This window comes from Leopardus geoffroyi, chromosome A1 (assembly GCF_018350155.1).
Source record: "Leopardus geoffroyi isolate Oge1 chromosome A1, O.geoffroyi_Oge1_pat1.0, whole genome shotgun sequence".
NCBI classification, from domain to species: domain Eukaryota; kingdom Metazoa; phylum Chordata; class Mammalia; order Carnivora; family Felidae; genus Leopardus; species Leopardus geoffroyi.
The window spans coordinates 62,982,037-63,054,125 of record NC_059326.1 but is presented as its reverse complement, the minus strand read 5'-3'; the positions used below and the strand labels follow the sequence as shown (position 1 = coordinate 63,054,125).

General features: G+C 37.9%; 1 pseudogene; it reads left to right on the top strand.

The window, feature by feature from the left end:
* Nucleotides 1-45,427: 45,427 nt before the first annotated feature.
* On the top strand, nt 45,428-46,002 carry LOC123610394 (annotated as a pseudogene).
* Nucleotides 46,003-72,089: the final 26,087 nt, after the last annotated feature.

Sequence of the window (72,089 nt, the reverse complement as noted above, 5' to 3'; positions counted from 1 at the left end):
GACGCTGGGCTCACCGCGCGTCCTGCTGATCACTTAGATTCCACCTACACCTGCCTAAATAACCCAGAAAACCGCCAGAGGATTAGCAGAACGGAGTCGCCGGAGCCAAGCGCAGACGAGAGGCCCACGGAAGAGGGTAGGAAGGGCGGCAAGGCGGTGCGCGCTCCACGGACTGGCGGGAGGGAGCCCGGGGCAGAGGGGCGGCTCCCCGGCCAAGCAGAGCCCCCGAGTCTGGTGGGCAAAAGCGGAGGGGCCTGACGGACTGTGTTCCGACAGCAAGCGCGACTTAGCATCTGGGAGGTCATAAGTTAACAGCTCTGCTTGGAAAGCGGGAAGGCTGGAGGACAAAGGGAGGGAGAGCTGCTGAGCCCCCAGACAACAGAGCTCAGTTTGGTGGGGAACAAAGGCGCTCACCAGCGCCATCTCCCCTGCCCATCCCCCAGCCAAAATCCCAAAGAGAACCAGTTCCTGCCAGGGAACTTGCTCGCTCCACGCAAACACCCAACTCTGTGCCTCTGCGGAGGAGCCAAACCTCCGGCAGCGGATCTGACTCCCTCCGGCTGCCACAGGGCCCCTCCTGAAGTGGATCACCTAAGGAGAAGTGAGCTAAGCCTGCCCCTCCTGCCCCTGTGCACCTTGCCTACCCACCCCAGCTAATACGCCAGATCCCCAGCATCACAAGCCTGGCAGTGTGCAAGTAGCCCAGACGGGCCACGCCACCCCACAGTGAATCCTGCCCCTAGGAGAGGGGAAGAGAAGGCACACACCAGTCTGACTGTGGCCCCAGCGGTGGGCCGGGGGCAGACATCAGGTCTGACTGCGACTCTGCCCACCAACTCCAGTTATACACCACAGCACAGGGGAAGTGCCCTGCAGGTCCTCACCACGCCAGGGACTATCCAAAATGACCAAGCGGAAGAATTCCCCTCAGAAGAATCTCCAGGAAATAACAACAGCTAATGAGCTGATCAAAAAGGATTTAAATAATATAACAGAAAGTGAATTTAGAATAATAGTCATAAAATTAATTGCTGGGCTTGAAAACAGTATAGAGGACAGCAGAGAATCTCTCGCTACAGAGATCAAGGGACTAAGGAACAGTCACGAGGAGCTGAAAAACGCTTTAAATGAAATGCAAAACAAAATGGAAACCACCACAGCTCGGATTGAAGAGGCAGAGGAGAGAATAGGTGAACTAGAAGATAAAGTTATGGAAAAAGAGGAAGCTGAGAAACAGAGAGATAAAAAAATCCAGGAGTATGAGGGGAAAATTAGAGAACTAAGTGATACACTAAAAAGAAATAATATACGCATAATTGGTATCCCAGAGGAGGAAGAGAGAGGGAAAGGTGCTGAAGGGGTACTTGAAGAAATAATAGCTGAGAACTTCCCTGAACTGGGGAAGGAAAAAGGCATTGAAATCCAAGAGGCACAGAGAACTCCCTTCAGACGGAACTTGAATCGATCCTCTGCACGACATATCATAGTGAAACTGGCAAAATACAAGGATAAAGAGAAAATTCTGAAAGCAGCAAGGGGTAAACGTGCCCTCACATATAAAGGGAGACCTATAAGACTCGTGACTGATCTCTCTTTTGAAACTTGGCAGGCCAGAAAGAATTGGCACGAGATTTTCAGTGTGCTAGACAGAAAAAATATGCAGCCGAGAATCCTTTATCCAGCAAGTCTGTCATTTAGAAGAGAAGGAGAGATAAAGGTCTTCCCAAACAAACAAAAACTGAAGGAATTTGTCACCACTAAACCAGCCCTACAAGAGATCCTAAGGGGGACCCTGTGAGACAAAGTACCAGAGACAACACTACAAGCATAAAACATACAGACATCACAATGACTCTAAACCCGTATCTTTCTATAATAACACTGAATATAAATGGATTAAATGCGCCAACCAAAAGACATAGGGTATCAGAATGGATAAAAAAACAAGACCCATCTATTTGCTGTCTACAAGAGACTCATTTTAGACCTGAGGACACCTTTAGATTGAGAGTGAGGGGAGGGAGAACTATTTATCATGCTACTGGAAGCCAAAAGAAAGCTGGAGTAGCCATACTTGTATCAGACAAACTAGACTTTTTTTTTTTTTAATTTTTTTTTCAATGTTTATTTATTTTTGGGACAGAGAGAGACAGAGCATGAACGGGGGAGGGGCAGAAAGAGAGGGAGACACAGAATCGGAAACAGGCTCCAGGCTCTGAGCCATCAGTCCAGAGCCTGACACGGGGCTCGAACTCCTGGACCGCGAGATCGTGACCTGGCTGAAGTCGGACGCTTAACCGACTGCGCCACCCAGGCGCCCTGACAAACTAGACTTTAAATTAAAGGCTGTAACAAGAGATGAAGAAGGGCATTATATAATACTTACAGGGTCTATCCATCAGGAAGAGCTAACAATTATAAATGTCTATGCGCCGAATACCGGAGCCCCCAAATATATAAAACAACTACTCATAAACATAAGCCACCTTATTGATAAGAATGTGGTAATTGCAGGGGACTTTAACACCCCACTTACAGAAATGGATTGATCATCTAGACACACGGTCAGTAAAGAAACAAGGGCCCTGAATGAGACATTGGATCAGATGGACTTGACAGATATATTTAGAACTCTGCATCCCAAAGCAACAGAATATACGTTCTTCTCGAGTGCACATGGAATATTCTCCAAGATAGATCATATACTGGGTCACAAAACAGCCCTCCATAATTTTACCAGAATTGAAATTATACCATGCATACTTTCAGACCACAATGCTATGAAGCTTGAAATCAACCACAGAAAAAAGTCTGGAAAACCTCCAAAAGCATGGAGGTTAAAGAACACCCTACTAACGAATGAGTGGGTCAACCAGGCAATTAGAGAAGAAATTAAAAAATATATGGAAACAAACGAAAATGAAAATACAACAATCCAAACGCTTTGGGACGCAGCGAAGGCAGTCCAGAGAGGAAAATACATTGCAATCCAGGCCTATCTCAAGAAACAAGAAAATCCCAAATACAAAATCTAACAGCACACCTAAAGGAAATAGAAGCAGAACAGCAAAGGCAGCCTAAACCCAGCAGAAGAAGAGAAATAATAAAGATCAGAGCAGAAATAAACAATATAGAGTCTAAAAAAACTGTAGAGCAGATCAACAAAACCAAGAGTTGGTTTTTTGAAAAAATAAACAAAATTGACAAACCTCTAGCCAGGCTTCTCAAAAAGAAAAGGGAGATGACCCAAATAGATAAAATCATGAATGAAAATGGAATTATTACAACCAATCCCTCAGAGATACAAACAATTATCAGGGAATACTATGAAAAATTATATGCCAACAAATTGGACAACCTGGAAGAAATGGACAAATTCCTGAACACCCACACTCTTCCAAAACTCAATCAGGAGGAAAGAGAAAGCTTGAACAGACCCATAACCAGCAGAGAAATTGAATCTGTTATCAAAAATCTCCCAACAAATAAGAGTCCAGGACCAGATGGCTTCCCAGGGGAGTTCTACCAGACGTTTAAAGCAGAGATAATACCTGTCCTTCTCAAGCTATTCCAAGAAATAGAAAGGGAAGGAAAACTTCCAGACTCATTCTATGAAGCCAGTATTACTTTGATTCCTAAACCAGACAGAGACCCACTAAAAAAAGAGAACTACCGGCCAATATCCCTGATGAATACGGATGCAAAAATTCTCAATAAGATACTAGCAAATCGAATTCAACGGCATATAAAAAGAATTATTCACCATGATCAAGTGGGATTCATTCCTGGGATGCAGGGCTGGGTCAACATTCGCAAATCAATCAACGTGATACATCACATTAACAAAAAAAAAAGAGAAAAACCATATGATCCTGTCAATCGATGCAGAAAAGGCCTTTGACAAAATCCAGCACCCTTTCTTAATAAAAACCCTTGAGAAAGTCGGGATAGAAGGAACATACTTAAAGATCATAAAAGCCATTTATGAAAAACCCACAGCTAACATCATCCTCAACGGGGAAAAACTGAGAGCTTTTTCCCTGAGATCAGGAACACGACAGGGATGACCACTTTCACCGTTGTTGTTTAACATAGTGCTGGAAGTTCTAGCATCAGCAATCAGACAACAAAAGGAAATCAAAGGCATCATAATTGGCAAAGATGAAATCAAGCTTTCGCTTTTTGCAGATGACATGATACTATACATGGAAAATCCGATAGACTCCACCAAAAGTCTGCTAGAATTGATACATGAATTCAGCAAAGTTGCAGGATACAAAATCAATGTACAGAAATCAGTTGCATTCTTATACACTAACAATGAAGCAACAGAAAGACAAATAAAGAAACTGATCCCATTCACAATTGCACCAAGAAGCATAAAATACCTAGGAATAAATCTAACCAAAGATGTAAAGGATCTGTATGCTGAAAACTATAGAAAGCTTATGAAGGTAATTGAAGAAGATTTAAAGAAATGGAAAGACATTCCCTGCTCATGGACTGGAAAAATAAATATTGTCAAAATGTCAATACTACCCAAAGCTATCTACACATTCAATGCAATCCCAATCAAAATTGCACCAGCATTCTTCTCGAAACTAGAACAAGCAATCCTGAAATTCATATGGAACCACAAAAGGCCCCGAATAGCCAAAGGAATTTTGAAGAAGAAGACCAAAGCAGGAGGCATCACAATCCCAGACTTAGCCTCTACTACAAAGCTGTCATCATCAAGACAGCATGGTATTGGCACAAAAAACAGACACATAGACCAATGGAATAGAATAGAAACCCCAGAACTAGACCCACAAAAGTATGGCCAACTCATCTTTGACAAAGCAGGAAAGAACATCCAATGGAAAAAAGACAGCCTCTTTAACAAATGGTGCTGGGAGAACTGGACAGCAACATGCAGAAAGTTGAAACTAGACCACTTTGTCACACCATTCACAAAAATAAACTCAAAATGGATAAAGGACCTGAATGTGAGACAGGAAACCATCAAAACCTTAGAGGAGAAAGCAGGAAAAGACCTCTCTGACCTCAGCCGTAGCAATCTCTTACTCGACACATCCCCAAAGGCGAGGGAATTAAAAGCAAAAGTGAATTACTGGGACCTTATGAAGATAAAAAGCTTCTGCACAGCAAAGGAAACAACCAACAAAACTAAAAGGCAACCAACGGAATGGGAAAAGATATTTGCAAATGACTTATCGGACAAAGGGCTAATATCCAAAATCTATAAAGAGCTCACCAAACTCCACACCCGAAAAACAAATAACCCAGTGAAGAAATGGGCAGAAAACATGAATAGACACTTCTCTAAAGAAGACATCCGGATGGCCAACAGGCACATGAAAAGATGTTCAGCGTCGCTCCTTATCAGGGAAATACAAATCAAAACCACACTCAGGTATCACCTCACGCCAGTCAGAGTGGCCAAAATGAACAAATCAGGAGACTCTAGATGCTGGAGAGGATGTGGAGAAACGGGAACCCTCTTGCACTGTTGGTGGGAATGCAAATTGGTGCAGCCGCTCTGGAAAGCAGTGTGGAGGTTCCTCAGAAAATTAAAAATAGACCTACCCTATGACCCAGCAATAGCACTGCTAGGAATTTATCCAAGGGATACAGGAGTACTGATGCATAGGGGCACTTGTACCCCAATGTTCATAGCAGCACTCTCAACAATAGCCAAATTATGGAAAGAGCCTAAATGTCCATCAACTGATGAATGGATAAAGAAATTGTGGTTTATATACACAATGAAATACTACGTGGCAATGAGAAAAAATGAAATATGGCCTTTTGTAGCAACGTGGATGGAACTGGAGAGTGTGATGCTAAGTGAAATAAGCCATACAGAGAAAGACAGATACCATATGGTTTCACTCTTATGTGGATCCTGAGAAACTTAACAGGAACCCATGGGGGAGGGGGAGGAAAAAAGAAAAAAAAAAAAAAAAGAGGTTAGAGTGGGAGAGAGCCAAAGCATAAGAGACTGTTAAAAACTGAGAACAAACTGAGGGTTGATGGGGGGTGGGAGGGAGGAGAGGGTGGGTGATGGGTATTGAGGAGGGCACCTTTTGGGATGAGCACTGGGTGTTGTATGGAAACAAATTTGACAATAAATTTCATATAATAAAAAAAAAAAAAACTGACAAACCCTTAGCCAGACTCATCAAGAAAAAAAAAAGAAAAACCGCAAATAAATAAAATCAGAAATGAGAGAAGTAACAACAAATATCACAAATACAAAGGATGTTAAAATAATACTATAAAAAATTATATGACAACAAACTGTACAACATAGGAGAAATGTATAAACTCCTAGAAACAATAATCTTCCAAAACTGAACCAGGAAGAAATATAAAATCTGAACAAGCTGATTACAAGTTACAAAATTGGATCAGTAATCAAAAAACTACCAAAAAATAAAACTCTAGGATGAGATGGATCCACATGTGAATTCTACCAAATATTTAAAGGAGAGTAATACCTATTCTTCTCAAATTATTCCAAAAAAATAGAAGAGGAAGGAGAGTTTCGAAATACATTCTAGGAGGCATTACCAAGGTACAAAAACCAGAAAAAGACCCCGCAAACATCCCTGATGAACATCCCTGATGAACATAGATGCAAAAAACCTCAACAAAATACTAGCAAACTGCATACAACACTACATTTAAAAGATTATTTGCCAGGATCAAGTAAAATTACTGAGATGCAACATGTTTTAATATTCACAAAACCAATGCCATACATGTACCACTTCAAGAAAAGGATAAAAATCATGCGGTCTTCTCAACAGATGCACAAGTATTTGACAAAATTCAACATTCATTCACAATAAAAACTCTCAACAAAATCAAGTTAGAGAAAACATACCTCAATATTATGAAGGCCATATGCGAAAAACACACAGCCAACATTATACTCAGATAGAGCTAAATAGAGCTTCCTTTAAGGTCAGGATGTCCACTCTCACCACTTTTCTTCCACACAGTACTGGAAGTCCTAGCCGCAGCAATCAGACAAGAAATAAGGAGCAGCCGTGACAAAGAAGTTACATTATCACTACTTACTGGTAACAGGCATAGAAAATCCTAGACTCTACAAAAAAACAAACAAAACAAACAAACAAAAAAAACCCCAAAACACTAAAATAAACAGATTTAGCAAAGTGGCAGGATGCAAAACTAATACAATTAAAATTAACACAATTAATACGAATCGGTAGTGTTTCTATATACAATGAAGTCAGATAAAGAAAAATTGTAAAAAGTATTTGCATTTGCACCAAAAAGAGCAAAATACCTTGGAATAAACTGAATCAAGGAGGTGAATGATGTGTACTCTGAAAATTATAAAATACTGATGACAGAAATTGAAGATGACACAAACAAATGGAAATACTTTCCATGTTCACGTATTGGAAGAATATTGTCAAAATGTCCATATTACTCAAAGCAATATACAAATTCAATGTGATCCCTATCAAAATAGCAACAGGAATTTTCACAAAGCCTCAGTGCTACTGAAATGTATATGGAACCGCTGAATAGTGACTAGCCAAAGCACTCCTGAGAAAGAACAAGCTTCAGGTATTACAATACCAGATTTCAATACATACCAAAAGCTGTAATGAAAATAGTATTTTACTGGCACATAGATCAATAGAACGGAATCGAGAACCCAGAAATAACCCCATTATATGGTCAATCTAGGACAAAGGAGGTGAGAATACACATGGCGAAAAGTCTCTTCAACAAGCGGTGCTAGAACACTGCCAGCTACATGTGTAAGAGTGAAACTGGATCATTTTTGAGCATGATACATAAAAATAAACCGAAAATGGACTAAAGATCTAAATGTGAGACCTGAAACCTTAAAAATCCCAGAAGAGATTTCTCTGACATTGTCCATCACAGTATTTTTCTAGAAAGCAAAAATAAACTATCGGGACTACAGCAAAATAAAAAGCTTTTTGCACAACAAAGGAATCCTTTGAGAAAACAAAAAGGCAATCTACTGAACGGGAGAAGATTCTTGCAAATGATGTGCCTCCTATGGGGTTAATATCCAAAGTGTATAAAAACTTATACAACTCGACACCAAAAAAACCGAACAATCTAATTGAAGATGGGCAGAAGATATGACAGACACCTTTCCAAATAAGACATACAGATGGTGTACAGGCACATGAAAAGATGCTGAACATCACTCATCAGGGAAATGCAAATCAAAACCACAATAAGATATGACTTAACACCTGTTAGAAGGTATAAAATCAAAAAGAAACAAGTGTTGGTGAGGATGTGGAGAAACAGGAACCCTTATGCACTGTTGCTGGGAATGCAAAGTGGTACAGTCACCATGGGAAATATGGAGATTCCTCAAAAAATTAAAAATAGGAATACCTTATAATCCCATAATTGCATAATTGGGCATTTACCCAGAGAAAATGAAAATACTAACTCAAAAAGATATATACAACTCCATATTTAATGCTCATCATAGCATTATATATAATAGGCAAGACTTGGAAACAACCTAAGTGCCCATTAATACATGAATGGATAAAGAATAAATGGCATATATATGTATGTGTGTACATACACACACACTGGAATATCACACAGCCATAAAAAGGATGAGATCATTCAAGACAACATGGGTGGACCTATAGGGTATTATGCCAAGTAAAGTAAGTTAGACTGAGAAAGACAAATAGCATATATCCCCACTCATAAATAGAATCTAAAAAAAATGAACAAAAAGCAGAATCAGAACTATAAATACAAAGAACTGGTAGTTGCCAGAGGGATGGGGAGGGGTTGGGCAAAATGGGCACAGTAGGCAGGGAGATACAGGCCTCTAGTTATGGAATAAGTCACTGGAATAAAAAGCAGAGCATAAGGAACATGATCAATAATGTTGATCATAGCTATACTTGTGGTGAACTTAGCATAATGTTCAAGCTCGTCCTATCACTAAGCTGTGCACATGAAACTAATGCAACACTGTATGTCAAATACAGTAAAAAAAAAAAAAACTCACATAAATATCCAATTTTATCACTCACTAATTCTACCTTCCACAAAACACTAGAACATGAACAGAATTCAGCAAAGTTCTTGGTCACTTTACAACAATAACCACCTTTTCTCCATTGTCGAGTAACATGTTTCTCATTTTCCTCTGAGACTTCATTAGAATGGTCTTCACCACCCATATTTCTATCAAAGTTCTGTACATGATAACTTATGTATTCTCTACAACGAAACCTCTCTACAGGTCCCTTTTCCTTTCTGAGCCCTCATCAGAATCACTTTTATCAGTCCACAGGATTTTTCTTTTTTTTAATATGAAATTTATTGTCAAATTGGTTTCCATACAACACCCAGTGCTCACCCCAACAGGCGCCCTCCTCAATGCCCATCACCCATTTTCCCCTCCCTCCCCCCCCCATCAACCCTCAGTTTATTCTCAGTCTTTAACAGTCTCTTATGGTTTGGCTCCCTCCCTTTTTTTTTCCCCCCTCCCGTCCCCCATGGTCTTCTGTTAAGTTTCTCAGGATCCACAGGTTTTTTCTAATATGCCCCTCAGAAAAGACCACTTATGTGTATTTTGTAAAGTATATGCTCTTGGAAATTGTTTCATTGTGCATCTGAAAGGGCTCCAGTAAGCCATTAAATGGTAGATAACCACCTTTACTAGAATCAGGTAACTTTTTTTTTTTTTTTTAACCTTGGGCATTCATTTATTCAACAAATATTTATCAAGAGCACATAATAGGTCAAGGACTTGTCAGGACAGGGGAATTTTAAAGTAACTTTTTTTAAAGTTTGAGAGAGAGAGAACATGCATGAGCAGGGGAAGGACAGAGACAGAGAGAGAGAGGGAGGGAGAGAGAGAATCCCAAGCAGGTTCCACACCATCAGGGCAGAGCCCGATGCAGGGCTTGAATGCACAAACTGTGAGGTCATGACCTGAGCTGAAATCAAAAGTTGAACACTTAAATGAATCACCCAGGAGCCCCTAACGTTAGTAATTTTTATTTTTTTTACTTTTTTTTTTTTAACGTTTATTTTTGGGACAGAGAGAGACAGAGCATGAACAGGGGAGGGGCAGAGAGAGAGGGAGACATAGAATCGGAAACAGGCTCCAGGCTCTGAGCCATCAGCCCAGAGCCTGACGCGGGGCTCGAACTCCCGGACCACGAGATCGTGACCTGGCTGAAGTCGGACGCTTAACCGACTGTGCCACCCAGGCGCCCCAGTAATTTTTATTTTTAAAGTAAATTTTAATGATTAAGTCTTAGGTGCTAAAAGTAGCCTATTTTCTGAATATTATGTTCCACAATATTTTATTTTTATAAAGTGGATTTAGGGGCGCCTGGCTGGCTTAGTCAGTTAAGTGTCTGACTTTGGCTCAGGTCATGATCTCACTGCTTGTGAGTTCGAGCCCCACTTTGGGCTCTGTGCTGACAGCTCAGAGCTTGGAGCCTGCTTTGGATTCTGTGTCTCCCTCTCTCTCTGCCCCTGCCCTGGCTCATGCTCTCTCTTGAATTGTCAAAAAATAAATATTTAAAAAACAAAGAACTAAATAACTATATTTAAATATTATGTTATTACAATGAACTATTGAGATATTATTTGTAACCCACCAACCCATTTGTCTTCTACCGGAGATTTTCAAAGGGAATCAAAAAGGATTTAGAGACATATTGATACTACAGAATCCATACGTTTCACAATTATAGTAACCTACAGAATGAAATAATAAAAAGATGCCTTGATTGGAACAATTTATTTTGTTTTTTGTCACTAATTACATCTGCCTTTTCTGGATATGCTCACATTCAAACATACAAAATTTTGAATACCATTTGATAATTCATTTCTAACAGTTTTTTCTATCTTTAAAGTTATTTGAGCTTGAGAATTCCTTTTGAGAAAGTATCACTGAAAAGGTGGTAAGGCGAAATGAAAAGATAAGAAGGAAAATGTAAATTTTAGGAGTATCAGACATGTTTAGTACAGTGGCATGTCATTTTGAAAAAGTATGTACCACGTAGTAATAAGAATAATAACAGTATGTATAATATGTCTAAAGTCCAGACTAGGCATATTGAATGCTTATGCAACGTGAGTTAGATAAAAGCAATTATGACCTGTCCTCATGGAGAAGGAGCTTATAAAATTTTTAAAAATGGACAGAAATTCATGTTTTAAATGTGTATCTTATTTCAAAACAAGAAATAAAGGAGCAGCTTTATAAGAACAAAATACAAATTGAGATTAATATTAAAGTGATCTGCAATTAAAGGACATGTTGAAAGAAGCAAAGAATGGGTACATTTCACTAACGTCTGCTGTAGGAAAGTCAATTATATTTGCTTACGGTTATCTATTTCTCAAAGTGTCATTAGTAACATCTGAAAATGTTTTTATTAAGGTTTGTATCTGGGGTGCCTGGGTGCCTCAGTCAGTTAAGTGGCCAACGTCAGCTCAGGTCATGAGCTTGCTGGTTCATAAGTTTGAGCCCTTCATCTGGCTTTTGCTGCTAGCTTGGAGCCTGGAACCTGCTTCAGATTCTGTGTCTCAGTCTCTCTCTGTCCCTCTCCCACTCCCACAGTATACATTAAAAAATTTTTTTTTAAATAAAAGTTTGTATCTGATTTAATCCGGAGCAAAAATTAATTTAGCATCCATATTATGAAGCGTTAAAAACACTTTAGTAAAATTATTTCATAATAATGGAGAGAAGTGGACCTACTCAATTATTTCTCAAAATTTTATATACAAGATATTAATTTCCACTGTTTTTAGATTACAGTGAAAAATACAGAGCTCCATTAAACTGGAAACTGCAGTTATTCAAAACAATGTGTTTTTCCTTACTACTGCCATTATGTCATCCAAATAAAAATGTTTACAATTTAATAGACAGTATCTAATAAGTCCATTTCTTATGTTAAATTTATTCAGATGCCTAACCCCAAAAGAACACTTAACTATCTTATACACAATTCTCGTGGTGGACACATTTTTTGTGTTTTTTTTTTTTTTTTTGGTTGGTTGTTTTACCACCACACACTGCCCTTTTTCGCCTTAGTTACAGTTGACTAATCCTGAGCAAATACTTTATCCAGGGGCAATGAATCTACAGCCTGGTCAGGGGCTTTTGAAATGAAAGATAAAGTTACTCTGAAATATTAACTAATTAAATCTGAGAAAGTAAGTTCGTTATATGAGAACATCAGATGAATGGTCATGACGAAGGATTTAAAAAAAAACATGCAATGAAAACTGCTTAATTCAAAGGTCTGAAAAAAAGGACTTACTCTCTAGCAGAGAAATGTTGGTAGAGAGGCATACGGTAATGCTCAAATATGCCATGGGAGAGAGCATGGACGCCACACTGGAGCACAGTCCTACCGGTTTTAGAGGCTTCCACATCTTTTCTACATGTCTTCACAGTAACATTCTTCCCTTGGGCTTATTTTCCTTAAAAAAATAGTGCTGTGCCAGATCGAAAGAACTCAGAGAGCAACTTAAGAACCAAATTAGGGGCTGGGAGGGGGGTGGTGGTGAAGGCACGGGTCTTCGAGTCCAACAAGAATTCTCTAGAGAATTGCTCTAAGAGCTCCTTTTATATACAGGTCAGCACATTGGGCCTCCTAAAGTTATTTAGTATAAATATACACACAGAACTGATGATGGCCTACTTCTTAGGTTAAGAATTCTTACAGTTAGTGGAATTATCCTCATTTCCTACAAGATAACCCAGTTTTTCATGGCTGAAGGAAGCCTCTAAAGAATCTAGTAGGTTTTAATACGCATGGGGGAAAAAAATAGGTGTTAATCTGAATTTGTGTATTAAATAAAAACACCTTAATGAGACAAATTATAAAGCTGACTAGTGAACACAAAAGGACAAACTTGAATATTGATGGTCTTCATCATCAAAGGAGTACCCACTTCTAATTGTTTTCAAAAGTGCTTCCTCCACTGCCTCCCCAGCCAGAATGAGGTTTTGAATATTGGAGGTAGGAACTAAAAACCTCATTTTCACACTTAGGCATTATTAAATGATATCACTTAATTCATTTTCATCAGCTTGTGAAAAATGTCATTATGCAGAAATCTTAGCCCCATTGACTCTTTACTGCGTAAAGCTATTATACTCATTCCAATATAGTTACTAATCTGGTGCATTTTAATTCTTCCTTTGAGACAGTCCATGCTGAAAAAAACTGAAATCCCTTATTATAATCTACAGCTAATTTTTTTAAAGTAAAAGGGCATCTGCTGTATGACTGGAACCACTTAAAAGGGAGTACTTATCTAATTCAGATCCCCAGAGTGACCAAAGTTGAAAATGAGTTAGTATTTTTAAATCACCTGTTTGGATTTTAAATCTCTGAGTGACTTAATGCTAGTCTATATGCTATGTTGGAATAAAAGGGCAATGGTTACATGTTAAAAATCATTTGGGAAATAAAAAAAAAAAGGTCTTCAAAGAAAAAAGTTTTTACATAAAGAACAATATTATATTATATATTTATTATAAGAATTGAGCTTAGACCTCCTTTTTATCCCTTGAAGAATTTTAAGTGACAAGAAAGATTATACCTTTTTGCTATTCTCTTGAGTCCTGAGACAGAGTTAGGGGGAATCTTAGAGCCAACTTGAGTATGAGGTTCCCAAGGGTGAAAAGCAGGTCAGATTCAACCTCCAAAAGTTTTTCTGTGGCATTAACTGCCTGAGAGGCTGTCAGATTGTTCTGGGTCTTTTGAGGGTTAAGGCCCTGGCCATTTTTCTCTGAATATAACTACTGTATAGCTGACACTTAGGATGTTACAATGCTTTTTGGACTATGGAATTATCAAATGCATTATAATAGGCAGTGATTTTATATTTCCCATTTTGCTCAAGCTAGGAATAAAATCTGTGGTTGGCATTTTCAAGGAAATTTAATAAAGCATTACAGTAGTAGTTAGTGCTGATTCCGTTGTTTACAAGATTTCAAGGATGCTAAGTTCTCAATTATTCAGGTCAGTGGGTAACTATCAATGAGCAAAGGTACTTCAGCCAATTGTTTCAATTTCCTCTTTCAACTCCTCTAAAATGTCAGCAGCACTTCCTGGAAGTGTATTTGAACTATTTTCCTTTTATGCCTCCTAGTACACCTTCTATGTTAAAATTGTTCCTGTGTAAACTGGCAAGTTTTCATGTTATGAAGGTAAATGCATGTTTTTTGGTGTTTTATTGCTTTACCTCTTTTCACTCCTTCATTTAATGAATTACTGAATATCTCCCATTGTAAGGTACTAGGGAAATAGGTCCACAAGACAGAGACAGACCACATTTTCACGGTATTCACAATTTAGTTTGAAAGACAGACACTGAATGGGTAATTATGGGGTTGTCAAATGTTAGAAAAAGGGGACATAGAACTGAGTGACCTATCCTAGTTTAGATAAAGTTTAGTTAGAAGTTTCCAGTGGAATTATTTTTTAGCTGAGTTCTAAGTATAAGTGAAGAGTTGATCTGTGAAGTAGGGAGAAGGAATTTTTTTTTTTTTTTTTTTTTGAATGGGAGAAAAGCAAGTTTCACTTTCTCACCTTTCAGTTAACATCCATTAATCTAGCAAAGTCGCGCTAAATCTAGATGAGAAATAATGAGGATCTAAGTTTGGAGACAGAAAAAAATATATATTCATTTGTATGAAGATTTGGTAAATTGGGTTATGGTATACATGTGAAGGTATGAAGGTCAGGGGGAGGGTAAAGTTAAGCAAGTTCCAAAATTCAGGCTGGGCTTCCAGACAGGTGATGATGCCCTTTACTAAAACTGAGAACAATGGCATGTAAGTGGGTTTGGAGAGAGCTCATGAATCCAGTTTTGCACGTGTTCAATTTAAGGGGTTCTAGAGATAAACTAGTGTGAGTGATAAGTAGGCAATTAAGCACACATTGCCCCGAAAAGAGGCTGGACGTACATCTAAGTTTCTTAAATTTAAAGTATCCCAAACTGAATTCATCATGGCAATGAAATATGATCCAGATTCTCCTACATCTTTATGATCATGGGTCTAGCACCCATCTTCTCAAACCCAGGAGTGTGAGAACCACAGTTACTCCCCACATGTTTTCATTATTCACGAGTCTTCTATCACCATGTCCCTCTAATTACACTTTTTAAGTTTCCTCAGCCTTACCCTGGTCCCCTTCTCTCTGAAGTGTGTTCTTTCTTAGAGAATTCCAAGAGCCTGCTAATTCAAACCGTTTCCTCAGTGGCAGCATTAAAATGAACATTTACATTGCTGCTAGAGTGAGCTATTTAAAATAGAAAACGTTTATGTTTCCTCCTTTCTCCTCTTCCCAGTGTTAGCTTCTAACAGGCTTGCTTATGCTTCTGTGTTACTGTAGAGTGCTTTCTTTTTTCTTCATCCTTTTTACACCAAGTATAAATGGGTATAAATTCTTTTCAGATCCTTCTTTCATCAGCCAATTGTTTTGCTTAAAGTCTAGTCAATATAAAAGTATGAAGCATTACTTCCATTATGGAAATAACAGAAGAATAAGATGAACAGCATAGCCTGTAGAAATACCGTTGGCATTCAGATTTCAGACCCAATATCTGGTAGCTTGGTGACCTTGGACAATTTACCTAAGCTATCTGTGCATGTCTTCATATGTAGAATAGGAACCCCAACAGTGACTATTTCAGTGTAGTTTTGAGATTTGAAGTAGTCGATATATCAAAGTGCTTAGAATGTTAACTGGCATGCAAAACACACTACATTATTAACTATAAAAAATGACTTTAACACTCCTAAAATGGGGCATGCATAGGATATTAACTAAATTAACTCAGTTATTAACATAACCAAGATTTATTCAGTATCTGGTGTGTGACAGGCACTATCCCACTATTATATAGGAACAAACAAAAATCAGTTTCTTCCATCATGAAACTTAGCACCCAGAAGAAAAAAATACACATTACACATCTATGAGGGGAGATGTGTGTACCAACAGCTGGATTACCACATGGGCATATTTAATATTCTTGAGATAAGATTTATCTTTTTCTCTTCAACTTTCCTTTGTTTGTTTTCAATAATGGAAATATCTACTTATTCATTCCATTTGGAATTAGGGATTGTCCACTCCTTGTCCTCACTTGCATGTATTTATCAAGTAATTATTGGGTGCAATCTTTAGTGACAGATCATTGAACATGAAAGACACAATCACCACCCTGTCAGAACTATGCTATTGTATCTTACACTTCCTGGTTAATTTCTTCAAGGAGGTAGTGGTCCTGGTGGGTACTTGTGAAAACCATCTGAAGTATTAAATTGCATTAGTTAAATCATCCAAGGAAACAATGTAAAAGCTACTATAAGGCAGCCAGTGACTCTAATGAAAAAGAGGAATTCAGAATTAGAGGTGGCCACTTTGATCAGGGATCATTATTGAAGCTTTGTATATGAGGAGTGGGGTTTCAGAGATGGTGAGCCTTACACAGGTAAGGAGGAAATAGGACATTCCAGAGAAATTGAGTCAAATTTATTATCTACTCATTGGAGCTGATTATTTTCCTTTCAATTCTGATCAGAGGCCTGACTGTTCAGACTCCTTTTCAGCCTGACAGTGGAGATCTGGGTTCTAGGAGCAGACAACGGCAATGAAGAAGACTCGCAAGCCCCTAAATTGTCAGCAACTACCTAGCCAACCCACATGAGATCCTAGAACTCACCCTACCCCAGACCCAGCTCTTATGATACGCTTATGATTTGTCCGTATTGTTTCTTGGTGAGCTGAGGAGACCTCAGGCCCCGAGACCTGTACCAAAGATGTCAACCAAAGGGTCTCAGTGTTAAGAATTCAAGGACAGATGCAACACAGGGGACAAGTGATACAAGTAAGAAAGTTTAGTAAAGTGAAAGCACAGTCTCAAGATGTCAGAATGGGCAAGTTCAAGACAGCTGCAGTCAATGGGGTTTGGGTTTTTATCTTATTGACAGGTGTTAATAAGATGGTAGAACATTCATTACCTGGACCAAGGATTTCTTGGAAGCAAAGTTTTGTACCTCTTCTTCCTTATCTGGTCAAGGGTTTCCTGTCATGGCACCCACCATCTTGGGCCTATCTAGTTTGATCAAGCTTCTTGTGGTTGTTTTTGGAGTGCTACCAGGACAGACATCTGAATTTCCCAGTAGCTGATCATGACTTCCTTTTTGCTGGCTTGCAGGTCCCTGTTAGAATCTAATGAACTGCCACTAACATTGTCTAGAATTGTTTCTGTAGGATTAAAGATTGTTGAAGTGGCAAAATGGATCAAAACTATTTTCACAGTACTAGGAGAAATGAAGCTTCAGAGAGTGTGTCTTGGGAGCAAAACTGGCAGGAGAAAATCAGAAACCCAACAGAAAAACAGGTTTAGATTCACACCTCCAGAGCTTGCTCTGTCTGCCTTTTCATGAAAGGCACGTTGGCCTTACCTGTTTACTCTGTGTAAATCGGTTCACCACCGATTCTTGTTCTGGTCCTCCTCTGCAGATTGGTCTTCGCCCTGCCCAACCGACCAAGGCCTGAGCACAGGCTCTGCCAGAACACTTGTATTGTGAGATCTCAGTCACTGCCTAAATTCTGCCTGCTCTAGGACCCCGGCTTTCTAGACAAATTTTGGGTTCCCTGTTAACATAATTCCCTGATCTGACACACAGTCACTTAAGGGAAGGAACATATTTTAATTAAAACATATGATTAGCTTCGTCAATTTAAATGAAAATGACTCTAATTTAGATGTAGGCATAGAATTTTAAAGTTAGAAGGGGACTTAGAGATCAGGGAGTAAATGGATGGTTTTGGTAATTGTCCTCCCCTGCTGTGTGCATTAGCATCTGCATCGTGTTCACTGCTGTCAAATACATATTTTAAGAGAGACAATATGACCTTCGGAACATGGAAAGTTTCTAATCATTGTACTTCTTAACAATCTTGCCAAAGTTCTCTGACCTTAGAGTTCATGACATAATTATTTATTGGGCTAGGGATAGAATTATTTATGGCTTAGAGTAGATAATAAAAGGGATTACTACACCCAGGCAGTTTCTTCCTTAAACTCACAGTTTTCCTAATCTCTTTCCCTATGGCAACAGAGCAATTACTTTCCAGCATGTGGATTCCTTTGTACTTTAAATATAGATAAATATAATCATGCTAAAAACTTGGGAATTAGCTAGTGCTCCTGAATTAAAATCCCAAACTGCAGAAAAGCATTGATTTGCAGCTTAATTTTCTACACAACCTGGTTACAACTGTACGTAAAGGACCAGATGGCTGTCAACCCATAACAATAATAGTTGTGATGAATAAAGCCTTATATGCCTGATCTTGACTAAAACATCATTTGCAGAAAATAGACTAAGTTCGCTGGATTTTGTATTTTTCTCAGAAATTATAGGTAAAAGTTAGCATACATAAAAGTTTATAAACCAAAGGATGTTGGCTTAAGAGGAGGGGAGGAGGGAAAAGATACAGCAAAGCAGAATCTCAGATTATGTAAAGGACTCAAAGGCATCAGATGTGAAAACTAACGTACAGTAAGGAGAGTGCATATTAAAATTGATATTACACAAGTTACCAAATGACTGTAGGGAGTGTAAATCTGTATCTATTTAAAAAGAGACAATAAGCCTAAAATAAAGTCACTTGAGCTAAGCCCCACTTCAGCAAACCAAAACATAATACCTAATTTGAGTTTCAGCCTCTCCCAGGAGTCATTTTGGAATTACCTGATCAATATAGTAAAGATATCCACATCAAAGACACTCTCTGTCCCCCACAGCAAAGTATCCTTGCCTGAAACAATCCACTTTTCACTAGAAACTTTTTTCTTCCATCTTTTTCTACCTGTAAAAACCTTTTTGTTAGGTCTTCAGAGCTCCTTTCTATCTGCTGGATGGTACGCTGCCAGATTCATGAACCACTGAATAGTGCCAGTAAGATCTTTAGAACACCTGAATTAAGAAAAATTTCTACAAGCCTGGGTGTGAATTTGTCCTAAATGACAAGTCTACCAAAAATGGAAAGTCCACCTTTACCACTATGAGACTCCCTGCATTTCATATGAATCATTCTATTTTTCTGTTCCAAAATAGCTTTCAAAATATTGTTAATATGTTGTAATTATAATAATTTATGTAAAAACATGTGGCAGCAGCTTATATTCAGTGCCATAATGAAAATAAAGTTTGTTATTTCTTGGGTTAGTAAGATTAAAGAGCAAATAACTGAAGATTCTCTTCCTTTTCAAGAATAATATTAAGACATCATTGGAAACTATAGTTTTAATTGTATTGCTGGAATGATAAAATGTAGGTCAAAGTTATATAATGGCAGATCTCCTGGAGATTAAAAGGGATAAAACAAGACCATGTCTTTCCCAAAATGCAGCCTTATAAATAGTCCTGTTCTGTGCTGGTCGATGTAATATTTTGAGACAAACCAATTTCTGCCTAGTTCTCAAACTAAAAACCAGTAATTGATGGAGTAGTTGGTTGGCTTGATAATCTAAATTAGATATTGCCTAAATTTGTAAATGTTGTCTCTTATATTCAACTAAGGCTGTCTTTCAATATAATGAGAATAGTACTTCAAATTTTCATTTATTAACTGAATAGTCCTATCTTTATACCTTATACATAATTGATATAAGTATTAATTTCAGTGGTATTAAGCAGAAAAGGGAGAAACAAGTCTTAAAAAAGCAGATCCTAGACAAGTCCCAAGTGTGTTGATAAGGTCATATTTTAATCACTTAATCAATGCTAATCCAGAGGTAATATTTTTAAGCAAAAGAGCAATATAATTAGATTCATCACCCAAAGATGATCCAGATAGTGAGGAAGGACTAATTGGGGCAAGATGGTAATAAGGAAAGCCACTTAGTTCTAATCTACATGAAAAATGTTATGGGGCCAGTTCAAGAGCACATTATGATGAAGAGGAAAATAAAGATTAAGAAAATGACTAGGGAAATATAATTACACAGACCTTACCACTGATTTGATGTGTGGTGGAAGAGAAAGAAGAATCTAGAATAATAGTCACATTTTGGGCTTGTGTAACCTAGTGAGTGTTTCATTTTCCCAGGGAGTAGGAATAGAACACGTTTGAGAAGGGAAGATTTTGACTTCCCAACATCTAGAGCTTGAGGGGAGTACCTGCAAGCAACGAGTGGGTGGAGTTGAACATGGTGAAACAGGGACTGTGGTTGTAGTAGCCCAAGGGACAGACAGGAAGACAAGTGAAGGGAAGATGATCAGAAACATCACCTTTAGGTGGAGAATTGAAGCTCGGGAGGATGAGCAAAAAGAAAACACAGAGCAAAAGAAGGAAATTCAACAAAGACTTAACACCAAGAGGAAAAAGCAATGAAAAGATGCCATTTCATTCATGAATACCATCAAGTATCCTTAGTCCATAAACATTAGGGAAGAGATGAAATGTGTCTAGAAATACTGTAAAATTGAAAGTTAATCTCCACGATGGAAATCTTAAAGAGCAGAAGGCTTCAAATTTTGAAGACACTGATTTAACAAAACTAGAGTCCTTTGCCCATATAAGTAAAACCATTAATAAGTTACATTCACCGTTCTAATATAGGCACATTTAAAATATAGAACAGGATTAAAATTTTCTAAATGACTGAATAAAGTAGAAATAAGTGAAATAGTTAAAAAATTTTATTCCAGCTAATATAACGGTTTGAACATGGTGGCTCTCGGTAAAAAGAAATGTGGAAGAAAAAAATACAATCTTGAACAATTCTCTGTGATGGGGTGAAAATGTTCAAAGGGTCAGAAGAACCTTGCCAAAATCAACCAGAAAGTTTTGTTTTCTTCAAATGTTAGCTCAACGTTTATGAGCATCTTCTCTAACATAAAGCTTTTAGTCTGAATAGTAAAAGCAAGCAGCTTATTTTTAAAAGGGGGAAGATTCCTGCTGTGTATTATTCATATTATTTTGATCAAAATGTCTATTGTTTATCACTGAAGAGGAAAGATTTCTAAAGAGAATTCATATCCTAGGAGGGGAAAACTCCCATTATAATTATCTCCTGCTCTCCAGCATCCCCACATGTCCTAAGGACAAAGAAATGAAGAAATAAAAATCATTTCAAAAGCTTTCAGAGGCAAGCTGATCATCCTGATGATACAGTGAGACCAGAGTCCTGTAAATTCTCTGAACACCAACCGCTTCCAGATAGCATTTTAATAATTTCTTTTAAGCAACGTGCCCTTAGGATTACTTTTTTTTTTTTTTGATTAAAAGAAATCTTTTTGGGAACTGCATATTGTTAAAAGCAAGATTTTCATTTGCAAAGTGCACAGTCTACCTGGGAAGCATACCATGTCCCTAAAAAGCAGTTCTCACCCGAAAAAATTATTACCTTTCTTCTTTACTACAAATAGTAATCTTCACTAGTTAGTAGTAGGGCTACACCATCACATTTTTCTTCTAACCACTAATACACAGGTGTGGAGAAAGGTATTGCTCTTTTCTATATTATGCATTTTATTTTCTCAACATGTTTATCAAGTATTTCATTGTTAGATTCTCAGTTGAATAACAAATCTATCATGTAATTTTAGGTCAGAAAATGATATGAATTTTAAAAATCAGAGTTAGTTGGAATATTGGGGTCTTGATTCAAAGATGTAAACATATAATTTACTAAGAGGCAAGCAATAGGAATAAAATGGAGCCTTAAAATTTGCCTAATGTTAATCCTTAATTCAAAATGATTGTACTGTGGCCTTGACTCCTTGGTTCTGCTAATCAGCTTCATCTTGAAAAGTGAAATAAACTTAGCTCTATTTCATAGGGATTTCAGGATTCAGTGTTAATTAATTACTGATTACAACATATTCCGAAGAAACAAACACTCATTAAGTATCAAGCTGTGGGCAAGGTTCTATCTCTACCCGACTAGTGAGCTCTGTGTGAGCTTGAAAAAATCACATAAAAACTTGGGGCTTCAGTTTTGTCATCTTGACAGCATAAACTCCAAATTGCCTTGGCATTGTTTGTCCTTGTGAACTCTCCTTGACTAATTAGTTCAGGCTTCCTTTGCACCCTCTCTTCTTACCCCTCCCATTCTTCATTTTATGCTTCAAGAATCCTCAATTCCATGTAGTTTCCAGAAAATGTTCCATTTCTCATGCCTCCATGCCTTCACATGTACTGATCTTTCTATGCAGAATGCTTCCATCCCAGGAGTTGGCCTGAACTGGCTTTCTGCACTTTCAGCCTACTGCACAATGCTCCTTCAAGCAGCTGAGGTGATCTCTGAGAACTAGGGTCTCCAGTGATGACCAAATCACGCTTATTCGTTCTTCTTTTAAAGGAGTCCTGAACATCTACCTTGTTTACCATTAAATACTAAGCTCTTGAAGAAGCTTAAAGTTTATCAAGGATATACACTTGCTTAACGTCTTCTGTGAATATACTTACATAATGGATTTATCGACTGTATTTAAAAAACAAATTATAAGATCAACTTATTGTATATGAAGTATTCCGTATGAAAGAACATCTGAAAATGTTACTGAGCAACAACTACGTACTAAAACAAATTGTTAAGTACTGAAAATACAAAGCTAAATTATACAGAGTCCTGGTCCTAGGGATGCTTGGTACCAGAGAAGTGGGCAGGACTACAAATAGAACAACAGAACCATCTGGTGATTTCTATCAACAGATAAACTGTTTTGTGTATTATTTGAGGCCAGAGAATGGAGAGACTAACCCTGCCTAGAAGAGAAGGATCAAGCAGGTGAAGTCTGAAGTGGTCTATTGAAATACTGGCAAGAGAAGGGAAGAAAGACCATTTTAGAAGGAGTGACTGGGATGTGCAGAGATAGCACTGTATTTTGAGAGAACACTAAGAATAGTGTGGTGGGATAGGAGATGTACATACAGGGAAAATGGAGTAGAAAGTCCAAAGTTGTAAACATATTTTGAGCATGGGTGGGGTTAGGAATTATTTTCTTATGGAAAGGAGTGACATGATGTAACTTGTATTACTAGAGGAGGACACATTTCAGAAGCTAGGGGAAAACAACAACACAGATGAGAATGAGGAGACAACAGGGGCAGGAAAGGGAGATGAGAATACGTGACCAAGAAGGCCTTAACATTCCTCTCAGCATGACTCAACTTTAGACAAGTTTCTTCCTAATTCCACGCCCCTGACTTCCTTTTTCTTACAGCATTTGCTTGAGAAAATGTGCAATTGTAAGTTCTTTACCGCTTTGAGGTGTAACTCTTCTCCCAGCTTCTTTCCATTTAAAAAAAAAATTTTTTTTAGTGTTTATTTTTGAGAGAGAGAGAGAATGAACGAACGAGCGGGGGGGGGGAGGGAGGGAGGGAGAGAGAGAGAGAGAGAGAGAGAGAAACACAAACAGACTCCAGGCTCTGAGCTCTAATTCACGAACTGCAAGATCATGACCTGAGACAAAGACGGACACTTAACCAGCTGAGCCACCCAGCGGCCCCATAGCCTCTTTCCATTTTCACAACTCATGAATGTCTTCCTCAAAGACCAAGAGCCATCCTTTGTAAACTCAATCAGCAACAAACGTAATGTCCTTACCGCCCAGTCTTAATGGGAAGGTGAGAGCCCAACTTCACTAAGCACCAATTACCAAATTGGTAATGTAAGGGGCTTGATCACATTAACCAATCCCCCTCACTAATGTCCTCTACTACTTCCCCACTAGCTCACTCCAAGCACTTAAAACTTTCCTACATTTAGTTTCAGTGGAGCTCAAGCATTCTACACTGCAACAGTCTTGATCCCTCATGCAATACTCTTGAGTCAAGTCTTTCTTGAAGTTTTAAATAAATGTCTGGGGTAATTTTTCTTTTATACCTGAAAGAAAGCACTAGCTCTGAAGAGAAGTGCATGGACCAAGTCACATTTCTGAGATGTGATCGTTAGGGGAAAAGTTGAGGATAATCCTGAGATGTGTAGCTAAGTAGATGATCATATCAAGTGCCTGAACTAGAAGACGAGAGCAGAATTTTTTTTAGTAAGTTCAGTTTAAAACTTGCTACATATCAGATTTCCATAGTAGGTACTAATAGCTGCTGTTGTAACAATGATCTGCAATGAGAGAAAAAAAATATGGCTGGTTATGTACAAACCAATGGCTACAAATTCATTACACACACCTTTCAAGTCGATGTGAATTGAATACAATTGTAACCAAAGTTTTAATGGAAATAGCATTGAATTTGGAATTTACAAATATGTATTTGAATTCTGGTTCTGAAGTTTAGTTACTAGGTGATCTTGAACAAGCCTTTTAAATTTCCTAAGCACCTGTCTTGTATCTGTAAGGCAATGCTAAGAATAAAACCTAGTAGTGGTATTTATAAGAGTTATTCAACATTTCTGGTACTCCTACCTTCTAGGAACAAAGATAGGTTGTACTTCCTGGTCTCCCTGTGGTTGAACCGGTTCTAGCCCATGAGTTGGGAGAAGTGATGAATGTCACATATGAAGCTCAGGTTTTTTTTTTTTTTTTCTAGTTTTGAGATATAATTAACACATAACATTGTATTTGCTTAAGGTTTACAACACAATGGTTTCATATATTTATCATGAAATATTTACCATAAGAAGTTTAGTTAAAAATAACTATGTGAGGTGATGGATGTTTTACTCTCTCCACAACTTTCAAATATACAGTATTTAACAGTGGATGCAAGACCCCTTTTCCCCACTTCTCTTTTCTTCTGACATGTCAATATTTGAGATGTCTGTTGCTCCCTCAGATTGGCCCAACACGCTACAAAGCAGGAGAACTCCTTCCTCCTCCAGGATGGTCTAGCTTGAGCAAGAAACAAGCCTTTGTTCTCTGGAGTCTGGCGAGAGTTTTTGTGATACTAGAATTTTCTCAGAATAACCTACTCTATCCTAAGTGGTATTCAGTTGTGAAACATAAGTGAAAAACAAAAGTATTTGCCACAAATCACTATATATTTTTATATTCTTAATTATTGTCAAAACATTCACTTTAAAGTTTAATAAAAGCATGCCAGAGAGTTTTCTAATCTGAAATATAGGTGGCAAAAAATTGGAAAAATAGTTTAAAAATTATTTTTAGCATAGATACAACAAAAATTTGTCTTAGAGAATTATTCTTCTAGTTTCCATTATACCATGTGTTATACTACCTTTAAGTTCCAAAGCTTATCAATTTCATACCAAAGTTATAATTTTCCATTATGTTATACACACATTCTTAACCCTACTATTTTTATTAGTGGAAAAAAAAAGGGATCCTGGGAAGATGGCAGCATAGGAGGACGCTGGGCTCACTGCGCATCCTGATCACTTAGATTCCACGTACACCTGCCTAAATAACCCAGAAAACTGCCAGAAGACTAGCAGAATGGAGTCTCCGGAGTCAAGCGCAGATGAGAGGCCCACAGAAGAGGGTAGGAAGGGCGGTGAGGCGGTGCGTGCTCCACTGACTGGCGGGAGGGAGCCGGGGCAGAGGGGCAGCCCGCCAGCCAAGCAGAGCCCCTGAGTCTGGCTGGCAAAAGCAGAGGGGCCGGATAGAGTGTGTTCTGACAGCAAGCGGGACTTGACATCTGGAAGGTGATAAGCTAACAGCTCTGCTTGGAGAACGGGAGGGCTGGAAGACAATGGGAGGGAGAGTTGTTGAGCCCCGGACAACAGAGCTCAGCTTGGCAGGGAACAAAGGCACTTGCCACTGCCATCTCCTTCACCCATCCCCCAGCCAAAATCCCAGAGGGAATCGGTTCCTGCCAGGGAACTTGCTTGCACTGAGCAAACACCCAACACTGTGCTTCTGCAGATCCATCCCTCTGGCAGCAGGTCTGACTCCCTCCCGGTGCCTCAGGGCCCCTCCCAAAGCAGATCTCCAAAGGAAAAGCGAGCTGAGCCTGCCCCTCCTGCCCCTGTGCACCTTGCCGATCCACCCCAGCTAATAAGCCAGATCCCCAGCACCACAAGCCTGGCAGTGTACCAGTAGCCCAGACGGGCCATGCCACCCCACAGTGAATCCCACCCCTAGAAGAGGAGAACAGAAGGTACACACAAGTCTGCCTGTGGCCCCAGCAGTGGGCTGGGGGCAGACATCAGGTCTGACTGCGGACCCGCCCGCCAACTCCAGTTATACACCACAGCACAGGGGAAGTGCCCTGCAGGTCCTCACCACTCCAGGGACTATCCAAAATGACCAAGCGGAAGAATTCCCCTCAGAAGAATCTCCAGGAAATAACAGCAGCTAATGAACTGATCAAAAAGGATTTAAATAATATAACAGAAAGTGAATTTAGAATAATAGTCATAGAATTAATAGCTGGGCTTGGAAACAGTATAGAGGACAGCAGAGAATCTCTTGCTACAGAGATCAAGGGACTAAGGAACAGTCAGGAGGAGCTGAAAAATGCTTTAAATGAGATGCAAAATAAAATGGAAACGACCACAGCTTGGATTGAAGAGGCAGAGGAGAGAATAGGTGAACTAGAAGATAAAGTTATGGAAAAAGAGGAAGCTGAGAAAGAGAGAGATAAAGTCCAGGAGTATGAGGGGAAAATTAGAGAACTAAGTGATACACTAAAAAGAAATAATATACGCATAATTGGTATCCCAGAGGAGGAAGAGAGAGGGAAAGGTGCTGAAGGGGTACTTGAAGAAATAATAGCTGAGAACTTCCCTGAACTGGGGAAGGAAAAAGGCATTGAAATCCAAGAGGCACAGAGAACTCCCTTCAGACGGAACTTGAATCAATCTTCTGCATGACATATCATAGTCAAACTGGCAAAATACAAGGATAAAGAGAAAATTCTGAAAGCAGCAAGGGATAAATGTGCTGTAACATATAAAGGGAGACCTATAAGACTCGTGACTGATCTCTCTTTTGAAACTTGGCAGGCCAGAAAGGATTGGCATGAGATCTTCAATGTGTTGAACAGAAAAAATATGCAGCCGAGAATCCTTTATCCAGCAAGTCTGTCATTTAGAATAGAAGGAGAGATAAAGGTCTTCCCAAATAAAAACTGAAGGAATTCGTCACCACTGAACCAGCCCTACAAGAGATCCTAAGGGGGATCCTGTGAGACAAAGTACCAGAGACATCTCTACAAGCATAAAACATACAGACATCACAATGACTCTAAACCCGTATCTTTCTATAACACTGAATGTAAAAGGATTAAATGTGCCAACCAAAAGACATAGGGTATCAGAATGGATAAAAAAACAAGACCCATCCATTTGCTGTCTACAAGAGACTCATCTTAGACCTGAGGACACCTTTAGATTGAGAGTGAGGGGATGGAGAACTATTTATCATGCCACTGGAAGTCAAAAGAAAGCTGGAATAGCCATACTTATATCAGACAAACTAGACTTTAAAGGCTGTAACAAGAGATGAAGAAGGGCATTATATAATACTTACAGGGTCTATCCATCAGGAAGAGCTAACAATTATAGGTGTCTTTTCACCGAATATAGGAGCCCCCAAATATATAAAACAATTACAAACATAAGCAACCTTACTGATAAGAATGTGGTAATTGCAGGGGACTTTAATACTCCACTTACAGAAATGGATAGATCATCTAGACACACGGTCAATAAAGAAACAAGGGCCCTGAATGATACATTGGATCAGATGGACTTGACAGATATATTTAGAACTTTGCATCCCAAAGCAACAGAATATACTTTTTTCTCTAGTGCACATGGAGCATTCTCCAAGATAGATCACATTCTGGGTCACAAAATAGCCCTTCATAAGCATACAAGAATTGAAATCATACCATGCATACTTTCAGACCACAATGCTATGAAGCTTGAAATCAACCACAGAAAAAAGTCTGGAAAACCTCCAAAAGCATGGAGGTTAAAGAACACCCTACTAAAGAATGAATGGGTCAACCAGGCAATTAGAGAAGAAAAAATATATGGAAACAAACGAAAATGAAGAAACAACAATCCAAACGCTTTGGGACGCAGCAAAGGCAGTCCAGAGAGGAAAATACATTGCAATCCAGGCCTATCTCAAGAAACAAGAAAAATCCCAAATACAAAATCTAACAGCACACCTAAAGGAACTAGAAGCAGAACAGCAAAGGTAGCCTAAACCCAGCAGAAGAGAAATAATAAAGATCAGAGCAGAAATAAACAATATAGAATCTAAAAAAAACTGTAGAGCAGATCAACGAAACCAAGAGTTGGTTTTTGAAAAAAATCAACAAAATTGATAAACCTCTAGCCAGGCTTCTCAAAAAGAAAAGGGAGAGGATCCAAATAGATAAAATCATGAATGAAAATGGAATTATTACAACCAATACCTCAGACATACAAGCAATTATCAGGGAATACTATGAAAAATTATATGCTAACAAACTGGACAACCTGGAAGAAATGGACAAATTCCTAAACACCCACACGCTTCCAAAACTCAATCAGGATGAAATAGAAAGCTTGAACAGACCCATAACCAGTGAAGAAATTGAATCAGTCATCAAAAATGTCCCAACAAATAAGAGTCCAAGACCAGATGCCTCCCAGGGGAGTTCTATCAGACATTTAAAGCAGAGATAACACCTATCCTTCTCAAGCTATTCCAAAAAATAGAAAGGGAAGGAAAACTTCCAGACTATTACTTGGATTCCTAAACCAGACAGAGACCCAGTAAAAAAGAGAACTACAGCCCAATATCCCTGATGAATATGGATGCAAAAATTCTCAATAAGATAATAGCAAATTGAATTCAACAGCATATAAAAAGAATTATTCACCATGATCAAGTGGGATTCATTCCTGGGATGCAGGGCTGGTTCAACATTCACAAATCAATCAAAATGATACATCACATTAATAAAACAAAAGATAAGAACCATATGATCCTGTCAATCGATGCAGAAAAGGGATTTGACAAAATTCAGCACCTTTTATTAATAAAAACCCTCAAGAAGTAGGGATAGAAGGAACATACTTAAAGATCATAAAAGCCATTTATGAAAAGCCCACAGCTAACATCATCTTCAATGGGGAAAAACTGAGAGCTTTCTCCCTGAGATCAGGAACACGACAGGGATGCCCACTCTCACCCGCTGTTGTTTAACACAGTGTTGGAAGTGCTAGCATCAGCAATCAGACAACAAAAGGAAATGAAAGGCATCAAAATTGGCAAAGATGAAGTCAAGCTTTCACTTTTTGCAGATGACATGATACTATACATGGAAAATCCGATAGACTCTACCAAAAGTCTGCTAGAACTGATGCCTGAATTTAGCAAAGTTGCAGGATACAAAATCAATATACAGAAATCAGTTGCATTCTTATACACTAATAATGAAGCAACAGAAAGACAAACTGATCCCATTCACAATTGCACCAAAAAGCATAAATACCTAGGAATAAATCTAACCAAAGATGTAAAAGATCTGTATGCTGAAAACTAGAAAGCTTATGAAGGAAATTGAAGAAGACATAAAGAAATGGAAAAACATTCCATGCTCATGGATTGGAAGAATAAATATTGTCAAAATGTCAATACTACCCAAAGCTATCTACACATTCAATGCAATCTCAATCAAAATTGCACCAGCATTCTTCTCGAAACTAGAACAAGCAATCCTAAAATTCATATGGAACCACAAAAGGCCCCGAATAGCCAAAGGAATTTTGAAGAAGAAGACCAAAGCAGGAGGCATCACAATCCCAGACTTTAGCCTCTACTACAAAGCTGTCATCATCAAGACAGCATGGTATTGGCACAAAAACAGACACATAGACCAATGGAATAGAATAGAAACCCCAGAACTAGACCCACAAACGTATGGCCAACTCATCTTTGACAAAGCAGGAAAGAACATCCAATGGAAAAAAGACAGTCTCTTTAACAAATGGTGCTGGGAGAACTGGACAGCAACATGCAGAAGGTTGAAACTAGACCACTTTCTCGCACCATTCACAAAAATAAACTCAAAACGGATAAAGGACCTGAATGTGAGACAGGAAACCATCAAAACCCTAGAGGAGAAAGCAGGAAAAGACCTCTCTGACCTCAGCTGTAGCAATCTCTTACTCGACACATCCCCAAAGGCGAGGGAATTAAAAGCAAAAATGAATTACTGGGACCTTATGAAGATAAAAAGCTTCTGCACAGCAAAGGAAACAACCAACAAAACTAAAAGGCAACCAACGGAATGGGAAAAGATATTTGCAAATGACATATTGGACAAAGGGCCAGTATCCAAAATCTATAGAGCTCACCAAACTCCACACCTGAAAAACAAATAACCCAGTGAAGAAATGGGCAGAAAACACGAATAGACACTTCTCTAAAGAAGACATCTAGATGGCCAACAGGCACATGAAAAGATGGTCAACATCGCTCCACATTAGGGAAATACAAATCAAAACCACACTCAGATATCACCTCACGCCAGTCAGAGTGGCCAAAACGAACAAATCAGGAGACTATAGATGCTGGCGAGGATGTGGAGAAACAGGAACCCTCTTGCACTGTTGGTGGGAATGCAAATTGGTGCAGCCACTCTGGAAAACAGTGTGGAGGTTCCCCAAAAAATTAAAAATAGACCTTCCCTATGACCCAGCAGCACTGCTAGGAATTTATCCAAGGGATACAGGAGTACTGATGCATAGGGGCACTTGTACCCCAATGTTTACAGCAGCACTCTCAAAAATAGCCAAATTATGGAAAGAGCCTAAATGTCCATCAACTGATGAATGGATAAAGAAATTGTGGTTTATATACACAATGGAGTACTATGTGGCAATGAGAAAGAATGAAATATGGCCCTTTGTAGCAACGTGGATGGAACTGGAGAGTGTGAGGCTAAGTGCAATAATCCACACAGAGAAAGACAGACAGATACCATATGTTTTCACTCTTATGTGGATCCTGAGAAACTTAACAGAAACCCATGGGGGAGGGGAAGGAAAAAAAAAAAAAAGGTTAGAGTGGGAGACAGCCAAAGCATAAGAGACTCTTAAAAACGGAGAACAAACTGAGGGTTGATGGGGGGTGGGAAGGAGAGGAGGGCACCTTTTGGGATGAGCACTGAGTGTTGTATGGAAACCAATTTGACAATAAACTTCATATTATTGAAAAAAAAATAAAAACAAAAAATAAAAATAAAAATAAAAATATAATAATGCTAAAAAAAAAAAAAAACAAGGTCCCCAAATCTCTTGTTAACAAAATCCATCATAAGTAACTAACTTCTGGGCATATTTACAATGTCAATGGCTGATAATTGTCATAAAATTGATTGTATTCATGTGTGACTTACAGTTCATTGTGAGCTTGTACCGTCTAAGTACAGTGTACAATAGGATCCAACCAGTATTTTCTCCTGTTGAATTATAATTGATAAAGATGATCTATTTAAGATGAGCTAAAACCAACCTCTGATGACAAATGCATAAACAAAAAGCTTAATGCTGGGTCATAGCTTGCTAAGACAAGATAAGATTAAGTTTGGGGTTAAATAGAGAACGGATTTGCAAAATGTGAGGCAGGGCCTCAGAAACTGCTTTATGTACAGATCAATTATTTTCCAAATTGGAGTAACTTTCAAGACCATTGGAGGAGACTTGCATATAATGAGTTTTCAGGAGAGAGAAACTAATGATGGAGTGAACACCTCACAATTCAGGGGTCTTGTCTGTAGATATTTGAATTTCATCCTTCAAACAGCCAAACAAAGGATGAATAGTCACTGCCACTACATTATTATTTTTGCTATGTGCAGATCTTTATTTTCATTAACTTTCAGGGTCATCATGTTTTGAAATTAGGAGGGAGCAAAGGGACTCACTCCTCCTGCCAAATAACAAATTAGCATCTTACATTGTTTATTAACTGCATCCAATTGCAAATGTCACCAAACAGCTATTAAACACCAAGTCCTATGCACAAGACTCAATGGTGCATGACACTCTGATTAGGTGCAGTTTTCTCTAAAAGGGTGATTATTCTTAGAAGGAATATTTCATTACCTTTAATCTGAGTCCAGTTTATGCAACCATAACCTGAAGCCTCATAAGGTATGTAACCAAACCTCAGTATAAATCTATCAATGCTGTGGGTTATCTTAATGAACCATCTGTATGATTGAAATGCACTATTCTGAGTTATGTGTCAGAGCTTATTAAAACTCTCATCAATTGCATTGTTGAAATTTTAAAAAGGTTCTACTATTTTAATGCATGATTTGTATTACCCTTCACTTGAAACAAAGCGGTGCTCTCTGCAGTTTCCAAGCAACATATCTTTTTCAATTACTATTTAGTATTGAATTCTGGCCCTAGATTTCTAATGCACTTCCCTTCATCACTGTGTGTATAGAGTCTTGCAGAAGAATAAAACTATTCCATTACTTTGACCAAATCTGCTATATGTCATATGTAAACCTTTTATAAACAAGATAAATGCATTAGGACATTCAAAAATGACTTCTATCAGTTGAACTTACTTTAAGCAAAGGAAGAATTCAATTTAGTTAAAACTCTATTCAAAAAGAATTTTTACTGATTGGAGTTTTCATCTTATTTAATAAAAAATAGAGTAAGAATTCTGAACTCAAATAACCATATTCACTCTTACACTGTAGACTAAGATAGGATTACAACTATAGAGTAGCAAAAGTTTGACTAAAGCAGGCTCATAAACATGATAATTAACATATCATGTTTATCATGTCCTTGGCCTTGATTTAAGCCATTGACATATATAAGTTTTATAATGCTCAAATTAATGCTTAGATAAGTTAGCCACTAGCATTAGTCTCACTTTATAGATGAGGCAGCATTTGAACCAAGATAGTCTGACTTGGAACAATTAAGTAATTGATGTTCCAAAATTGTCATAATTGATAGTCCTACTTCAAGTTAAATCTAATCATCTACCAAAAGAAATTAACAAAGTTTCAACACATCCAAAATTAGTTGTGAGTTTTATAAAGTTACACAGTAATTGATTATTCAAAAAGCAATTAAAATTTCATGATAAACCTTGCAGAGGAAAGCATTAGAAGTAAAATGAGACATTTTATTCCCTGTGCATGGAGTTCCATCCCTACTGTTCCCTAACCTACTGTTAACCTATTTCTGTAGAAGTTCCACTGCTTTTTTATGTTGCTAGGGAAAATTCCCCTGAAAAAAGAGCGAGGATATGGAAAAGACTTGACAAAGTAGCTGTTGTTGCCGACAAGAGATTCTCCATTGCTAGAGCCTCTGTGTGTTTCTCTGTAAACCTACATGTTACTGGTATTTTCCAGGCCAGTAAGGAAATCAAGTGAGATAAAATGCATCAGTTCATCACATAGCATGTTCTAATTATTTACTTTAACAGATATGGCTTGGTTTCCTCATACACAGTGATTTATAAACTTCTTAGCTTTCTCGCAAGCGTCGATAACACATTTTGATTAAGTGACACAATGCAGAAGACAAAAATTGGCTTCTGAAAAAGATGTTTTTTAATGTTTGGTAGGTTTTCTTGGGTAGTGGACAGAATTTTTACATAGTGAGAATATATGCAGGGGGTTTAACAGTTTTGATGTGATTATCCAGCATGATAACAAATTGCTTAGCAACATACAGTTAGCAGCCAAAAAAAAAAAAAATAAATAAATAATAAGTTTACCATGGATATGTAAAAATAGCCCTAGGTGGTTAGATATTTTATATGCACTGCTGTTAGGAGATGTATTCTATGCTCTACTGTTCCAAATCCCAAAATAAACGGGACACTTCTCTGTTTTTAGCTTTGGTGCCTTAATGCCAAGTGTGTAGAGGAGCTCAAGTTCACCACTAACTGTAAATGCAATAAAATATGCCACTCCATTGGTTCCTCCCATAAGTAGCCGTGGATTATTTATTATATGCTTATTATCTCATCATACCAAACAGAATTCAAACAAAATACTAATTAAAGTAGCCCTACGTCGGGCTCTGTGCTGACAGCTCAGAGCCCAGAGCCTGCTTCATGTTCTATGTCTCCCTCTCTCTCTTACCCTCCCTTGCTCTTGCCATCTATGTCTCTCAAAAATAAACATTAAAAAAATTAAAAAAAAATTTAAGTAATTAGGAATACCTTGCCATATGTCTCCAAACAGTGGCCATGTCTATCTCTTGAAGGAACAGTTCTTTAATCTTTTCATTTTGGTTCACCACTTTATGCAAACCTCAGTGCCTAATACAGAGTGAGCAGAACACCTGAAAGAATGTTGCTGAATAAAGAATTCCTATTGTTTACTGGTCTAACTGACCTGCATGAGCCTACATGGTAGCATAAAGAGGATCAGAACTGCCACTGTTTACACCACTAATGCCCAGATGCAAGACAATACTAGTCAAACCTTGCACAATCCTTTCTGGCCAATGAAAAGGACAGACAAGTGATAGTTTGTGTGTGTGCGAGATGTGGAGGGAGGGAAGAATAAAAACAGAAACATCAGCAACAGTCTTCATGAAAATCATTCTCAGTTTGGTTTACTTCCAGATCTGCCATCTTAAATCCATCTGTCACAGCCAGAGGAATGTTTCTGAAACACAAATTTCATCAGTCTTCCCTTCCCCATAGAAAGTCCTTTAATTTTCTTCCATATTCCAACATTTTAAGCATTCTCCCTCACTACCACCACCCATGTTGTTTATGGTCAAGACATACTAAAGATGATTGTGTCTTTGCAAGAAGAACCAAAACAAAACCACTAGAAAACTCAGACATTAAATATATAAAACTACCATCATCAGTAGCTATTCTTACCCATTTTTCCTCCTAATCACCTATAGGAATTATCTTTATATAACGTGTACTCATTCAGAATTTACTTTTCCATCCATTGATACTACTTTCATCCCTTCTTTGCTCCCTTCTCAGGAACTGGATACACGAAATGTGCCTGGCCCCTCCTTGTATCTTTCAATTCTTTTGTGCACCCTCCCAATTACTTTTTAAACATAATCTGGTACTTTGCATAGAAATTGCTCCCAAAGCCCCTGTTCCTTTCTTAAAACTACTATTCTCTTCCCTATATTCCACAACTCAACTTATAGGCCAATCAAAATCAATGTGACTGCTCCTGCCAAAGTTACCAATGACTTTACACATGCAAAATCAGGAATTGGATTCTGTTGACTGCTCCATTTTTGAGAGACAGTTACTGCACTTTTCACGGTTTATTTCCCCGATTCTTCCTTCTTTGCACTCTTGTTTTCTCCATTTTTGTTGAAATTTTAAATACAAGAGTTCCTTAGGGCTTTGTCCTATACACTCTCTTCTTCGAAAACTGTACTATTCTTGTAAGGAATCACATCGTCTCCTATGGAATAAAAACTAATCTGTATATTGAAGGGTAGCAAAATGTACTACCCCAAACATGCCACTTTGTCATATTGACCATTTTGAGCTGTAAAACCTAAAAACAGCAAATGATGGTCGAGGCTTTCTCTGAACGTCCCTTCCTCAAAATAAATTATCCAAAAGGAACTTAATTGTCATAGATCCCTTTCCTGAGAGTGAATTATATCAACAAAGGGAGGTTGACTAATCAGAATAGACAAAGTCAACACTATACCCAGACCAGCTTGCCACAAATTATTACCAATTATCACACCTCCCGTCTATTCTAAAGACTCACTTATCCTAAAAATCATTGGCTCTCCCCTAAAAGGACTGTAACAGCCCTGCATCTCTTTTCCCTGTTAAGATGGTATTTAGCCCTGAATTCTCAAGCCACCTTTTTGAGTTACTCATTTTTCCCTGGTTATCTTCCCACCTATACATGACATACACGTTAATAAACTCCTGTTTTTCTCTTGCTAATTTGCGTCTTATTAACTGGGGTCTCAGCCAAGAACTCAGGAGAGTAAGAGAAAAATTTTTCTTCCCTTACAATGTCAACAAACTCCAAATTTACTGATAGGTGAGACCTCATTATTGAGTTCTGTGCACACATATCTGACTGCCTATTCAGCATTTCTACTTGGGTAACTCTCAGGCATCTGAAACACAATCTATCCAAACTGAATACCTGATCATCTTCCTTCCTCTTCCCCTCTCCATCCATTTTTCCTCCAATGTTTCCTTTATCCACTGATAGCCTCATTACTTACTGTTACCCTCGATATCTTTGGAGACTGATTCCCTTCTGTAACCAATCAGCACATCTCTAGTTTTTTATCTGATCATACCTCAAATCCATTCACTTCTCTCCCTTTGCATTATAATTATAACCAAGCCAAGTTAACATTGTTGTCCACATGACTCCATTGGCCTCTAAGTTTGTCTTCCTAGGTGTTCTCTTACTTTGTTCTAACTTTGCCATTGTTTACAGAGAACCTAGAATAACCTTAATTTTTTTTTTATTTTATTTTTGAGAGAGCAAGCAAGCAAGCAAGCAAGCAGGGGGTGGGGGGCTGGGCAGAGAGAGAGAGGGAGACAGAATCCAAAGCAGGCTTCATGCTGTCAACGGAGAGCCTGACATGGGGCTTGAACTCATGAACTGTGAGTCCATGACCTGAGCTGAAACCAAGAGTTGAACACTTAACCAACACTCAACCAGAAACCCCAAGAAGGTAGAATAAGCTTGAAAAAAAAATCAAACTTCCACATCTGGTCATGCCAATTCTCTCTTCAATATGCTTTGACTTCCCACTGGTCTTAGTATAGCTTTCAAAATATTTAACCTAAGTGACAAAAGCCCGCTATATTCACTACTGCCTAGCTCATTAGTTTCAATTTAATGAACTCCTGCAACTGTTTTAGCCACCTGTGTCTCCATTTCTTTACTTAAAAATGAATCCTCTTTTCTCTCCTCTGAACACTGCATGATATCTATCAATCTGTCAGAAAGCTTTCCCTATTTCTTCTAGTCTTGAAAATCTTGAATCGCCTTTCATCAGGGCTGAGATTGTATCCTATGCTTCTGGAAAAATATACCTGACTCTCTAGGCTATTTTGAGGGTTCCCTGTTATAGTATCTCATTTTATTTTTTTCATGTGATATTTAGCAAATGCATTAAAATAATTTATGTGATTTTCTGTTGCATGTATGCATAACATACTAGTCATGATTCCATGAAACCAAGAACCTTGTCTTTATTTTTTATCACTCTGCCAAGTTAATACTAAAGAAAAACCTATGAGATAGATATTGGATCAATTATGCAACCATGTTACTGAGGCATTTTTCTTTAGTTATTCCTCACCTTTAGCAAAAACCAAAGAAAAACCAACTACAGAGTTTAATGGAGTTCTTACCAAATTCCCTAGGCCTTCTGTGTCCCACAGGTTTGAAGACAATATTAATCAATTAGTGTACTGGTGACTCTTCCTATTTAGTGTATCAAATATCCTATAAGAGGTTATTTTGGGCTTTCAAGATTACCAAGAGATCCTTACAATTTTACCTTTAGAATCCACATTTCGTAAGTTAGATCCCTCATACGATCATATTTGAGCTTTAGATATTTAAACGAATCATCTGAAGTTTGTTTATCACAAGTATCAAGGCCAAATAGGCATTAATTTATTGCATGTTTTATTAAAATACATGAGGTAACCTATAAAAAATGGCGGGGTAGGGGCACCTGGGTGGCTCAGTCGGTTGAACGTCCGACTTCGGCTCAGGTCTTGATCTCGCAGTCCGTGAGTTTGAGCCCCGCGTCAGGCTCTGTGCTGACCTCTCAGAGACTGGAGCCTGTTTCAGATTCTGTGTCTCCCTCTCTCTCTGACCCTCCCCCATTCATGCTCTCTCTCTGTCTCAAAAATAAATAAACATTAAAAAAAAAATTTAAAAAAAATGGCAGGGTAAAAAATTCTCTAAAATACTCTTAATCATTTGGGTTTACATTTCCCCCCTTCAACCTATTCGTAGAATAATAAGAGGTCATCTTAAGAATTTTTACTTTCAAAAAATTAATAATGCACTTGAATAAATCATTCCAGAAAATTTCAGATTAATTTGACATTTGCTCACAAGTTGCAGATGTTATATTCTATTTATATTCATGTCCCACCAAGAAAATTTAAAACATAAAATAGTAGTTGGTCCTTTTGAAAGCCTAAATTATATAAAATTTAAATAACACATTTTAAGAATATTGGATTGGAATTTCATAATTAAGAATACTACTTTTGGGATGCCTGGGTGGCTCAGTTGGTTAAGCATCTCACTCTTGGTTTCGGCTCAGGTCATGATCTCACAGTTCATGAGTTCAAGCCCCACATGGGGCTCCATGCTGACAGTGTGGAGCCTGCTTGTGATTCTCTCACCCTCCCGCCCCCGTCCCTGCCCAACTTGCACATGTGCATGCTTTCTCTGAAAATAAACAAAAAATTAAAAAAAAAAGTACTTCCATTTATATTTCTATTAGTGTTTATCTCACAAATTCTAGTTTATATCATAATAACTAGAAAGTCAGTGGAGTGTAAACCACCTTCTTGGTACATTTTAGTCTCTATCTTCATTCAAAATTTTAATAAACTAAGTTAGAATCATTGGCACAATTAAGGTTTCAGTTAAATCTAAACAAAAACTGAACACACAGCAAGGGGCAGGAAGATCGTGCATCAGTCATGTGCTGCTGTGAAACACTGAATTCTTATGTTCATAAACGTGTAACATTCAGGTACAGAAACTCAATACATCAAAACCACATACAGTGAATCACAGTACTCTTGACATACATAGAAATAGGTCTGTTTGAAGATATTTATCAACCACAATTTTATTAGATTTGTGGACTGAATGGCAACCTGTACTGAACGTTTATGTTTCTACTGAGAGACATGATATGATTGACTTCTAATGCCTACATTCCATTCCTACTCTATGTTTGAAAAGATGTTTTACCCACGTAACTTGTTTGCTTAATCATTCTATTCCTCCAGAGATAGTATAGAATTGACAAATGCAATGTTCTTCTAGGCATGAAGTATTTTGCTGTATTCATACAGAAATTGTAACCTCACCATTTGATTTCAGTTAGAGACTTTAAGCACTGCTTAAAATTTTACAACAGATAAGCAATTCAAAATGGAAATGTACAGTTATAATCAAAATATTTTTGAAAAATTACCAATTTGGGTTTTTAATTTTTTTTTAACGTTTATTTATTTTTGAGACAGAGAAAGACAGAACATGAATGGGGCAGGGTCAGAGAGAGGGTGACACAGAATCTGAAACAGGCTCCAGGCTCTGAGCTGTCAGCACAGAGCCCAACGCGGGACTCGAAGTCACGGACCGTGAGATCATGACCTGAGCGAACTCGGCCGCTTAACTGACTGAGCCACCCAGGCGCCCCCATTATTACCAATTTGTAGTAGAGCATCACATAAATGACTGTCCTGATTCCATTCCAGCGCATTCTTCTCACGGGTGCCCAACCTTACTGTGACACAATGCACACAGAAGCAGTGAGGCATGGGGAATGACAGGTACCTAAATGTGAGTTCTTCTTTCAAGAGTTTGAGCTCTTTCCACAGGATAAATCACTTAACATCTGAGATAATTATATCTACTTTCAAGCAAGATTATGAAGATTGGAGAGAATATAAATTGACCAGCCGTAGTTAGCTCATACTAGACAAAATTGTGAATGTTTTTATTAGGTGGTCCAAAAAAATCCTATATATGTCCTGTAAGAAAGTATCTTCCATCTTTATAAGATGGCCAAGAATTAAAGAACAGAAATATTTGGCAGAATTATGGAGAATAGAGAATCTTCCTTAGAAAAGCAGTAGAAAAAGAATTTGTATTTAAATAGTGCCTATTTTTCCCTGGTTGCTTTATATATTTTGTATCAAAATTCTACAAAAATATTATAAAGTAGGTTTTTTGTTTTGTTTTTTAACTCCCGATCTTCCAAAGAGGATATTGTGTCTCTAGGAGCTTAAAGCACTTTTCTTCTTGATGCCAAATCCCGTGTTCATGCTTCCTTAGGCTGGGCTCTAGAATCTCTATGTATGTTGTCCATAATTCAGGAAATACATTTAGTGGGAAAAGCCTAGACCTGCCTTCTAGTGAAGGGCAGAAGACAGGTCTACAGGAGCATGAAACTGAGGGAATTAAGACTTCCTGTCCTGGGGCGCCTGGGTGGCGCAGTCAGTTGAGCGTCTGACTTCAGCCAGGTCACGATCTCGCGGTCCGTGAGTTCGAGCCCCACGTCAGGCTCTGGGCTGATGGCTCAGAGCCTGGAGCCTGTTTCCGATTCTGTGTCTCCCTCTCTCTCTGCCCCTCCCCCGTTCATGCTCTGTCTCTCTCTGTCCCAAAAATAAATAAACATTGAAAAAAAAAAAAAAAGACTTCCTGTCCAAACTTCTGCCAAAGAAGGCTGCTGGTAAGACGGCTGCTGGTATACAACTGTGGTAACTTCTACAAAATATATTGATATGTATATCTTTGTGTATTTTAGATATACCCACACATTTGTATTTTTAAATATACATACGTATTTTTTACTTCAATATAAACAAAAAAAGTCAACATCCAATGTGCACTTATAACAAAGTATTCTGGACCTCACATTAGGGAGTAAGACAGAGCTCATTAGATTAAATGGCATTTAAGCTTTGACCTGAAAGAAGAATCTAACCAGAATTGCATGGCAATAGAAAAACTGAACTGTGTACAAAATGGTGTAGGGGTCAAGGAAGTGTTCACAAATGGAGGAGGAGATTGGGATCCCAGGCAGAGTGTTATTGGAATAATCTGGACAGGGCAAGACGCTTCTAATAGGTTTAGTTAGTGCAATGGGAAGACTTACTAAAAATACATGAAGTAAATAACTTTACAAGAAAGCAAATGTTAAAATCTCACACCTTAAGTTAATGTTAGTCATAACCCAACTTTTTGCAGGAGTAAAAGTTCTTCTTTATGATTAGAATACTTTAAAGAGAGGTCCTGCTGTGAGAAAAGTTTAATTGGTTGTTTTCTATATTCTGTGAAATGCACTTTTAAGAACTTGCTCCTTGGCAGCAAAATTGGCATTTTGCAATGTGTGTGGAGCCTGTATTATAATGAGACATAGGGACCTTTTCAGGGATAGAGCAACACAGCCTGTTGAACATTTATATTCAGTTTTCTAAATAATTAAGAACAGAATTTCCCAGATTAGCTCAAGAACTTCTGCTCGTCTCTGATTAAGAACTGGTTGGGAAACAGAATAAGGAATGTCACTGAAGTCTGCACTGCACTATCTTGATTACTTACAAAATTTAAGTATTTTGTAAGTAATTTAAGGCAATTGTTTAAGGCAATTATTCTTAAAGTGTCATCAACCAACCAGCAGCCTCAATATCACCTGGGAATCCATTAGAAATGAAAATTCTTAAATAAAAAGGGGGCACCTGGGTTGCTCAGTCAGTTGAGTGACTCTTGATTTCACCTCAGGTCATGTTCCCAAGGTCATGGGATCAAGCTCCACACTGAGCTGCTTAAGATTCTCTTTCTTTCTGCCCCTCTCCCCCACTTGCATTCTAAGTTAAAAAAAAAAAAAGAAAATTCTGGGGTCCCACCTCAGATCTACTGAATCAAAATCCTGAGGTAAATCCAGCACTGTGTTTTATAACCCTTCCACGTGATTCCAAGAAACACTTAATTTTGAGAACCAGTACTTAGAACTTCCTCCCACCTTATTACTAATCATCAGGGAAATGCAAATCTAAACTACAATAAAGATATCACCTTACACACATCAGAATGAGTGGAATCAAAGAAAGAAATAAGTGCAGGTATATATGTAAACTGATGAAACCACTGTGGAAAGCAGTATGGAGGTTCCTAAAAAAATTAAAAATAGAATTACCATATGATCCAGTAATTCCACTGGTGGGTGTTCATCCACAGAAAAGAATACTAATTCAAAAAGACATATGCACCACTACATTCACTGCAGCATTATTTACAATAGCTAAGATATGGAAGCAACTCAAGTGTCCATCCGTAAGTGGATAAAGAGGTGGTATATATACCATGGAAAATTACTCAGCCATAAAAAATGCAATCTTGCCATTTGCAACAACATGTATGAGCTGGAGGGGAATGCTAAGTGAAGTCAAAGAAAGATAAATAACATGATTTCACTCAAAAATGGACAAAAAAAAAAAGACTCAGAGAACTGGTAGTTGCCAAAGAGACGGGGGGAAATAAAGTAGGGGGATGGGTGAAATAAAGGGGATTAAGAGGAGATCCTGGGTGACTCAGTCAGTAAGCGCTAAGCGTCCGACTTCAGCTCAGGTCATGATCTCACGGTTTTTGGGTTTGAGCCCCGCATCGGGCTCTGTGCTGACAGCTCAGAGCCTGGAGCCTGCTTCAGATTCTGTGTCTCCCTCTTTCTTTCTCTCTGCTCCTCCCCCACTCTGTCTCTCTCTCTCTCTCAAAAAGAAATAAACATTAAAAAAAAAAAAGGGGATTAAGAGCAACAAACTTCAAGTTATAAATCATGGAGATATAAGGTACGGCATGGAGACTTAGTGATAATGTTGTAACATTGTATGGTGAGTATACTCATTGTGGTAAACACTGAATAATGTATAGAATTGTTTAATCAATACATTATATACAACTAACGTTGTATGTTAGGTTAAAGTAGAATTTTTTTTACCTATTAGTTGGAAACTGCATAAAAGAAATCACACATATCCAAGGACCACTCAAATGCATGTAGTCCCATCTCTGTATGGTTTTTGTACATTAACAACATCAGTAGTCTGTACATTACATTCTTTCTCTTAACACAATGTGAATCAGTAATCATGCTCCCCTTATCCCACTCCAGCATTACCTCCTCTGATTTCGTCAACTCCTGGCTATCTGGCTTCCACCCCAGAGACTACTTCTCTTTGGTAATTCCTGTGAGCTCCTCACTTAATGCGTCTTAAAAATTGCATGCCTGCTTATTATCTATGTCCTACTAGAATTTAATTGCTTGCTACTAGGTGATTTTACTGTGTTGTTCACTATTCTATTTGTAGCAGCTGGAAAAGTACCTGGCAGAGATTACTTGCTCAACAAAATGTTTTAAATGGCAAAGAAAATAACTTGCTTTCAATTCCTCGGGTACTCTACAAGGTTAACACACTTCATTAACATCAGTATTCAAAATCATGAAATCTCCACCATGGACTTCAATAGTACTTCAGTGTCTGGCTCTCTCTATATGGTTCTCAGTCTTCTGTTTTCATTATCCCTTGCTGGAGATTCTTTTTCTCTTTGTTTTGCAACCTTATCCATTCATAGAGGCAGAAAATGATGGTAATTCAAGAAGGCAAAATTTGAAATCAGATCCTATGCCAATTACATGCTATAAGCTTTGCTTATCTCATCTGTAAATTGGCGTCCTGATATTATTCATCCTGTGGTATTTTGAATACTAGATGAAATTGCAAATTATAGCAACTAACCCTTAATACATTTTGTCATTGTTCCTCTGCAAATAATGGAAATCACTAACCTCCAACTTTTAACTTTTTCAGATATACATTTTCAACTTCCTGATGGCCAATACAGATTTTTTAACTTTCTATTCAACTTGTTACCACCACACTGATTAGTTTTCCTCTTCTTTCAGATGACTTGGGAACCCTTGGCTCAACTGCTCACTTCTCATCTTCAACATCCAGTCAATCAGTTGTATTTAGTTTTAAGTTACATGATCATCTTTTCATGTCCAACCACCCCCCAATTTTTCCCATTTCCATCATGACCTCACTGGTGTAAGATCTGGAGATGTGCCCTTTACAACAGTCAGCAAAGCAAATGCTTCATGAATTCCCTCCAGAATCCCTTATTCCACCGATCTGCAGCCAGAATGTTTCTTTAAAACACAAATATATTGAGACCATCAATTGCCTTCTCATGGTCCTCAGAAAAAATGAATGTAATTACTACTTCAGTCCAGTAATCTCAAGCTGGTTTAGCACAATCCCAGCCCTCTAATGTACAGAGAATATATATTCCTCCATAAAGCATGCTAGAGATCTTGAGAGCACATACACACTAGGATGGCCACAAAAGGCATCCAACAATGCTTATGCACATCCCATCTCCTGGATACAAGTGAGAAGGCCCCATATGGTCCCGAACAGATATCCTGAGTGCTTAAGGTGGCCTCATGCAAATGAATATATTTTCTAAGCCCCATACTACACCTGAAACCAATTTTTACCATACTGTTAACTATCTAGAATTTAAATAAAAACACCTAAAAAAGAGAAATTCGTAATATGATCTACAGCATCCTTCCTTGTCTAGCCCTTACCAGTCTCTTCAGTCTCCTCTAATACCATGAGCCCTCTGTCTTCTGAAGTCACTACTGGACCTAAACCAGTTTCTCATACTTGCCAAGCCCTGTCCTGCCACTGGAGTTGGGCAGGCTATTGGTACAGTTTGAAATACCCTTCTTTTCTTTCTTCACCTCAGTTAACCCTCACTGCTCCTTCTCAGCTGCAGCCATTACTCTCCTCTCCTTGACAGGGTAAAATAATTCACTATATAACACTTTAATAGCACTATATTCTTAGGTGCAAGATTTATCGTAGGCATTCCATAAAAGTTAATGAAACCAGAATTAGTAAATACTTTAATAAATTATTTTTGTAGGGTCTGTGGTCTAAATTTGCAATCGTTTATGGGTCGCCCCCCCCCCCCCAACTATTGCTGATCTGCCAAGAATGAACCTTTCATTTTTTTTTTTTTACTCTAACAAACTTCATGACTCAAATTTCTTCCCTAGACAGTTTTATATTTCCTGCTAAATCTGATGTTAAATTCTGAAATGTCAAATATGGTTAAGTTCCTTCCCTGCTCAAAATCCTTCATTTGTTCTTCATATGTGTAAGGAATAGATACAAGTGTCTTAGCATGATAAGGTTCTTTCTAGTCTGAACTCTATCTTTCCCGTATTTACCAACTTACACTATCTCCAACAAAGTACCTTCAGAATTACCTGAATCAACATATCTGCTTTACCTGATATATACTTCAAGCTCCCATGGGTTAAAGCATATGTACAATAAAAGCTGAAAATCCACTGGACTTGATACAGGCCAGAATTAAAGAACTAAACAGTCTGGGCAGACGTAATTTCCCTTCACGTCTCAGGGAGAATTTCCCTCCTAGATACATGTTTGACCACCCCACATTTGCTTCTCTATGTATTTTCTCTTAATATCTGTTCTCATTTTTAAGTAATGTGGTTTTACTGGAAAACATGTTGTAAATAAGTGCTATTGGTTGTAGTATTCATCATTATAGTACCTTAGAAGCCAGTCAGAAAAAAAGAGTGCCACAGCCACATTATGCTGAGCATGGTCAAGAACTTGCTGTTTCAGACTGTTGGCAAGGAAGAAGTCTCCTATGAGGACGCAACCTGTGAAGGCAGGCGGTTTGCCACAGTGGAACTGACAGATAAGCCTGTGGATGAGGCTGTACGGGAAGCATTGCCCAAAGCCATGAAGTACATGGGAGGCCCCCAGGACAAGGGAATCGGGATGGGGATGACAGTTCCTATCTCCTTTGTTGTATTTCTCAGTGAGGATGGTTCCTTACAGAAGAAATTTAAGAAGTCTGGTTCTGGATTCCAAACCAGTTTCAGAGCCACCTGCCAGTTTGCATCAATGAAAGCATTAAGATGGAGAGGGAACACATCTATTCCCTGGAGTTTGGTGGCTACACCGAGCAAGCAGACTGCACAGCTCATGCCGCCCAGCTACGGACCACCTTGGAGGGCACAGCCACGTGCCAGAGTGACATCTACTATTGCTCCGGATAGGACTCTCCCATGAAGCCATACGGGCATCACAATGAGGTCTGGCTGGTGAAAGCACGAATAATTCACTGACCCAGATCTTCCTGGATGTGTGCTTCTGTGTCCACTTCCTCAGGGGAGAAGGAGGAAGCAAAGTTTGCAACTGTATCTCCAGCTTAACCAAGTCTTCTTCAAAGCTGGTTAGAGTTAGTTGTCTGAAATGAGCATAGTCCATCTATGCTCTCCTTCTTGTGGTGGGTAATACAGCCAAGATAGGCAGCATCCCTCTGACCAGAAAAAATCCAGCAACATTTTTCCAGCTAGCTGGGTCGCTAAAAATGGATGTTTTAAAAATTACTGAACATGTATTTTTGTCATTGAGGGAAAAATGTGGTTTGTGCATTCATCTGTGATTCTTATAAGGCCTTTGTCTAAAAACAAACAGAAGATCTTTGAATTAAAAAGAAAAAAGAATTGGATATTTTCCTTATAGGGACAACTGGAGATGATGGAGTAGTTCAAAGCACTTCTGCAATATTTAACTCAGTGCTGACTGTATATGCAACACTGTTAAGACCTAAAGGAAGATTATAAAGGTGATTATACACAAAATACTGTCCTCAAGAAGCTTCGTGTGTCCTGAGGTTCCAGAAGAAGCAGGCATAGGGTTGTATTCAACACGAGGTGCACAGTGTAACGTGCCAAAAGTTCTATAAAAACTAAGTGCTTTGGCAGTGCCTGAAATGGAAAAAAGATTAATTTTTACTGAGATGACTGGATCTGACTTAATGATGTAAGTGACATTTGACCTGAGTCGAAGACAGTGGAAGATTTGATTAGCCAGAAATAGGGAAAGAGGTCACCCCAGGCTAAGGGAGAAATAGGAGGTGGAGCAGTGTCCACAGGGCGTGACCTCTTTGGAGAAAGGCAGCTAGAACAGAGCTGAGGTTCACATAGGTCTTCTGTAAGAAAAGTGATTCATATGGGAGATGAGGTTCAAAGGACAGATTGGGGTCAGACTGTGAAGTCACAGATACCATGTGAAGAAATTTTTATGACCACAGCAAGGGACAATAAGAAACAACTTTTTTTTTTTTTGTTATTCTTTTAAAATGATCAGGATTTAGTTGTAGCTATTCTACCATCTCTAGGACATTAGGAAACACAAACTGTTTTAGCCTCAATCTCATACAAGAAAATGATACCTATTAACTATGTGGTGTGTTTTTTGTTTTTTGTAATTTACTCTATGCCAGGCTTTGTTCTGAAGCTGGTGATATAGCAGTGAAAGAAAGAAAAAAAAAAACTCCATACTTGTATGCGCATTAAATTTTTAAGGAAAATCAAGTAATAAACCCATACACAGTATGTAACATGGAGAGAAATTCCACAAGGGGAATGACGGCGGCCATGATTTTAAATAAGGTGTTAGGGTAGGTCTGAAGAGGAGATTGCTGATCAGGTTCCCAAGTGGTTTTGTGGTGTTCAGAGTCCAGGCAGACGAGACAGCAAGTGCAAACCAGCTGAGAACGAAGTGTGCAGCAGTAAAGTGGTCGAATTTCAGCTATTTGGAAGGTATGGACTACAGTATTTTCATACAGATCAAATGTGAGATGTGAAAAGTAGTCTGGGATGACTGATGGGTTTTTGGCCTGAGCATCCAAAGAAACGAAGGTGTCCACTGAAAGCACACTTGACTCAAAGGTGTCAGAACACAGGAGGAGGAACTGGTAAGGAATAGAATCTGGAGTTTTATTGGAGGCTCTTTAGACATACACATGGAGATTTCAATCTGTCTTACTCGCCGTTTCTCTGGACTGATCTCATACTCTGTCAAGCTCATATACCATCTGTGCACTCACTGATGGTTCCTAATGTGTGTACCCAACTTAACTTTACCTTGAACTAAAGATACTCATCTTTTGAGTTTGGGAGTGTAGGAGATCAGTCCCAGAGAAACAGAGAACAGAAAATAAGACTGAGTACAGAACCTCTGAGTTTTATCATGCATTAGTGTTGAGACAATGAGGGTCTGATATTAACACCTGAGGAAGAATGATGAGGAAGAAATAAAGAGTATTCTGGAAGGAAGGTAGAGAAAGCACATCAAGAAGGAAGGAGTGATCAATGAGGGCATGTGCAACCAATAACTCAAAGAATAACTCAAGGAAAACTCAGAGCTTCCTAGATTGAACAATATGGAGGCCTTGGTGAAAGCAATCACGGCAGTTTGAGGAAGAAGGGTAATATGGTAGGCTTAAAATATTTCCTACTCAAAGTTCCTTATACCGTAAGACTTCAGTAAAACACCCAAAATATTAACAAAAAAATTTAGCTTTTTAAACATTAAAAAACTTTTTTAAACATTGAAGAATGTGAAGGAAATTTTTGAAGGCCAAACCAAAAAAACAGAAAGGGAATTATTATTTCTATGACATGCTGTCACATAGCAAACAGCATACCAAGCCTAAAATTATTTTTATTTGCCAATAGCATTATTTGTAACTTCCAAAAACAGATAGGAAGAACAAAAAATCTAGGCCATAAAATTGTCTGGAGCTGGATTAAAGACCTTAATATAACACTGGGAATCTAGCAGAGAGCTAAATCGTCAATGAAAAGGTGATGTAAGACACGTGCACATGCACACGCACACACGAAAAAAAACACTTATTTGTTACAAATTTGGCTCTAGTCAAGAGAAAATATACTTACTAAGTACTTTTAGATCACAAGTCTTAGTTCACACGTTTTGAGGCCTAAATACATTCTTTAGAGTTTCTATCCTCAGTCTTACTTGGTTTCTAATTAAATCCTCAATTGGAAATGTTTTCAAATATCCAGAAGCAAATATCATTTTTTTCCTACAGGAATTATGCTCATCTGGGGCCACAAAGAATTCTTGTAAATTTCTAAATACAAAAAAATAAACAAATAGATAAGGGAAAAAGACACCATAAATGAAAGTGAGCCAAAAAAAAAAAAAAAAAAAAAACAAAAACAAAAACAAAATGAGAGTGGAGATGCTATCCTATGGGATATTTAGAGAAATTCTCACAATAAGGCAGCTTTCCACCCAGGCTTCAGACTAAATATTTTATTTGGGCCTATTATCCAGTTTAATTTTTTTTCTTCGGCTACGAAAAATCTTTTAAACTCTTAGATTGAGTATTGAAGTTCAGTTATTACACTTTACAATTTTATAAGTATAACCCATTTGATTTCGATCTTTTTTTTTTTTTTTTTGAGAGAGAGAGAGACAGAGAGAGATTAAACACATGAACAGGGGAGAGGGAGAGGAGACAGAGAATCCCAAGCAACCTCCATGCAGATACTGACACGGGGCTTGATCTCACAACTGTGAGACTATAACCTGAGGTGAAATCAAGTCAGCTCAACTGACTGAGCCACCCAGGTGACCTTTAACCCATTTGACTTTAAAAATTTTTTACTTCTGTAAAATTCTCTCAAAATATTCTCTGTTTTCTCAAAATTTTTTAACTTTTTAATGAATTACTAACAGTGTCTTATTAAACCAATCTTGATCTTCAGGTATCTTTGTTGTGTTTTTATTTTTGGCTTTTGATATCCATCTTTACCTGTGGATATTCCAGGTAAGTTTGATTTAATTCCAGATGTGTTTAAAATATTGCAGAGAAATTTTAAAGACCTGAGTCATCTTCTCTGAAGGGAATTTTTGTTTTTAATACACATTTAGGGGAGGGGCAAATGTCAATCTGAGTAGAGTTTAAGTTGATTTGTATTGTAGCTAGGCTTATCTGTTATTCCTTCTCTTCCTCACATTCTCTACCACAGTCAAAGTATTTACCAAGACCTCTCATCTTAGCTCTGCAATCCAGTTTTGTTCCTTATTCCTGTAGGATGCTCTGAAGATTTCAGACACTAAACCTCCCACTTTCCATACCCCACCTAACTTCTCAAACTTATGACTCCTGATTAATGCCTAGAAGGCAGGCCTAGAATATTAGATTCACTGTTCTTAAAGAACACTCTCCCTTGTTAACATTTGAATTTCTTCACACATTACTTTAAAATGTTTCTATATTTTTTGTGTTTTTCTTCTCTGTAAAGGAACTGCTCTAAAATATAAGCCAGATAGGAAACGATCAAAATCCTAGAGAACACAGGCAGCAACTTATTAGAAATGTCTCCAGAGTCAAGAGAAACAAAAGCAAAATGAACTATTGGGACTTCATCAAGATAAAAAGCTTCTGCACAGCAAAGAAAACTATCAACTAAAAGACAGTCTATAGAATGGAAGAAGTTATTTGCAAATTACATATTTGATCAAGGGTTAGTATTCAAAATCTATAAAGTATTTATCAAACTCAATACCCCAAAAACAAATGACCCAGTTAAGAAATGGGCAGAAGAGGGGCGCCTGGGTGGCTCAGTCAGTTGAGCATCCAACTTCGGCTTAAGTCATCATCTTGCGGTGAGTTTGAGCCCCGCATTGGGCTCTGTGCTGACAGCCTGGAGCCTGTTTCAGATTCTGTGTCTCCCTCTCTCTTTGCCCCTCCCCCACTCATGCTCTGTCAAAAATAAACAAAAAAATTTAAGAAATGGGCAGAAGACATGAGTAGACATTTTTCCAAAGACAACATCCAGAGGGCCAACAAACACAGGAAAAGATGAACATCACTCATCATCAGGAAGATACAAATCAAAACCACAATGAGATACCACCTTACACCTGTCAAGATGGCTAAAATTAACAACTCAGGAAACAACAGATGTTGGTGAGGATACAGAGAAACGGGAACCCTCTTCCACTGTTAGTGGCAATTCAAAGTGGTACAGCCACTCTGGAGAACAGTATGGAGGTTCCTCAAAAAGTTAAAAGTAGAACTACCCTATGATCCAGCAATTGCACTATTAGGTATTTACTGTAAAGATCTAAAAATACTGATTCAAAGGACACACACACACCCGAATGTTTATGGCAACATTATCAATAGCCAAGTCATGGAAAGACCCCAAATGTCCATCAATTGATGAATGGATAAAGAAAAAATAGCATATACACACACAATGGAATATTACTCAACCATCAAAAGTGTGAAATTCAGCCGTTTGCAACAACATGGAGAGTATTATATGCTCAGCAAAACAAATGAGAAAAACACATTGTTTCACTAACATGTAATTTAAGAAACAAAACAGATGAACATAGGAAAAGGGTGGGAAAAAAAGCAAATCATAAGAGACTCAACTATAGAGAACAAATTGAGGGTTTCTGGAGGGAAGGTGGGTAGGGAATAGGTGATGGATATTAAGGATGGCACTTATTGTGTTGAGCACTGGGTGTTATATCTAAGTGATTAATCACTAAATTCTACTCCTGAACCGAAAACAAATGAAAAATAAAAATAAACAGAACAATTAAGTAAAAAAAAAAAAAAAAATAAGCCAGTCTATGTCCACAAATAGAAAGCCCAAAGATAAAGTTTTACCTCTAGGAAGACAACCAGAAATGTAATTGTGAAAAATTTACAGAGAAATTCAGATATTCCATTGATGCTCTACTCTGTGGCCAACCTTGGTATTGGCATTCATTGTATTATTTTTATGCTGGACACACACATATTAGTACTACATAATCTGTAACATGGATCCTGTATTTTAACAGGAAAAAGGTGGAGAGTTAAAGAAATGGGAATCAGCAAGTACAGACAAGGTTTTTTATTTCATTTCAAAGGGGAAATTGAGAACTTGGACATTGCTTACAAGGATTTAAAACAGAAAGAGCCTCTTTTAAGACACGGTCTACAATCCAGAACGTCTCCATGCTGACATGGCGTGGTATGAAGATTGCATTAATCCATCATGTAAAAAAACAAAGCAAACCACGAACACTTTTTTTTTTTAATGTTTATTTATTTTTGAGGCAGAGAAAGACAGAGCATGAACGGGTGATGGTCAGAGAGAGGGAGACACAGAATCTGAAACCGGCTCCAGGCTCTGAGCTGTCAGCACAGAGCCCAACGCGGGGCTAGAACTCACAGACTATAAGATCATGACCTGAGCCGAAGTCGGACGCTTAACTGACTGAGCCACCCAGGCGCCCCAAACGTATGTATTTAAGTTTCTTTCTAGCCTTATTATTTAAAAATTCTAGTTGTAGGGAGAAGAGATGGTAAGGAAAGCAGGAAAAGGGTGTTGGAAAATAGAAAGATGAGGTGAGGGAAAGTGGGGAGTTTATAACAATTCTCGGATTTCTAAGCTCCATAACTGAAAGGAAAGCAAGACAGCACTTTATGTATTAGAAAAGGTAATGTCAGTTTACCATATTAACACCTAGTTCCAGGTCCCAATAAGGAAAGTAATAGTCTGCTTGGGAAATTACTTTGATATGGTGTGTAAGTTGGTATTGATGTCCATCATACCTAGGATTATCCTATGCTATTGCAATATGATAATTTTAACAGGCAGGCTGCTAGATAAACTTACATTCTACTTGAATTCAATATACCACCTAATCCTGAGCTATTTAAGGGTCAGCTAAAAGAAAAATACTTTTTTTTGCCATACTTAAGTGTCCTAATTTCTTTCTCTTAAAGAGTTAAATTATCCAAAATTGGTGTTCAGATAGAGAATAGACAGAACAAAATAGACAAAATTCACATAATCCACAGGGGATGTTATCTCACTGGGATTGCTAGTTTGCATTAACTTGGTAAATTTGGATTCCAAGAGCAATACAGCTCTGCCTGAATTGGGGAATATTTGTCAGTTAATTATTCAATGCTGTTGTGAATATTCCCCTAGGTATAAAACTGGAACCTCTGTCAGAGAGAAAGTAGTTATGAAAATATGAGAAATTATGGGAGGATAAATTACATTTCACCTGAAATTAAACTGTTGATCAACTATCAATACTAATGTTTTCCTCAAGGGGAGAAAACCTTACAATAAAGAATGTTTTTAAGAAAAATTACCTTACTATAAAATGTGCCATATCCCATTTGTGTTTCACTGTATTCTAGAGCTATCAGTCTTATGAAGCAATAAATTTCTGTTGTATACTCCATGAGCTCCTGTGATAACATTTTATATTGCTTGTCTGCTGCCTGAAGGAGGAGGGTAAAATATTATTTCAAGGTGCATTTTGCATCCAAGGAGACTAGACCTGTTTATTACAGTAGTCCTATTTGTTACTCTAGGGCAATGGTTATTAGATACGAAACAAAATGAGGAGGATTGGTTTCTCTTCCCCAAGGAAAGGAGAGATGAAGACACAAAAGAAGGAAAAATGGGAGGGGAAGATAAACCAGTGAAATCTTGGGAGGTGGACACTAAGTGGGCGATTGTCTTTTGAGGCAATCTGTCCCTTGAGAGGTGACTGGCTGAAATGCCTTAATATCAACAAGCAATATTAAATACTTGCTCTGAGACGAGGGCTGTAATTCTAACCATGTCACCCTCAAATATTCACTATTCCTGCAGACATGGTGGTTCATGTGGCCCATGAGGAGGTGGTTAGGTGACATGTTTGATGTTCAGGTTTGAGTTGTGTTTTCTCAAAATTCATTGGATGAAGTTCTAACCCCTGGCACTTCATAAAGTAACCTGATTTATTAAGAGGGTCATTGCAGATATGATTAAGTAGGGTAAGCCTCTAATCCAGTATGTCTGGCATGAAGACACCTATAGAGAGAAGAGGATATTAAGATAGAAAAAGAACACCATCTGCAAAGAACACCCAAAATTGCTAGCAGTTTACCAGAAGCTGGAAGACAGGCATGGAACAAATTTTCCCCAAAAAACTCTGTAAAGGAACCAATCCTCACGCAATTTGATCTTAGACTTTTAGCCTCCAAAACTGTGACAATAAATTCTACCAACTACCCACTTGGTGATACTTTGTTATTGTAATGCTAGCATACTATTTTTTTTTTTAACATGGTGAAAAAAAATAAGCATGAAAGGAATCTGTTCTTCAGAAGTGGAATCACCTGGTAATTTCAGGTCCTCTAACAGATGGGATTTGATGTGTAAAATTTTATTGGGGGAAAGGCCTATGGAAGAAAAAGGGGGTGAGGTGGGGAGAGTTAACTACATGCAAGTCTAACTCCTATGAAAATAGAGTGGGGAGGAAAGAAGGACTGGGTGAAGGAGTCTTGGAATAGAGCCTATTTCTAAGCAAGGTTAAGATAAGGTAGAAGATTCTCTGTTAACCTAAGTTACATATCTCGGGAGTCCCAGGTCTTGCAGTAGTAAGCTTTCATAGAATCCCTGCTGTGCTTACTCACAGAGAAGCCTGAGGACAGTGTGACCTCAATACAAATGCAACAGTGGATAGATAAGGGTGGCAGTTGGGCTGTCCACTAACTATGTTCCCCACAGCATGATATCTGAGCGATACAGTTCCCTGGTTGCCACACTGGAGGATCTGAAGATCCCTTAGAATATTTCTTGGAGGTCAGCTGGAAGTTATCTGTTTATGGTACTCCAGCTATCATGGTGATATCTTTTTGATCAGGAGATGGCAAACAATGGCCTATGGCCCAAACCCAGATACTGTTCTCTTTTTGTAGGACCTTTGGACTAACACTGGTTTTTAAAGAGTAAAGAAAAAAAAGGAAATGAAAAATAAGAGGAAAAGAAGACCCAAGAGACTTTATGTGACCCACAAAACCCAAGATACTTAATATCTGGTTCTAAAAAAAAAAAAATAGCTGACCTTTATTTTAGAAGTTACCAACAGCCATTAGTATTGGGGTTCCACACATATCAGGTTGGCCTGTTTCAGCCAGTTATCCCTAGACCACCTAGGTCTACAGAAGTAAGCCAAGTTGGCATGATTCAGTGAGGTGGAGCGGGTAGGTTGTACTCTTTAAAAGGAAGGGATATGGAATCATTAGTGGAATCATTAGGCACAACATATCTGTCTTCTGGCAGTCACATATTAGTTCAAGCTTCACGTCATTTTCTCCTTTCCAGATAAGAATTTTCATGTTCTGTATGATAGGTGTGGCCAGTTCACAGCCACTGACCTGCTGAGAAGTGGGTGATGGTGGCCAGTGGTCTATCATCCAACCTTACCCACTGGATGTCAACCTATGCTAAATTCAAGCTAGTTCATCTTTATAGTCCTTTTAGATCTCAGAAAAATTAATGTGTGCTATTTTTTTTTTGAGAAAGGGTATGCACATAGGTGAGGGGCAGAGAGAAAGGAAGAGAAGGAATCCCAAGCAGTCCCTGCACTGTCAGTGAAGAGCCTGACACATGCTTGATCTAATGAAATGTGAGCCCAAATCCAGAATCAGATGCTTAAATGACTGAGACACTGAGGTGCCCCAATGTATGCTATTTAAAATTTGAAAGTTGGCTGATGAAATCATCTTTGAAAATACCTACACCAGCAAGAATTTTTTTTTATAATTTTTAGATCTAGGTAAATATTGAATCAACCATTTTAAAGTTATTAGCAAAGCAACAGATGTGTAGTTTTTTTACTATGAGTGAAGTGTAGGAGGTGGCTTTTGAGAAAAGGAACATTATGTATTAAAAGGATCAGTCAAGCTGCTGGAATGTGAATACACTATATAAGGGAATATAGAAAGTCCAGAAATAGACCCAAGTGCACATATGCAGCCTATATGTAAGTAGTCACTAAACCTATTCAGTATCAACCATCACTTTCTTGTCCTACCAGCTCTAGGTTCAGTTCATTTTACCTTCTTTTACTCCTTCTTCATGTGACTTCCAGGATAGGGAAAGAATGAAAAAATGGTATAGGAATAATTGGCTAACCATTATAAAAGATCTTATTCATTTTCTTATATGTAAAAAAAAAAAAAAAACAAAAAACAAAAAACAAAAAACAAAAACAAAAGAAAACAGGACTTGACTATTACATAAAATATCCATAGAAATTAAGAGCATTTCAAATGAAAGAATGGAAAGAAAGTTACAAAAACAGTTCAAAATTAAGTGTATAGGTGCTCCCAATAATCAAGTATTTCAGGTCTGTTTCAAGAGATGAATTAGACACTTAGCATGTATCAATGAAGAGAATAAACCACAAAATAGACCAATTGTGCAATTTATTTCTAGGGAGAGATCATAAAATAAGCCTAATTATAAACATTATTTACCATTTTAGGTAAGTACACAGGGATCATGAGTGGTGGGGTAGGAGAAGGGGCTTTGCAGAATTAGGAACTGTGGTCTGGGTAAGCTGGGTTGAAAAAGTGAGATGTAAGGAAGGACTGAAGAAATTTAGGCTAGTAGATAATTGGGGAGGGAGTGTCCTGGGTAAAGAAAATAATAGAGTTATGTACTATGGTAAACCATGTGCTAAGTACTGTAGGAAAGTAAGGATGGTCCATGTGGCTGGAGCATAGTGAGTAGACCATGAGTCCTGGTCTCAAGAGAATGTCAGTGAGGTAAGTAGGTTCGACAATGATTGGCCTTGGCAGTATTGTACAGAACTGTGATTTTTACTAGAAGTAAAATGCAGAGCAGGTGTTAGGTGTTTACAACAGAGAACAGATCTCACACAACATTTATTTTAGGAAAATTACTCCATAAATCTCTTATAGATACCTCATAAGTGGAATCATGCAATGTTTGCCCATCCATGACAGACTTATTTCTGTAGTATGAGGTCTTGTAGGTTCATCCACATTCTTGCAAATGTCAGGATCCCCCCCCCCTTTATATATGTTTTCTTTATCCATTTATCTAAATGGATCTAAATTTACCTATCTAAATCTAAAGCTATTTAGATTATTTCCACATCTTGGCTATTGTAAATAATGCTGTATTGGAACACAGGAAGGCAGACAGCTCTTCAAGATCCTGATTTCCATTCTTTTGGATATATACACCCAACATGTCTCACCTATTTAAGAACATCACTTTCAGGATCTAGTGTTCCTGAAAGGGCGGGGGGGGGGGGGGGCTGGATTTACTTAGAAATTTGGTAAGATCTGGTAACAGGTGGGAAAAACAAGGGGCAAATGATGATGGATGGGGAAGTTTTGTTGATAGGAATATGTGAAGTTCTCTGCTGATGGCTTTTATACTGACATAGAAAATAATCCTAATATATTAAGGGTTACAAATGGTATGTGGGTAACCCTGTTTACTCTGTCTGAAAGTGATTTTTGAGGATGAGCACTAAGTTTCTAACACTAGAAGGGACTCTGGTTAGTCTGAGCCCAGGAATCAGAGAAGGAAAAAAAGGCTTTAATTCAAATGCAAGATTTTCTTCTTCAAACCCAAGATTATTCAAGGTGTAAACCAAAGGTCAAAATAAGTGCCAAACTGAACGTTCATCTGAAGACATTAGGAGAGAATATTTGGGGGAACCCCAAAGTCTATCTTTGCTTATTGGCCTTTAATGCTGTCTTTAAAATAAGGGTTTGAGAATGGAGTATTGGAGAATAGAGGCTACAAAGTCACACAAAGTCTTTCATTCCTCACACAGGTTTGCATTCAGTACAGATGATTACACTGGTTGTTGCAGACCTGAATGTCGAACTCTCGAATTCAAACGTATTTTGTTTGCTGAGATACAGGCACCAAATGACTTACAATGATTCTAGATAGCTCCTATTTAATGTTCTTTAATAAACCCTTACAGATTTCTAATTGAGTTCATGACTTGTCCAAAGATTAAGTACAAGGGTGTTTTTTAAAGTTTGAAATAATTTCATAACTTGAAAGATGTGGTTTATAAAAAAAGATTTTATAATTAAAAAGTTAATTGAAATCATAATTCTGAATTAGAACAAAGACTACTTATAAATTACTATAAGAAGTTAAAAATGAGTATTTTCAAAACATTCAAATGTATTGAACATTTCAAAACATTCGTTCTTTGTAAATACATTGCTCTGCAAACATTGTTACTATTTTGTGGGGCAAAATCTTGACCCACATGTATATAAAGAGAAGTTGCTTTTTAACGTTTCAATTTTCCTTCATATTGCTTTTGAATATTTTATTCTAGATGTTTGATTTAGCTATTGAAGACTCCTAATTGCTTAACTTTGAAAAATAGTGATTAAAGACCTTTACTTTTAAATATATCTTTTTAATATGCCTCTGCATTTATTTTTTATGCACACCTTGTGACCAAGAGCAAGCCACTTCTCATCCAGCAACTTCAAGTCTTCATTTGAAAAAGTTGTTTCAGACTACCCATAAAGTACCTTCCAACTTTAAAGCATAATGATTCTATGTGTACTTATTCACGAGTATTTCTGAACTTTTCTGAACTTGTGAAACTTAGCAAGAGCAAGGGCTGGGGATTTTCTAGTTCATGCTAAGTTTCCATTTTGCCAGAAAAGGCTTAAAATATTGAATAAGAATTGAAACTAAAGAATTATTAGTTTATATGAGATTAGTTTATATATCCATACAACTTTCTGGAAGATTAAACAGAGCAGAATATAAGTAAATTTTAATTAAAAATCTGTTAAAATATTTTAAAATATGGTCACTTATAAATTATATATATATATATATATATATAAAAGGTAGTGAAATTTAGCCATATTATCTATTATGTCATCAAGGAAAATTTGTGGGTTATTGATGCTATCTGTACCCAAATGACAGAATTCACGCTTATAGAAACACAAACGAGTTGTGAAAAACGTAGGTTATAGAAACATATGGTCTTGAAACATTGTCTGCATTTAGTAATGTTTCCTGGTACTTTGGAGTATCAGAGAACATGTTCAAATTTTTTTTTCCTTGTTTGACAAAAGGAAGAATACCAAATACATAGGATTATGGTAAGGATTAAATATACAAACTATTTATGATAAATGGTAAGTATTACTTCAGGTTGAACTAGACACATTTCTCCGAGTGCAGATAAGCCATTGTTTGAAAGTTTGTCCACAAAATGGAAAAAATTATGATTCGTAAGTGGCTAGATTTACCTTTGTGCACATTCCTTTTAAGTCTGTAACTGCTTAAAATACATATTTTCTCTTTTGCTTTATTTCTTCCTTTTCCTTCACGTTGCCTTCTCCCATCCTTCATTTTTGTTGCTTTTAATAAAGTGTTTGGAAATATTCTATTAGCCAGGGTTCTTCAGTGAAGCAGAACCAACTGGGGGTGTATATGTATGGATTGTGTGTGTGTATATATGTATGTACATGTGTGTATGCATGTATTTGAGATTTTGAGGAATTGGCTCATGCCATTGTGGAGGCTGGCAACTCCAAAATTTGCAGTGGAGGCCAAAGGCAGGAGCCCCAGGAAGAGTGGATGCACTTTAAGCCTGAAGGTCATTTGTGGACAGAATTCCCTTGGGAAGCCACTCTTTGGTTCTGCTGAGGCCTTCAACGGATTGGTGGAGCCCTACCCAAATTATGAAGATTAATCTGCTTTATTCAAAATCCAACTTAAATGTTAATCTCATCAAAAAACCTCAAACACAGAACAATGTTTGACCACACATGTGGGCACCATGGCCCAACAAAATTGACCCATAAAATTAACCACCCCCCTTTCGAAATTGGTATTCTTTGCAGAACACTTGAACACAATGACAGCATAGAATTCACCCTGTAGGCCATGAGACACAAACACAAAGCATCAGCTTTCAGATGGTGCTTATCAGATATGGTAAAAAACCCAAAGCAAATATGGGGAGAAGAAACTTCAGTCTTTTCTGAATGTACAGGAACTATTGAGCTGTGCAGATCTCAGGCAGTAATTCATCACAATCTTGTATTTTAGAAGTATTACGTTTGTAATATAATGGCTTTATAGTTCTGTTTATCATGGAGAACACAAAAATATGAAAGATAAGTTACATGCATTGAAACATCTATAGTTTTATTACCCATATTATATGGGTATTATATATATGGGTATATAAACCCATATTATATGGATAATAATATGGGTATATATACCCATATTATATAACCTAGAATGACTAGTCAGAAGATTAGAAAAAGTAGTAAACACTAGTAATTTGTATGATTAGCTTTGTGGATTGAGCAGCTCTTGATAATTGAAATTTGACTTGTTATGAGTATTTCCAAAGAAATGCCTTTAGAGCCTAAAACAATAGAATTATTATATTAACAGAAAGAATACTCTTTTGAAGGAAATATTAAGTGACTAGCTCCAGAAATTACTTCTAGTTATTTACCAGGTAGGGATTTCACATTAAATTCATTTATGTACTAATGCTATGGCCTTGCACAACCCCCAAGCTGTTGGGCCGGCATGGATCACCCAATAACTGTGCTAAGCAGTTACTGTGGCTGCAGGAGTGGCACAGAACATGCTCTGATCCAATTAAATTGGAGAGTAGATTCTAGTTCCAAGTTTTAGTTTGGATGGATTCCAAGCAGGAAAGAACTTTGAAATTGCTCTCATTATTTCAGACTAAAGAAAATGCCAATGCTGATGGAGGGAAGTAGCAAGCAAAAAAAAAAAAAAAAAAAAGGAATGCACAACAATATTGCACAATTTAGAGAAAGAACTCACTACCTCACCATCCTTGCCTCTGAGGACAGTGACAAAGACTTAAGAACTCTCTACAAAGAACTTAAAGGACTTGGAAAAGTAGAAGTGTACATTCCAGAACAGACCAGAGAATGGGAGACAAGAGCAATATGGGGCCCAGAGAACAGGCTGAAGAACAGAATTTATCATCTTAGCCACAATAATTAAGGGTTTTTGATATGGGGCACCCTGTGTCCCCATCTCCCCTATCCCCAATTCATATGTTCAAGTCCTAACACCCAGTACTTCAGAATGTGACTGTATTTGGAAATGGCGTCATTACAGGGTAATGCAGATAAAATGAGGTCATATCTAGGTGGGCCCTGGTAAGAGTGGTATCATTATAAGAGGAAGATTAGTACACAATGTGTATACATGTGAAGACAGAGTAAGAAGGCAGTGACCCGCAGGCCACAGATAGAGGGCTCAAATGAAACCAACCCATTCAACACCTTGGATTCCATCAACTAGAGCTGGAAAAAATGCATTTCTGTTGTATAAGCCACCCTGTCTGGTATTTCATCAGGACAACTCTCATAAGCTAGTAGTTTTACTATTAGCTGCTTGGTTAGAATTCGTTAGACACATAGCACAGAATGAAATACTGTAGGACACATTTTCTGTTAGTGTCGACAGTTCGTTAAAATTATTTTTCATGGGGCGCCTGGGTGGCGCAGTCGGTTAAGCGTCCGACTTCAGCCAGGTCACGATCTCGCGGTCCGTGAGTTCGAGCCCCGCGTCGGGCTCTGGGCTGATGGCTTGGAGCCTGTTTCCGATTCTGTGTCTCCCTCTCACTCTGCCCCTCCCCCGTTCATGCTCTGTCTCTCTCTGTCCCAAAAATAAATAAACGTTGAAAAAAAAAAAAAAAATTATTTTTCATTAGGAGAGACTGAGTGGCTCAGTTGGTTAAGCGTCCGATTCGATTTTGGCTCCGGTCATGATCCCTCGGTTCCTGAGATCAAACACCACTGTTGGGCTCTGAGCTGATAGTGTGCAGCCTGCTTTGGATTCTGTCTCCTGATCTCTCTGCCCCTCCCCCACTCGCATGCACACATGTGTGTGCACTCTCTCAAACATTTTTAAAAATTGAGAATTGAAAAAATAGTTCTCATTACAAAAATGGAGGTTATTTTTTCATTTTGTATTTATTAAGGGTCAAATTAAATAACAAGAGTTTTTAAGTAACAGTTTTCACATATTTATAGATTCTCATTTGCATGGTCAATTGTGTTTGCTTCAAGATTTTGAGATCAAGAATAAAATAGACCAGTTAATATGGATCCTTTGGTGGTTCCTATTTGGGTATGCCATTTTCTGCTTTTTTTTTTTTTTTTTGTAAAATTTTTTTAATGTTTATTTGGGGGGAGGGGGGAGAGGGAGAGCAGAGAACACTTGCATGCAAGGGGGAATGGGCAGAGAGAGGGACACACAGAATCTGAAGCAGGCTCCAGGTTCTGAGCTTATCAGCACAGAGCCCGACATGGGGCTCAAACTCATGAACCATGGAATCATAACCTCAGCCAAAGTCGAATGCTTCGCTGACTGAGCCACCCAGGCACCCCTGCCATTTCCTGTTCTTATACATGTAGTTTAAATTTAGGAAGTGCCCATATTAAGTAGTGAAATTTGAGCTGGAGAATAGACAGCCTAGATAATTTCATTGATAAAATGACCTATATATAGGGGAAAATACACTGTTACTAACAGAAAACATGTTCTAAGAGTGACACAGTATTTACAATCATTAGGTCACCATACCTTTAAGGCTCTGTAACCAGAGCCTGACTTGGGCATATATCTGTCCATTCTTTTTATTTGTACATTCTACATGTTATTTGTGATGGACTTTTAAATACGCCAAGGGCCTAATTCCAGTATGACTTTTTTTTTCCACAGCAAACATAACAAATATGTAATAAAGTGAGGCATAGAATTAAATATTGTTTTCCAGTTGGGAATACAGTTCTGAGGATCCCATTTAAAAAAATATCTACAAATACTGTTAGCTTATCATTCTACAAATTTTTTTTTTTTTTTTTAACAAAGAGCAAAGTATGTGTAGTAACAAAAGCTATGCTTTCACATTAATCATTCTTCAGGTCAAGAGAAAGTTCAACAGACCTTGGCATATATGGGCCACATGAATATTACTGAACACTTATGTGACATACCTGAGGCTAGATGTTAGGGTGGGGAATTCTTTTGGCCATTTTGATTTTTTTTTAAGTTTACTTATTTTGAGAGAGAGAGAGGCAACACAAGCAGAGGAGGGCCAGAGAGAGGGAGAGAGAGAATCCCAGCAAGTTCTGCACTGTCAGCACAGGGCCCTATGGGGGCTCCATCCCACAAACCGAGGGATCATGACCTGAGCTGAAATCCACAGTCAGATATTTAACTGACTGAGCCACCTAGATGCCCCATGCGCTTTGTAACTTGTATAGTCATTCCTTAATTCAGGAATTGTGTGACTGGAAGGAATTCTGAAAGAAAATTTTCTACTATTAGGCAAGATAGAGCAAAACTCTTGTGAATAATTCCTAGTGCAGAAACAGATACTGGATCAACACATCTGTGTCAATGAAATACATGGGATGATACAAGAAAAATAAGCAGCCATGCTCTTAACCCTGCTCTAAGTGCTTTATTTATAAAAACAAATTACCAGGGCACCTGGATGGCTCAGCTGGTTTGGGTGTCTGACTTTAGCTCAGGCCATGATCTCATGGTTTGTGAGTTCGAGCCCTGTTGGGCTCCGTGCTGACAGCTCGGAGCTTGAAGCCTGCTTCTGATTCTGTGTCTCCCTCTCTCTGCCCTTCCCCCACTCACATTCTGTCCTGCTCTCAAGAATAAACATAAAAGAAAATTACCACTGGCTCCCAAGCATACTTTTTCTAGAGTTTGTTTCTTAGAAGTAGGTCTATACTTTTCTTACAAAAATTTTACACTATTTACATGAATCCTTTTAAGTTTTTTAATAATCATGTATGGGGCACCTGGGTCGCTCAGTCATTTGAACCACTTCACTTAGTTGGTTAGACTGGTAGTGATGAGCTGGAGTCACTATTTTCCATAAGGTCAAATTCATTCCCCATAGATTAAAAAAAAAAGTTTTTCTATACTTCTTATACATTTTCCAATTAAGTGACATTTTATAGGTTATGAAAAATATTTTCTCAGGCCTTCTTCCTCAAGCTTCACAACATGCCTAGGAGAAAAGGTTGAGAAGTATTTTCATTTCTAGTCTCGCCTTAGAGAGGAGGAAATCGATGCTTAAAGAGATTGATTGACTTGACACAGCCAGGAATTTTCTAGGCCAGGTTCTCTGACTTTAAATTGTATGCTCTGTCTTCTCTATTCTACTACACGGCCACTCAAAAGCTGTGGTCTGATTTTCATATTATTTATTTGTCCCAGAAGCAGCAGACATTGGTTACTTTGCTCTCATTGCCAGACAAGTTGAATAGCAATTTGCAAAGTTTCTGTGCCTCTCACTCCACGCTGGAGAGGATTGCAGAACTTTGTTAACCCCCTCCCTCATGATGGTCTTACATTGCATCGGTTTAAATAACAAAGCCAAGTTTCTTCACCTTTGTTTAGAGCCTGTAGCCAGTTGAGGCACCTGGTTGGCTCAGTTGGTTAAATGTCTTACTTAGGCTCAGGTCATGATCTCCCATTTGGTGGGTTCCAGCCCCAGGCTGGGCTCTGTGCTGACAGCTCAGAGCCTGGAGCCCACTTCAGATTCTCTATTTCCCTCTCTCTGCCCCTCCTCCACTCAACACTGTCTTTCCGAAGTAAATATAAATACATTAGTACATAAATAATTACATATAGACCTGGTTTTTTTTCCCTCAACATTCTTAGGAGGATTAACAAATTCTTATTTCATGTACATTACTGACTGTTTCAGTACCATAGTTATAAAATGGATTTTGAACCTACAGGAGAGATTTGAAAGTTTTGGGTCACCGACAGTATAGAAGACATGTTATATTGAAGCTGATCTCATTGCCTAGGAAACCAATGTGCTAAAGGAATCATTTCAAGGTAATCTGCCATTCAGGAATTTGAGGTACTGACCTGTCTATATATAAATGGAATTTAATTTTATTTCCAGATTTATAGAAACATACTCAGACATGTGTGTAGACAGAAATACAGTTTAGGTTCTACTATGTTTAGAATATTTAGAAAATATTTCAAGAATCAAAAATAGAAATATTATTCCAGTACACCAACCACACTCATATGAATGCAGTATTTTAACTTCAAAAATAAACACAACCTGGGGCACCTGGGTGGCGCAGTCGGTTAGGCGTCCGACTTCAGCCAGGTCACAATCTCGCGGTCCGTGAGTTCGAGCCCTGCGTCGGGCTCTGGGCTGATGGCTCAGAGCCTGGAGCCTGTTTCCGATTCTGTGTCTCCCTCTCTCTCTGCCCCTCCCCCGTTCATGCTCTGTCTCTCTCTGTCCCAAAAATAAATAAACGTTGAAAAAAAAAAATAAAAAAAATAAATAAACACAACCTAAGCCACAAAACTTCCTACAATGGATTGCTTGTGTTGGCCGTTTATGATAACATAAATGCTACTTGAAACATAGCTCTATTTACAAATGGCATTTCTTTTCTTGCTGTCATATTACGTTCTGCCCAAAATTTGTGTTTTGTAAAAGCCAGTAGTAATTTTATATCTCAGAACTACATCCTTAAAGATTTGTTTTTTTTTTTAAGTTTTGCTTTAATTTTTGATCACTGATCTAAATTCACATAAAATTGTCACTGAAAGTTTAAGTGTAGAAGTATCAGTCCATTGACTGTTTTTACTGAAAGATCTGGGTCAATAAATACATATATCCTTCTTACCAAAAGCATTAAGATGAAAGTTAATTAAAAGTTAATTTGGTAAAACCTACCAAACCTTCAAAGAAGAAATAATACCAGTGCTTCTTAAACTCTTCCAAAAAACTAAGAGGGAACCACTTCCAAACTCATTTCTACAAGTCCAATGTTATCCTGATAATAAAAACCAGACAAGGATACCACAAGAAAACAACTCCAGGCCAATATCTCTGATGAACACAGATGCAAAAATCTTCAACAAAATATTAGCAAACTGAATTCAACATTAAAAGGATTATGTATCTTGATCAAGTGCCATTTATTCCAGTATCTGCAATCAAAATGACATACTACATTAACAAAATTAAGGATGAAATTCTTAATTTCACAATAGATGCAGAAAAAAACATTTGACAAATTGCAACATCCATTTTTGATAAAAACTCTCAATGTAGTGGGTATAGAAGGAACATACCTCAATAATAAAGGTCATATATGACAAGGCTACAGCTAACACTATACTCAACCTTCAGCTTTAAGATCAGAAACAAGACAAAGATGCTCACAACCCCTGCTTTTAGTTAGCACAGTATTAGAGGTCCTAGCCTGAGCATTAGGCAAAAGACAAAACACATCCAAATTGGAAAAGAAGTAAAATTGTCACTATTGGAAGATGGCAGGATGTTGCACAGAAAACCATAAGGACTCCACCAAAAACTATTAGAAATAATCAATGAATTCAATAAAGTTTGTGTATATTGATTTTGTGTCCTAAGTCTGTTGCATTGCTGCATGCTGATAGAAGGAAAACAATCCCATTTACAAACGCATCCAAAAGAATAGGGTACCTAGGAATAAGTTTAACCAAAGAGGTCAAAGACTTATACAATGAAAATTCTAAAACATTCATGAAAAAAATTAGAGATAACAGCAATAAATGCAAATTATTCCCTGCTCATGAACTGGGTGAAAAACTGTTAAAATGTTCACATCATCTAAAGCAATCTACAGATTTAATGTAATCCCTATCAAAATTCTAATTTTTCAGAAATGAGAAGTCCTTAAATTTTTATGGAACCACATAATACCCCAAGTAGCCACAGCAATCCCAAGAAAAAATAAGGCTGACAACATGCCTCCTGATTTCAAACTATACTACAAAGCTACAGTAATCACAATACTGTGGTACTGGCATAAAAACAGACACAGATCAATGAAACACAATAAGGAGCCCAGAAGTAAACCCAAACATGTATCTCCAATTTATGACAAAGTAGCTAAGAATGTACAATGGGGAAAGGACGTCTCTTCAATAAATGGCATTGGGAAAACTGGACAACTACATGGAAAAGACTGAAACTTCACCCCTCTTGAACCATCTACAAAAATAGCTCAAAATGGATTAAAGACTTGAAAGTGAGACCTCAAATTTCCTGGAAGAAAACATAGGCCCAAAAACTCTTTGAGGACTTGACAATGTGGATCTGACGTCAAAGGCAACAAAAGCAAATAAGTGGAAGTACATCAAGCTAAGAAGCTTCTGCATAGCTAAGAAATCATCAAGAAAATGAGAAGGCATTCTATGAATGGGGAAATATTTCCAAGTAGAACTCCTACAACTCTAATAAAAATCAATTAGATTAAAAACTCAAAGATCTGAATAGATGTTTTTCCCAAGACAACACACATATAGCCACCAGGTAAATAAAAAGGTATTCAACATCACTAATCACAGAATGGCAATTTCCAGGGGTGCCTGGGTGGCTCAGTTGGTAAGCGTGCGACTTCAGCTCAGGTCAAGATCTCATGGTTCATGAGTTTGAGCCCTGCATCAGGCCCTGTGCTGACAGCTCAGAGCCTGGAGCCTGCTTCAGATTCTGTGTCCCTCTCGCTCAAAAATAAACATTAAAAAAATTTTTTTTAAAGAATGGCAATTGCCAAAAGATCAGAAATAATCAAGGTTGGTTAGGATGTGGGGAATAAAATCACCCTTATACACTTTTGGTGGGAATGTTAATTTGTGCAACCAGTATGGAAAACAGCAGGAGGGTTCCTCAAAAATCTAAAAACAGAACTACCGTATGATCCAACAATTCCATTTCTGGATATTTATGCAAAGAAAATGAAGACATGAATTCAAAAAGATATATGCACTCCGTGTTTATTACAGCATTATTTACAATAGCCAAATTATGTAAACAGCATAAAGTGTCCACTAATGGATGAAAGGATAAAGAAAATGTGATACACACACACACACATTCAGCCACATAAAGGAAATCTTCCCATTTGTTCCAATGATGGATGGACCTTGAAGGCATTATGCTAAGTGAATCAGAGAAAAAGACAAACACCATACTAATTTCATGTATGTGGAATATTTAAAAACAAAACACTCATATACCAGGAACAGAACAGAGGTGGGGTTGGGTGAAATGAATGAAAGGGACAGAAATGTACTAGTTTAAAGAAAAAAGGTAAAGAATATAAAGTGAAATAAACACAGTGAAGTAAAAGCAGATGATCTTGATCTTTAGTGATAGACTTTGTCAAGTTTCTGGGATAGGTTTTCTAGAAGCTTTTGAAAGATGAGGTTGGCTGCAGTGATATGGAGTTATAGTTTCATTTTCCCAGGAAGTAGACTGAAGATTAGGCATTTTGGAAGTTTCTTAAGGAGTGCTCTTTGGATCAACATCTGAGGATGTAAGGGAAGAATGCAGGTTTCAGAAGAGAAACTGGAATCCTGATTCAATGGCCTCAGCTGACTCCAAGTCAAGTCTTCAGTCATTGTATAACTTCAGAATCTGTCCCTTATTGGGGCAATCAAATGGGCTTTTATAAGTCAACCGGTCATTGAATGCAGACTGCCTGGGATAGGTCCTGACCTTAGACAATGGGGCCCTCTTCATTCAAGGGGAATTCCCAGAAGGGGTTGAGAAGTGAGGGTTAAGAGGTGGCAGTACTGCAGCAATGGACTGGGAAATCGATCCTTTAGTTCTGAAGGGTAATGGAGCAGGGTCTGTGATAGTGGCCCCTTGTACTATTAAAATGAATCGGAGTGGTCCAAGTCCTGAGAGAAGTTTAGAATAATGGTGGGCTTTTCCCAAAGGAAAATTATAAGGCTGATGTAATTAGTTTTCATCATCCTTCAAGTTTTGAAGGTGCATCTGCTCTCCATCTTCAATCTACCATATTATCCATTTTAGATCCCCTTAAACTCTCAGTCTGTACATTTCCGCATCCAAATGGCTTACTTGGCACGATAAAGCAGATCATCACTCCTAAAGGGTTTGAGCCTCCTCATAACTTTCTCAAGACTTGGCGGTCACACTTGTCCCTCTACCAATAAGCTAGAGGAAGTGAAAACCAAGACACACCCAGTTGGATCATTTGATTCTGAACACATTCTGCTCCACCTCCATTTGTAACATCACCCTACACCTGGTCTTTCTGAGCAGGCTCAATTACCCTCATGAGGAGGAGGATTCCTTTTCTTGCTTTCTATTTTCTTAACATAAGGAGTTCAAAGTACCCAGATGGCAGGTGAAAATTCAACAGCAACCTTGCCAGGTCTCCTGATGGAAATATTTCCCTTTGAGAAAACTGGATCTCTCTAAACCTGCAGAGTACAGAGCCAGGAGGGAAACAAATTCCCCAAGTGAGTTACAGGAAGTGATGGGAAGTGAGACCTTTACTACTTCCACCTCTTGGTTCTTAGACCTATGTAGTTCATCTGTTGGGGGTTTAACCTCATAGGATTATTGATTTAGAAAGTAAACAGATTCCTGAATAAAAGTGTGTCTTCAAAGGGTATCCTCTTCAAACTGTCACCTAAGCATGTCATCAGCTGATCATCCCAGAATATCAGCAGCTTCTAGATAGTGTGGTACAGACAAGACCAGTGGATACCGTGGTCATGAACCAATTGCTGAGGTGGATTTCTTGGTCTGATTCAAGGTTGCAGGTGATCCATTGGTAGTGTTATCAGCCATCTATAAGTGCTATAATAGTGGCACTTCCTGAGGGTTTGCAGGAAGGAAAAGCAAAATGTACACAAATTTTGCAACCCTTCTAGTCAAAATTCTGAGTTAAAAAAAGTCCACGGTGTTGCCGCACCAAGGAGCTAGTGAGTCTATGACTCAAAGGTTGATGCTGTAACAAGAGCCCAACTGCTCATCTGTATGGCAGGTTGAGTATTTGGCTAAAGCAGTAGATAAATTTGGTGAGTAGGAACCACCACAGTGACTCCATTCACATTCATGTTGCATAGTAACAGAGTCTGGCTGCCGTGGATGCTTAGTGCCTATTTCATGATGAATGCCCTCTGATAGGCATCTGCATGAAATACAATGATCTTACTATGCTCGGTCTCCCAAAGGTCCATCCAGATTCCTCTACCCAAGAACTTCTTGGTCCCCATCTTCTAATCTTGACCAGACCCCTCACTAAACCATTGGTTTCTTCTGATTATTTCTTATACATTTTAACCTCAAGTCACTTTTCTTTCCATATAAAATGGAAGGTCAGGTATACTGCTGAAAGTTCTGCCCATTGGGATAATCTTCCATCCGTGCTACTCTTCAAGGATAACCCTGAGTGGGACTATACCACAACGACATTGTATCTCAGTTCACTCCCATACACTGAACCAACTCACATTTACTTAAATTCACACTTGAACCAAGATTATTTTCCTTCTCCTGCTTGACATGAGACCCCTCCCCATTAAGGTAAATGGATAGGCCCTCTATTACTGATTTGGTCAGCCACTGTTCAGGGGCTACTAAGGAACAATGTGATTTCAGCCATGGAGGGCTTTCTAACCTATTCATCTCTGTGCCCTTTGTATACACGCGCGCGCGCACACACACACACACACATATACACACACACACACATACACACACACACACATACACACACACACACATACACACACACACACATATATACACACACACATATATACACACACACATACACACACACACACATACACACACACATATATACACACACACATATATACACACACATATATATATACATATATATATACGTATATACATATATATACATATATATATACGTATATACATATATATACATATATATATACATATATACATATACATATATACATATATACATATACATATATACATATACATATATACATATATATATAAATGAATGTTTTTATGGTGTTTTTTTTTTTTTACATACCACCAATAAGCTAAATTTTTTTATCTAATGTTTCTCTAATTTGTTCACAATTTCCTCTACCTTCTTAAATAATGGAATATATAGCAGCTACTAATATCATCTCATTTCTGGGTCTGTTTATATGGCTTTTTTTCCCTCCTTATGGACCATATTTTCCTGATTCTTTGCATGCCTGGTAAACTTTGATAGGATATTGTATATTCTGATTTTTACATTGCTGGGTCTCAGACTTTGTTCTGGTATTAACTTACTTGCCAGTTTTGTCCTTTTGAGTTTTACCTGCATTCTTAGTTATTGGAGGACTAGGTCATCTTTTAGTATAACCCCACTTTAGCCCCCTTGTGAGAGGATCTCCTCCTTAGAATTCTACCTAGTATCTTATAGCTTATAAGGTCTTTCCACTCCAGCTGATAGGACACAAATTTTCAGCCCTGTGTGAGCTTCAGGAATCCTTTGACCTACTTCTTTCCAATAGTTACTTCTCTATTATCAGGAAAGTTCCTATTATGCATATTGAGTCTGATACTTAGGAATCCAAAATTCCCTTCATAAATCCCTGGGCTCTATGTACCACTTATTTCTAGTATTCTGCTCTGCAAATTATACCTACCTTGGCATCCTTAAATTCCTATCTTAATCTCTTCAACTCAGCACCACCACAAGATGCTAGAAAGGTACTACATCCCTGCATAGTCTTAACCATTATCTCCAAGTAGCCAGCTGAGGTAACTCTAGGGCCTACCTCTTCATATTCCTCATCTAAGGCCTTCCTTCTTTGCCTGTTTCCGCCATTGTCTGAAGTCATCATTTCATTTATTTTGTCCAGTTCCATACTTGTTAAAGTTTGAAGATTAGGTCTGTATTACGTCTAAAAGCTATAATATAGAAAATAAAATTTTAATATAACCATTCTATACTGAAAGTCATCAAATGCCTAGGCTCTAAGGAATTATTTGGAAATCCTTTACAAAAGTCATAAGACATTAGGAGCCTTAAGGAAGACCTAAATCAGAGGAGGAATACACAATGTTCAAATATAGAAAGACTGAAAATTGTGAAGATCTCAAACCTCTCCAAATTAATTTATGGTCTTAAAGCAATGTGATTTAAAATGCTAGTAACTTTTATCATGGATTTTGACAAAATTATTCTAAAATGTTCAAGATGCAAAGGAAAAAGTGTATCTAAGACACTCTTGAAGAATAACAAGAAATAACGATTTAGTCTCTCAGAAACCAAGAAGTATTTTAAAGCTGTTTGAATACAGAATGAAATTGGGTGAATATCAATAAGGGCAATGGAATAGAATAGACCCACACATATGGATACTTGATTTATGACAAGATGGATACTGGATAATATTAAAGGAAAGATGTTTTCTATTAAAAAGTTTGGATGAATTGCATTCCCTTGAAATAAATGGAACTTGACCTTTATTCTCATACTATCAACAAAAATCTGCTTCCTGTTGATTGTACATATAATATACAAAAGGCCCAACATTAAAGTTCTTAGAATATAGTAAAAAAATATCTTTATAAATTTAGGATAAGTAAACAGCACACAATAGTCTTGAATATAAAAAACATTAAGTTGATAATACTGTGTTTATAAAGTGGCCCATTAAAGGAGTGGAAAAAATAATAAAGTTCC